Below are 72,089 nucleotides of genomic sequence, written 5' to 3' on the forward strand. Positions count from 1 at the left end.
CGTTTGACCCCACGATCTTCCCTCTACGTCGACAACCGGACGTGCTCGATATTGCTCTTCTCAAGGGCATCGGGCAATTCGCGAACGCCGAGACGCGAAACGCCCTGTCCTCCGACCACGTACCGATCATTTATGACCTCGACGTGGTCGGAGCTTCTCTTCCAGAGAGCTGTCCGAGCTATCGCAGACTGGACGCCGACCGCTTTCGGACGAAAGCCCTCGAACAGCGCGAGGGTGCGCCAAACCCCGCAGAGGTAGGGGCAGACGCCGCCCTAGCATTCTTCACCCGAAGAATAGTCCGAGCAGCAGATGAAGCCAAGCCGAGTCATCGCTAAGGGCCACGAGACTTCTCACGACAGCTACTGCGCCCCATTCTCGACGCGATCACCGAGAAGAACCGACTGTTTCATGAATGGCAGCTCACTCGCCAATCAGACACGAAGCGCTGCTTAAACTGCATGAGACGGGAAATGAAGGCAGCAGTCGAGCAACACCGGAACCAGGAATGGGCAGACCTTGTGTCTACCCTCAATCCTAAGGATGGTAGTGTATGGAGGGTGGTAAAATCCTTCCTAAGCGGGCGACAGCGAATACCGCCCTTACAGGTCGGGAACGACTTCGCTAGCGACCCGAACGCAGCGAACTTCACACCGGTGGCCGACATCATCGATTCGGAGCACATACGGCGGGTTCACGAGCAACTACCAACCTTCCGCGCCTAAAGGGAGGAAGACGACGTTATCGAGCCGATAACGGAAATGAAGTTGCTGTGCAGCTTTACTTGCTGAACCCCAACAAGGCTGGAGGCAGCGATGGTGTCACAAACCTCCTGCTGAAGAATCATCCACCGGGATTACACCGGCAATTTGCCGATGTTTTCAACGAGATCCTCCTATCAGGTGTCTACCCTTCTGCGTGGAAACACGCGGAGCTTGTGGCCATTCTGAAATCCGGCAAGGACCCACGCCAGGCATCCAGCTACCGACCCATCAGCCTCCTCCCGTCCCTCTCGAACGTTTTCAAGAGGGTGTACGCGAGTAGACTGATGCGGCACGTCACCCAGGAGGACATCATCCCGGACGAGCAGTTTGGGTTTCGAGAAGAACATGCCACTTCCCACCAGCTACTGCAGGCGGTAGAACCGGCGATGAGGGCACTGGAAACAAGGGAATACGTTGGGACAATGTTCCTCGACGTCTCCCGAGCGTTTGACCCGGTGTGGCACGACGGTATCGAGTTCAAACTTTTTGAATAACGGATACCGACGTCCCACATGACGCTGCTGCGATCGTGCCTGTCTGAACGAATGTTCTACGTGAGGGCCGACGACGGTACGTCCACAGACCGGCAGATAGGTGCAGGAGTGCTTCAGGGGTCGGTACTCGGTCCCTCGCTGTACTCCCTGTACACTGCCGACGCCCCGAAAGTGGCAGGAGTTGAACTGGCGCTGTAAGCGGATGATACAGCCCTGTTCACTCGCAGCATGAACGCCCAGGTGCTAAGAAACCGCTTCCAACGCGAGTGCGACGCGTTGGGCTCATGGGAAACAAAATGGCGGCTGAAATTCAACACCACGAAGAGCCAGGCAGCTGTCTTCACCCGAAGACTTCTGCCGCCAGGGCTTACGCCAGTCGAAATTCCGGGAGAAACTATCTCATGGAGTGGGACGGCGAAATACCTAGGGGTCACCCTAGACCGCAGGCTCACCTGGAAGGGACAGGCGATTCTTCGTGGGGATAGTGAATAAGGAAGTAAGGCTTATTATAAAACTATGTGATCAAAAAGCAAGGCAGGAAAGTAAAACAAGTTATCTATGTGCTGGCTATTATGCTGGAGTAACTGTACGATCTGTTATAACAATTCTAAAAGGGTAATTTTCTCAGACGTGAACCCTTTTTGCATCTGATAAAAAGCATCTAACATTTAAAGTATATAAGTTTCACTGTGGTTACTTGGATATGGATGTAATCTGAGACGTTATTACTACATGCATGTGAACATGAGATTTTCACTGCAAGATGGAAACAGCCGAGAAACCCTCACAAACGACAATGGCTCGTCATGGCGAGAAAAAGCATTTCAGTGGTTGCATACCCAGTGTCAGCATCGATAAACTAATTATGCAACAGTCCAAACAAATGAAGAAGTTGTCTCTTTTATTCTGAAAGAATGAGTATCCTGAAAGAGTGCGGTGATCTGGTACCTTTTATTTCTTGAAATGTATTTCTGACAAAGGCAGATCTGCACTCATGACTGTTTTGCGAACGACGTGAGCCCTTCTCCTCACAAGGCATAGATGGCTGGCTTCCTCATTCTTGTCGCCCATGTTATTCTCGCCTGCTGACAGTACACTGACCATCGTGTTGTGCAGTGGATGAATAGTTTACTTTTTACAATGGCAGAAGGAAAGTTAACAGAGGCAGTGAGAGAACGTAAAGCGATTTATGATACGTTTTGCGTTGGGGTTGAAAATAAAATATCTAGATACATGGGTGCAACATTTTAATAATTCCTTAAATAAAGAAAATGAATGCCAGTGTTCATAACTTAGCACAAAAATGTTGCCAGTTTTTGTTCTTTTGCTATCGGCTGCTGTGCTTTACATCCATTTGAGTCAACGGTATACTGTATGATTCCACGTACTTCATGAAAACTTCTTTCTACACATTCTAAAGTAATTTTTAAAATTAGTGTCACTCGTCTTAGTCGTAGTTTTGAACTTTTCACATGTCTTCCTTTCAAACACAATTCGTTTATTTGATAATTCGTGGTTTTTATTAATTAGTGATTTAAGCAACACTTCATCTTCGCATTAGTGTTCGAACCTGATTCGGAACCCAAGTCTAACAATAACTCTTTTATTCGCGATTCATATATTGTCAGTTTGTTAAGCAGTAGGTGAGTAACCGGGATCTGCCATACGCGTCTCGGTGTATGCAGGTTGGCGTGACACGTGTAGGACGGGAGCGTCGCGCGGGAAAATCATGTCACGTCACACGTGCTATACATGTCTCAATTTGCGCTTGAACGCCATAAGACGCATCTTCCCAGTCTAGCTCGCGGTCTAATCGTGGTGACTCAACACACAGCCTCTGTTAGTACTGTGTATATATGGACTTGACCTAATTCATGGACTTGTACTAATCAGTGATGTGGACTTGTCACTGGAAACCGAGTTAAGTAAAAAAGTTTATCGAACACTACTTGTGAGTTTCATTCTTGTGGTCTCTGTCAGAGTATCCACCAACTCCTTGACATCCACCTTGGGACGAGCAAACAATAATGAAAAAAATGATCCAGTACATCTAGGGGTATTTTGAAGGTTAGTAAATTGTGTCTCCGAATTAGATTCCAGATTGAAAGATCGATTAGGTACCAGTGCAGTTCTGAAACGTGTTTCTAAGGTCATTCAGAATGCGATACTTGATTGCTTGCTACAAATGAGAAGAGCAGCAACTAGAAAAGCTTCCATTCTCATGGCTGGTGAGGCAACGCATGTTTCGGAACACACTCAAATAGTTCTTGTTCTACAGTACGTATTGAATGGAGATATATGTGTGCCTTTTTGGGGATTTTATATTCCCGAATATCAAACTGAAGATGTCTTATGAAAATGTACTTTAGAATAGTAGAGAATAGTTGTTCAAGGAAATGGACAAAGACTGGTAGCTTAGAGATTTGATGATGTTGGTGTCATGAACGGCAAAAAAGCAGGCGTCGAAGCAAAAATCAAAGCAGTTTATAGTAATGCACATTTCAGTCACTGTTACGTACATCAGCTTAATTTTATAATGAGAAATACAGAAAGCAGGACATGCAAAGTGAGAATATAAGCCCCCCGGTGTGGCCGTGCGGTTCTAGGCGCTTCAGTCCGGAACCGTACGACTGCTACGATCGCAGGTTCGAATCCTGCCTCGGGTATCGCTGTGTGTGATGTCCTTAGGTTAGTTAGGTTTAAGTAGTTCTAAGTTGTAGGGGATTGATGACCACATATGTTAAGTCCCATAGTGCTCAGAGCCATTTGAGCCAAGAATATATTTCTCTATCATTCTGGCTATTACAACGTTCTTCAAAGATCACCACAGTGTATGTGTCCATTCTCAAAAAGCATATGGACGTCAGCATTCCACATCCCTCGTCTACCAAGTGGAAACTCACCTTACGGACCACAAACAGAGCACAGGAAAATTTATAACCTTTAGAAAACAGTCTTACTGAAATTCAGCGAATGTCAAATGTAGATCAAAGTACTGGAGAAGAAACAGTAATTTTAAAATAACTGTTAATGGTAATTTGGTTCCCGTTAGAGCTTTTTCATAAGATTGTGTCTAGAGAAATTAGTGTGTTTAATGTTAATGATCATATAACAGTATTCAAAACTGCTATTTTAATTGATAAACTGAATTAATAAACTAAAAATACTGTGACAGTCCTTCAAAGACACTCATACTATAAGTTAAGGAAATGTGTGACCGTATAGGTGTTGATACATTGAAGCACCAAAGAAAATGGTACAGGCCTGCGTATTCAAATACAGAGGTATATAAACAGGCAGAATACGGCGCTGCGGTCAGCAACGCCTATATAAGCAACAAGTGTCTGGCGCAGTTGTTAGATCGGTTACTGCTGCTCCAATGGAAGATTATCAAGATTTAAGTGAGTTTTAACATGGTTTTATAGTCGACGCACGATCGATGGGACCCAGCATCTCCGAGGTAGCGATGTAGTGGGAATTTTCTCGTACGACCATTTCACGAGTGTATCGTGAATACAGAAATCCGGTAAAACATCAAATTTCCGACATCGCTGCGGCCGAAAAAGATCCTGCAAGAACGGAACCAACAACGACTGAAGGGAATCGTTCAACGTGACAGAAGTGCGACCCTTCTGCAAATTGCTACAGATTCCAATGCTGGGCCATCAACAAGTGTCAGCGTGCGAACCATTTAACGAAACATCATTGATATGGGCTTTCGGAACCGAAGGCCCACTCGTGTACCTTTGATGACTGCGTAACACAAAGCCTTACGCCTCGACTGGGCCCGTCAATACCGACATTTGTCTGTTGATGACAGGAAACATGTTGCCTGGTCAGACGAGTCTCGTTTCAAATTGTATTGAGCGGATGGGCGTGTACGGGTATGGAGTAAACCTCATGAAACCATGAACCCTGTATGTCAGCAGTGGACTGTTCAAGCTGGTGGAGGATTTGTAATGGTGTGGGGCGAGTGCAGTTGAAGTGATATGGAACCCCTGCTACGCCTAGATACGACTCTGACAGGTGACACGTAGGTAAGCATCCTGTCTGATCACCTGCATCCATTCATGTCCTTCTAGGCGTCTCAGCCCGGAGCCGCGCTGCTGCTACGGTCTCAGGTTCGAATCCTGCCTCGGGCATGGATGTGTGTGATGTCCTTAGGTTAGTTAGGTTTAAGTAGTTCTAAGTCTAGGGGATTGATGACCTCAGATGTTAAGTCGCATAGTGCTTAGAGCCATTTGAACCATTCGTGTCCATTGTGCATTCCGACGAACGTGGGCAATTCCAGCAGAACAATGCGACACCCCACATGTCCAGATTTTCTACAGAGTGGCTCCAGGAACATTTTTATGAGTTTGAACACTTCCTCTGGCCTCCAGACTCTCCAGACATGAGCGTTATCGAGCTTATCTGGAATGCCTTGCAACGTGCTGTTCAGAAGAGTCCTCCACCCCGTCGCAATTCATGGTGTCAATTCTCTCTGCAGACAATAGTCGACTCCATGCCAAGTCGTGTTGCGGCACTTGTGCGTGCTCAGGAGGGGGGGGGGGGGGATGGGGGAGGGGCCTAGACGATATTAGTATTAGGTAGGGGCACCAGTTGTTTTGGCTCTTCAGTGTATTATGTCTAGATATTCTTCCTGTGACGTAGTAGCTGCTAAATTCTTCAACAGGAAACTAAACATTAGATATTACTTACAACTGAACATACTACTTGGTTGGCAAAGAAAAGCATGAAACTGAGCTAAGAGTATAGTTTAGGACTGATATGCATTAATATTGCAAATTAACGGAGCTGCTGAAATTTATCTGGGAAAAAATCTAGACGGTGTTCTTAGTTAAATTATGAAACTGATTAAAATCTTCTTGGTAGTTTCCATACCTAAAACAGAGGCAGAACTCTGCTTTTCGGCACTGGAAACAATGAAAATTTTTCGAAAATGCACTGTGAATTAGGTAAGGCGAAGTATGCTTGTAGTGCCTTCAGTGGAGGAAAATTTCCTCAGATGTCATGCTGTGATCAAGAAGAAAATTATTGATTTTTTTACCCCACTTAAAAGAAGAATGGATTTCCTTTTCAAATGAATAGATAAAGTTTGATTTGTAACAATTTAGGTTAAAGTAACTAAATAATAAAAGACTTTGTTCTTTTAGGATTTTTGCAAGTTTATGAATAAATTTTCTGTTTATACGTCTTCCTTTTCTTTTACACAAATTTAAAATAAAAGCTGAAACATCTCTGGAACAAGACCCAAGTTAATTTTGGTTACGAGTCTCCACACACCACGCTGCGATGACGATGCCTTTATGCTGACCCGAGATGTTATTCAATGTCACCGGCCCCTTCTGGCCGTGGTGGCGTCTCGATGGCGCGCGAAAACTCTAGTCGTCAAAATCAACCCCACAAAAATAAAAGGTGACGTCTCTGACAGCGACTGCTACGAGAATGCCGTTTAGGAAGGCGGCCCCGGCGGTCAGAGCATCAGCAGCCTTGTAGCGCATGGCTGCAATCAGGTGTTCCTCAGGACTCCTTGGTGGCTCCCAGGAGCAGGCGGTTCTCGAAGCGACCCACTGACTAGCAATGGAGACGGCGGTCAGTTGTAAACGAGACTGGGTCGCCCACATGAGACCAACGGCTGCCGTGGAGTAGTTCTCATTGTAGGAAGCACTGCAAGACAGTCACTGATATATCCGGGTGGCTTTACGTATAACAAATCTGTCCGGCTTTGTAGTGACTATGTCAGTCCTCTGAACTCGTATGGGACAGAGGTACTCCGCGTCAGAGCGTGACATGAGATAACACCGTTCAGCCACTGCGACGGGTTGGTGTCTTGCAACAAGCCTCTTCAGCGGTATTCTGGCTCTGACAGCGGAATTTCACAAGTAACATGATAGTCCGCCTAGTCATGACTTGTGCAGCTTGCTAGGAAGGGCGTTGACACAACACTTCTACAACATCACGTTTCAAAAGCTTCCATTCTCTTTTCCTCTGAAGTGTTAATTTTCCGTGTTTCATTTACGTGAAAAGCTACTATTCAGAAAAATACCTTCAGAAAAGACTGCTTCCTAGTACTAAAATTATATGAGAGGTTTGCAAGTACCTCTCTTTCAGAAATGATTTTCCTGCTATAAACAGTTAACACTTTATATCGTCCCTGTTTCTGTCAACATCAGTTAGTTTCCTGTCCATATAGAAAAACTCATCAGCTACTTTTATGGTTACATTTCCTAGTCTAATTCCCTCAAAATTGTCTGATTTAATTTGGCTACATTTCCTTACCCTTCACTTACATTTATTTATATTCAACTTACAACTTGTGTTCAAGACACTATCCATTCCGTCCAACTCTTCGTCTTCGTCCTTTTGCGTTTCTGACAGAATTATAATGTCATCGTGAAACTTCAGAGCTTTTATTTCATTTTAATGAAACTTCTATTCTCTTTTATATTCTCTCCTTGGTTTTCTTTAGTGGTTGGTTAGTGCACAGAGTAAATAACGTTTGGGATAGGCTACAAACCTGCCACAGTCTCTGCCTTCCTCATATCCCTCGACTCTGACTGCAGTCTAGTTTCTGTACACGTTGTAAACAGTCTTTCGTTTTCTGCATTTTATCTCTGTTACCTTCATAATTGCAAAGAATTTATTCCAGTCAGCATCATCGAACGCTTTCTCTAAATCAACATATGCTATAAAAATATGTTTGCCTTTCTGCAAATTATCTTGTAAGATAAGACGCAAGGTCAGTATTACCTCACGTGTTCCAGTATTTCTCCGGAACCCATACTGATCTGCCCCGTAGTTAGCTTTTAACAGTTTTTCCACTCTTCTATAAATAATCCGTATCGGTATTTTACAATCAAGACGTATTGAACTGAAAGTTCGGTAAAATTCACATCTGCCTGCACCGCTTTTCTTGGGACTGTAATTATTACATTCTTTCTTAAGTCTGTGAGCATATCACCTATGTCATATAGGTCTATCTTACACACCAGGCGGAACACTTTTGTCATAGTTGGCTCTCCCTAGGATCTCAATAACTGAGGATATAGCGTCTACTCCACAGTACTAGTTTCGACTTAGGCCTTTCAGGGTTCTATCAAGTTTTTCTCGATGTATCATATATCCCATCTCGTTCTCATCTAATTGATCTCCTCTTTCTACAAATTTTGCCTTTACGTTCATTTCCCTAGCACAGCACTTCCATAAATCTGTTCCGCATTTCAGCTTCCTCCTTTTTCTTAGTATTGGCTTGTCATCTGAACTCTTCATATTCGTTTATGTGGTACAGCCTCCTCCCAAGATATCTTTAATTTTCAAATAGATAGCATCTATCGTTCTCCTAGTTACGCATGCTTCTACAGGCTTGCACTTGTCTTCTAATCATTTTGCACTTCCTGTCAATCTCATTCTGTAGAGATCTGTATTCCATTTCACATGCTTAATTTGTCGCATTTTTATATATTCTTCATTCGTCAATTAAACTCGATACCTCCTTTGTTATTAAAGCATTTCTACTAGGTCTTTTCTTTTTACCTATTTGATACTTTACTGCCTTCACTATTTCATCTCACTAAGCTGTCCATTTGTCTTCTATTGTATTTCATTCCCTTGCTTCAGTCAGTTGTTGTCTCATGCTCCCTCTTGAACACTCAACAACCCCAGGTTCTTTCTACATATCCACTTCTCATCTTAATTTCTTCCTTTTTTAAAAAAAATCTTCCGTTTTAATCTGCAGTTCATTGGTAATATTTTACGGATAGAGTCCACATCTGTCCCTGGAAACATCTTACACTTTACAGTCTGGATGCGAAATCTGTGTTACCATTATACAATCAACCTGCAACCATCCAGTACCAGCAGGTACATAGCCTTCTCAAATTATGTGATCCCGTAAATTTTCCCGGCGTCTTATACGATTATGCTCTTCACGAGCATGCTGCCGGATATGATCATCTTCAGTAGACGATATTTCTGCGATCCAATTTGTCATTGACACTATCTCAGTCGAAATTATGTGGAACGGTTTAGTTCATTGGCTATACGTATATGATTTGTAAGGTGACTAGAATTTAATGCATGAGTAGTGGGGCTCAAATCGCTGTCTGGCCATCCAGAGTTATGTTTTCTATTTCTTAAGGGGTTGGCGAGAGGATGTCTTTGAGAATACGTGGCCTATTACCTTTCCCGTCCTTGTTCACTTGCAGCTTGTGATCCGTCTATTGTATTCTCAACGTCGACGGAAGTCAAATCCTAATCTTTCTTTCTTGCCTAATAATGCTAACAGAGAATATAAATAAAGTGAAACTCTACTTAATAAATGTGGAGCGTGTCGGACACAAGTGCCTTGTTGGAGTTTACTGTAGGGCAGCAACAAATCACCTTTACTTTCTAAAGGCTAACAGAAAATTGCCATTGTCATCTGAATATTTATCAGCACTGTTACCATTCATATCTCTTTGTCTGTGTCTCTTGCTACGTGACCGTTATTCGGTACACGAAAAGTTACGAGAAATAAATAGAGCACACGTTCACATGAGTGTATATTGTCCCTGCCATAGTTTCTGTGCACAAAGCCTACAGCTTTGTCTCTGATCGTTTTACTGGTTTGCGCTCACTAACTGCCCGTGCTGAATCGTAATCCCCTAGTGAAATGTTCTCTCCTTTAAAGGTCTAAGAGAAATTTATAGAGACTATTTATCACTTTTTTTATATGTAATACTTGAACTTGTTTACTAAACGTGAACTTTATGTATCATACAACATATATTCTCAGAAACAAATTATGTAGTACCTACAGACGTTCTTAGATACATTAGTTATTTTATGCTCTCGTTGCCCGCCGCAGTCCTTTCTGGCTGTGCAATGTAATCTACACTTCTTACTATGAAGATGAAAAAGTTGAATAAATGTATTTACAGCAAAGACGGATTTTTGTTACTAGGCCATACTCAAGTGTTCTCCAAGCAAGAGTATTTCACCATTTGTAGTATATTATTACTAAAAAACCCTTTTTAACATAAAAGTTTTCTGGTTATTTTGCAGCACCATATCGTAAAATTACTGTCACCGAATGAAACCTAAGTTTCGGCCACGGTTGTAGTGACCTTATCCGTGGTCTATATCTTTTATTCACCGCGTGTTATTTTATGGTATGACGCGGCAACATACCAAGCGAAGCGCTAAAATTATCTGACTGTGGCCGCGGAAGCCTACTTCCAGTTACCCTTTTGTACTAGGCGTAGCTTCAAGTACCTCACTGAAATGAAGACTGTGTACTGGATAACTTCTCGTTTCGCTACCTGCGTAATAGTTTAGGTTCTCTCGATCCCTCCTATTTTTCGAAATCAACTTCAGATCTGCAGGTAAATGGTTGAGTTATGGAGACTATTATGTTAGTTCTTAGTACTGTCTTGTTCAGACGTATCCGAACGATCTTCATTGTATTACTCCTGCTTTGCATGCAACCCACATAACGTAGATTTCTTACGGGGGCTCTACTATCTTCTCCGATTGCATGTACAAAATTGTTACCTTAAGTGACAGACTCAGAATTCTGCATCGAGTGGCAATCAGTCCAGCTGTAAATTGATACTTCGACAATGCAAATTTCAGGAAACACGCTTGTGAACTCTAATTTGTTACAGTATTTCTTAATTTCCGGAAAGCATTTGACACAGTGCCCCACTGTAGACAGTTAACTAAAGTCCGTGCTTACGGAATCTTGTCCTGGACGGCGAGAGTTCATCAGAACAAAAGTATCGTCATGAGTGGCCGTGGGGAGTGTAATATGACTGCTCTTGTTCTCTGTATACATGAGTGACCTGACGGATATACGGTTGCAGTAGTCTGCGACTGTTTGCAAGCAAAGTTGTAGTGTACGGGAACGTGCCCTCATTGAGTGACTGTAGGAGGTCGCTGGATGAGCTGGAAACAATTTCTGTTTGTTGTGATGAACTTCAGCATGCTCCATACGTATAAAAATGTAAGTTAATGCAGAAATCTGTAATGCTAAAATACGGTATTAGTGGTGTTCTAATTGGTACTAACATAGATTATACGAGAGGCGTTCGGCAAGAAATGCATCACATTTTTTTCCTCGGCTAATTTCGTTTAAAAATATGCAGAATTTGTTGTAGGACATCGTGTAATATTTCCCTTTCAGCCCCTACAGTTTCATGAAGTTTGAATTGGTGGCGGCGCTACACATAAGTTTCAAAATGGCATCCAAGCAGAGAGTTGGCATTGAGCTTCTTTCGGTGGAAAAGTAGAGCATCGCAGACATTCATATGCACTTGCAGAATGTCTACGGGGAAGTGGCAGTCAACAAAAGCACGGTCCGTCGTTGGGCGAGGGTCTATCATTATGGCAACAAGGTTGCGCAAACCTGTCCGGCCTCCCGCATACCGGCCTGCCGCACACGGCTGTGACTCCTCCAGTGATACTCTCATTCGACGTGATCTACGGATGACGAACTCCTCACTGCACAACTAGATGTACCGTTGGTAGTGCTGACACGCTCGTCCGCAAGTTGGGGTACTTAAAGGTTCCTCGCTGCCTAACAGAAGACCACAAAGAGTAATAAAGGGCCATCTGTGCGGAATTGCTTGCGCGTCAGGGTTGTTGATGCAGTAAGACGTTGGCTCCACTGTATATCGACTTTATGTCAATTCAGGCACTTTTTTCAGGTAGCTAATGTCGCAGAAGATACAGTGTCTTATGCCAAAAATGTCCCAAAACAACAGATATTTAAGGAGAGCTGTTTTCAAAAGATAGAACAGAACATGATACCATTAACAGTCAGGCGTAAGAAATTTCACAAATTCATACAGCTACACCTAATAAAAAAAAAATGGCTCTGAGCACTATGGGACTTAACTTATGAGGCCATCAGTCCCCTAGAACTTAGAACTACTTAAACCTAACTAACCTAAGGACATCAAACACACCCATGCCCGAGGCAGGATTCGAACCTGCGACCGTAGTGGTCGCGCGGTTCCAGACTGTAGCGACTATAATCGCTCGGCCACCCTGGCCGGCGCGACACCTAACAGTTATCATTCCTAAATAATGTGTGTTCCTGGACAAGATATTAGAGCGCTGAAAACATTCTGTTTTATTTAGTTGTTATTTTACTCAGCTTTATGTTGGAGACCCAGTGAAAAATTACTTGGCTACAGAACAATATCGAACCTGAGATAACAGAGTATGAGTTAGTTTTCGTGTGAGTTACGTTTGTAATAGACATAAGTTCCTTTTAAATGTATATTTTTTAAATATTTCATTTCTTATTTATTTGCTCTCTGTCTACATACTTGAAGAGAAACAAATTCGAGGTTACTTTTTTCCTCTCACCGCCCCTCTATTGCTACCCCATTGCTTCCTCACTAAAATATGTAAAAGATTTCTTCTAATATTTAATTACCTTTAATTTCTCCTCACAACTCTGTTTCTATCTCTCTCTTTCCCTTACACGCTTGTCTCACTTGCCTGTCTTTCAATCCTCCCAAAATTAATAAACAAATCAAGCAGTTTTCGTTGACGGTACAGTTTTCCTTGTAATTTCACATGCTACATTACTGTTTTTTTACTTTCACCCCTATAATTCCTCCCAAAACCTACGAATCAGTTTTCTTTTAAATCCCCCGTTCTTCGAGCTCAAAATGTCCTTGCTTTATTTCTCCCTCTCCCTCTCCCTCTCCCTCTCCCTCTCCCTCTCCCTCCCCCTCTCCCTCTCACAGACACGAACACACACTTAATCACTGGCGCGCGCACACACACACACACACACACACACACACACACACACACACACCATAGCACCCAGAGAGTCGCACGCAGTGGCTAATGTCAGCAGCTTATTAGTTTCTCCAGACAGCTATTGGAGGCTATGGAGATTGGACAAGCTGTGTTTCGAGTACCGAAGCAATATAAAAACTATAATTTCTGTCCCTGTGTCTGGACGTGCGCATTCACCAGCAATTTCTGATTCTTGGAGTTGTGTTGTGATTGAGTGCAGAAGTACGAAATATTACGGCTGTAGCTCTTAGTAGTGATGGCTGCCACATAAACTGTAGTTACAGCGCCCATTAGCGAAAATGTATTGTTCTTAAAATATCTCAGGAACAATTAGAAACACATGGAATAGACGAGTCGCTTGTTGCCTCTCGTCTGGGACAGAAGAGAGGTGTTAGCGGCCAAACAAATGCAGATTTATGTCAGTATTTATGTCAGTATAGTATATAATTTCACAAAAAATGATATATTGGACCCATAGGGATTGACCAAATTCATTTCGGTTATGGAAAGACTAAAATAATAATTTCTGTTTCTACAAGTGGGTGTTCAGTTTTGTCACAAGTATTGGACATCTGAAGGTCGGCGTTGATATTTAGCAGACAAGGGCTTGACTTTACGGCGGGAGTTTCAATTCCGGTTAGTCATCAGCAGTTTTATTCTTCAAAGTATAGTGTATGGAGACAAAAGAAGTTTGTGTAACTATCCGAAGTCAGCTTTAAAGAGCAAATAACTAGCGATGAAGTTAATGGTCATTATGACGTTCGTCAAGTGGGAATAAACAGAGTTAATTTATGTGATTTGCTTTTTTGTTCTATTGAAATTTCTGATGACACTGCACGATGCGATCATGGGGTTAAGCGATGATGTTTCTTCTTCATTTTTCGATTACCCAATTTCGTTTCATGTTAGTCCATGGTGATTTCATCTGCGAGATTTCTATTTCTTACGCCTATTGATCGTTCTGGTTTTGCACTAGTTGCCTACCCAAAGTTTTTTTAGTTAAAAAATAGTTGGTAAGCAATAATACCTGCAGACAAGCAAATGTGCTCAAAAGCTATCTTTAAGCCGTTATGAAACACGTTCAGTAGTGTACCGGATTTATGGCAGTTTTGGGATACGTTTAACGCATCAGGGGCTGAGATCAAACCATGAGCGCTGCCTTATTTTGCAAACTGCACATAACGTAACAGTCTGTTCTCGCAACAGTTCTTTGCTTATTCTCAGATAAATATTGTGCTAGGATAAGTCGTTAATATGAAACCATCAAGCAGTAAATTAAAAAACTGCACTGGCAGTTAGACATTGCTTCGCAAACGTGCCAGTCGCACAGGTAGGTGAGCCATTTATTGCTATTTCCATCTCTCTCTGTCATAAGCGTACTTCAAACTGAACAGCTTATTCATTATACGATTTTCGCAATTATGAACAAAGCATCAGTAATGATATGTTGTAAACATTGAGGGCAGAAGTTACTCTTCTGATTCCTACAGACTGAATGACAATTTTACTTTACGATGAAGTATTAAAAACTCCAGGGTTAGCGCATTGTGTCCCTTTTTACACTCCCTGCTTTAATTTTTATATGCCTTTGGGTCGAGTTTTTGGTAATGGCCTATTTTTATTCGTACAGTTCCACGTCAGTGATGTGATAATATAATTATAATATAATATTATATACAATTATAGTACATAGCTATAATTGTAATATAATTATAGTAATAAATACAATAATAGTAACATAACTACTCGTAGCTTACGGAATGTGGATGTTGATGTTCTGCAATCAGTGCTCTATCGTTGCCTCCCAATTTGCGTTCCTCTGATCTGAAAGTAGTTCCAATGACGGTGTTCTCAAGAAAGACTATTAAAGTCAAAATATGTGTTAAGTACGCATAATGGTTACAGTACAACGACCGTGTACGCTTAAAAAAATGAATCGCATCTAGTGAATGAGGTTTAGAGTTTCCAGGACGCTTAAGAAATAATTAAATAATTCTGACAGTTACTAATTTATGCTTTTCAGTTTGTAGTCAGTGCCTCTGATTGTTATGAATTTCTACGCTCTAGCCCCTGAGCCTAGCTACAGAAATGAGAGTAAAAGTAATTGGCTTATACTTTTGCTGTTTCGGTCCTGGGTCAATGTGGCGATGCATCTTTGAGAGGCCAGCTACGCTCCTCAGGCCAAAGACTGCTCAGGTCAATCATCGACTGTACAAACGTATTATTCCTGTGGATAATATCTACATTTACAACTACATGGATACTCTGCAAATCACACCTAAGTGCCTGGCATAGGGTTCACCGAGTCACCTTCACAATAATTCTCTATTATCCCACTCTTGAACAGCGCGCAGAAAGAACGAACTCTTACATCTTTCCGTGCGAGATATTATTTCCCCTATTTTATAATGATGATCATTTCTCCGTATGTAGGTCGGCGTCCTCAAAATATTTTCGCATTCGTAGGAGAAAGTTGGTGATTGAAATTTTGTGAGAAGATCTCACCGCAACGTGAAACGGCATTGTTTTAATGATATCCACCCCACCTCCTGTATCATGTTCGTGACACTCTCTCCCCTATTTCTTCACAATACAAAACGGGCTGCACTTCTTTGAACTTTCTCGATGTACTCCGTCAGTCCTATCTGGTAAGGATCCCACAGCACGCAGCAGTACTCGAACAGATGACGGATAACCATAGCGTTGGCGGTCTCTTTAGTAGATTTATTACAGCTTCTAAGTGTTCTGTGAATAAAACGCAGTCTTTGGTTCACTTTAACCCTAATATTATCTATGTGTTCATTCTAATTCAAGTTGTTCATAATTGTAGTTCCTAGGTGTTTAGTTGAATTTACGGCCTTTAGATTTGATTGATGTAACATGTAACCGCATATTCCTTTTAGCACTCGTGTGGATGACCTCACACTTTTCATTATTAAGGGTCAATTACCAATTTTCGTGCCATAAAGATATCTTTTATAAATCGTTTAGCAATTTGTTGCCGGCCGCGGTGGTCTCGCGGTTCTAGGCGCGCAGTCCGGAACCGTGCGATTGCTACAGTCGCAGGTTCGAATCCTGCCTCGGGCATGGATGTGTGTGATGTCCTTAGGTTTAAGTAGTTCTAAGTTCTAGGGGACTAATGACCACAGCAGTTGAGTCCCATAGTGCTCAGAGCCATTTTTTGTTTTTTTGCAATTTGTTTTGATCTTTTGATGACTTTACTAGACGATAAACGACAGCATCCTCTGCAAACAACCTAAGACTGGTACTTAGATTGTCTCCTAAATAGTTTATATAGATAAGAAACAGCATAGGGCCTATAACGCCAGAAATAACTTAGTTTTACTTGATGACTTTCGTTAAATACGAACTGTGATTTCTCTGATAGGAAATCACGAATCCAGTCACATCACTGAGACGATATTGTGTATACACGCAATTTGATGACAAGCCGCTTGTGAAGTACAGTGTCAAAAGCCGTGTGGAAATATAGAAATAAAGTTAAAATCTCTTATCAATAACACTGAACAATTCGTGTGAATAAAGAGCTAGTTGCGTTTCACAAAACGATGTCTTCTAAATCCATTTTCATTGTCTGTATGGTTCAAATGGCTCTGAGCACTATGCGACTTCTGAGGTCATCAGTCGCCTAGAACTTAGAACTAATTAAAACTAACTAACCTAAGGACATCACACGCATCCATGCCCGAGACAGGATTCGAACCTGCGACCGTAGTGGTCGCTTGGTTGCAGACTGTAGCGCCTAGAACCGCACTGCCACTCCGGCCGGCCATTGTCTGTAGACAGACCGTTCTCCTCGAGGTAATACATAAAGTTCGAAGACAATATGTGTTCCAGTCTCCTGCTGCATATCGACGATAATGATATGGGTCCGTAATTCAGTGGATTACTCCTATTGTCTTTCTTGAACATTAATGTGACCTATACAACTCCAGTCGTCGAGAGAGCGGTTGTATTCCATTGAAAAGTATCGGCCTATTGCACCAGCATACTCTGAACAGAACCTATTTTATATACAGTCTGGACCGGAAGACTCGCTTTTATTAAGCGATTTAAGTTGCTTCACTACTCCCTGTTATCTACTTGTGAGTTATAATCTCATGTTAGCAGCTGTTCTTGATTCGAGTTCTTACTTCATATTTACTTCGTCCTCTTTGGTGAAGGAATTTTGGAAGGCTGTGTTTAGTAACGCTGCCTTAGAAGCACTATCATCGACAGTATTTACATTGCTATCACGCAGAGAAGACATTGATTGCGTCTTACCGCTAGCATAACTTACATACGAGCAGAATATCTTTGGATTTTATGCCAGGTTTAGAGACAAAATTTCGTTGTGGAAACTATTATAAGCATCTCGCATTGAAGTCCGCTCTAAACTTCTTGCATGGTAAGAGGTTTCCTAGCCACAGACAGCACCTGGAGCCTGTTTGTCAGACTAACTAGGGATGCCTTACTTCGTCGTCGCAGCCGTCGTCGCCGTCGTCGCCGTCGTCCCTGGGAATTCTTTCGCCACCTGCAGCGCCCAGAGGCGACCTCCCAGTCGACCACGAGTGAGGGGTCAACCTCAGTGCGAGCAGTAACTGGGCTGTCCACTGGTGTGAACCGATCTGTGGACTCTTAGGATCCAACAAGGCCGGCCCACAACAGTGATGCCCAGCCTTAAGCTGTGAAACGAAGCCATCACAGCCTGGAGATGAGAGCAAAGTGTCACCAACTTGCCTCGCTTCCGCACATAATAATCTCAGTGCCTGACAGTCCATGTCCATACCAAAGAAGGTGAAAAATTACATGTACAAACAAAGAACTGTCGACATACTGTAGACACTGATAAAAACCCAAGAACTATGTCTAACAAATTAAATTAACACGCAGAGCTTCCAAACTAAATTACTAAAGCACTCAGGTGAGACTAAGCAATTCGAACTTGAATAGGAATTTGTAATACGTCACGAAATCGGTTTACTTGCACACACAAAAGAAACGAGAGAGCTGTGTCTGTTAGATGTTAAATTAGCATGTAGAAATTCAAGAAACTAAACTACCAAAGCACACAGATAAATTACATAACTTGCTCCTGTTTAGGAACTTGTGAAAGTCACAAAATCGGTTATTTCCCTGTTGCTGCTTGTGTCTCGGCTGGCTGCTGCTGCATAACTCATCGCATAACATGTCTGGTAACTCTGGGACCCTATTCGAGCGCCGCAGAATTACCCAGCTAAATTCCCTTGCTGTTTGCTTGTCAGTTCCATTAAATAATCTGAGTGATCCTCACGATAGATGCGACGTTAGGTTCTCAAATCTATGGTTTTAAGACCAGGAATGTCATTCCACGGAGGAAATACAACTAATCTCGTCTCTTACCTGGAAAACTATCTTTAATATCCATCACTACCGCAAAGACAGACCAGTGAACACAGTTATTGCTCAGTGATAATGTGACTGCCATCTGAATCGGTCAGCTGTGGATTCCAAGTTGGCTGGAGAGTTAGTGTAATGCATCTGCGCTTTTCCTCTGCTTTAAACTGGCAGACCGGAAATGTGCAGTGAAATCCTAACAAAACCTGTGCATTGTAAGTCTTCTTATAAACTTGATTCAGTATACTTTAAATCGGAAGGATAACTTAAGAAAGTCCTGAATTACACACTTGTTAATGCCAGCATTTTCTCCTTCATTCAACAAAATTTAAAGTTTTTTTTGAACCCATAATTTGATTACACTTAGGTGACAGAAGTCATGTAATAGCGATATGCACACATAAAAATCGAGGAAGTTTTGCGTATACTAGGTACAATACAGTGCATTGGCGTAACTGTCATTTGAACTCAGGTGATTCGTATGGAAGGGTTTCCGACGTGGTTATAGCCACACGACGGGAATTAACAGACTCTGAATGCAGAATGCTTGTTGGATCCAAGCGCATAGGATATTCCATTTCGCAAATCTTTAGGGAATTCAGTATTCAGAGATGTACAGTGTCAAGAGTGTGCCATGAATAGCAAAATGGCTTCAAATGGCTCTGAGCACTATGGGACTTACCATCTGAGGTCATCAGTCCCCTAGAACTTAGAACTACTTAAAGCTAACTAACCTAAGGGCACCATACACATCCATGCCCGAGGCAGGATTCGAACCTGCGACCATAGGAGTCTCGCGGTTCCGGACTGAAGAGCCTAGAACCGCACGGCCACCGCGGCCGGCGCCGTGAATAGCAAATTTCAGGCATTACCTCTGATCATTGACTTCATGTTCCTAAAAAATGATGAAATTTTTGTGGATGCCAATGTGCCATGTCACTGGGCCATAATTGTTCGCAGTTGGTTTGGAGAACATTTGACCACCCTTTGAACATTTATGGAACATAATCGAGAGGTCAGTTCGTACACAAAATCCTGCACCGGCAACACTTTCGCAATTATTGACGGCTATAGAGACAGCAAGGCTCAATATTTCTGCAATGGATTTCCAACGAATTTTTGAGTCCATGCCACGTCGAGCTGCTGCACTATGCCGGAAAAAGGGCGTCCGACACGATATTAAGAAGTATCCCATGTCTTTAGTCACCTCAGTGTAAATCTCAGTGGCATTAAACAATTTGTTAAGTAGGTCGACAATTTAATTTCGCCTGTAACAGACTTGAGACTTTGTTATGGAAACGGTAAACAATGGATCCAGCCGCTCACCCTAATCTGAACCCCCAGCCTGTGGATGGAACGTAAATTATGTTCTTGAACGTAATCTAATGTTGTGTCATGTGAATACCATTCTCTGCTTAGGCTAAACAATCTGATAGAGAGAGGCAGCGGAAATGCTTAACGGTAGATAAACGAAATCGTTTTGTTTCACCCCAAAAGTATTCGGCATATCCTAAACTAGTTAAAACACATGGAGGCTACTGTTAAGGTAGAATACTGCAGTCGAGATAAATATTGGGAACATAAACTTATTTCATCACATTATTGCTCATCAGCTCTTGCAAAACTGAAAAATTGTCGCTCGTATATGTATATAACATAAGGAAATGACTAATAGACATCGGGACTAGTAACCCCTTAGTTGAAATCGCCATGGAAGAATTTGACAGAGTCATTAAGCAGTCGACAGAGCAACGGTTTTAGATAATGTGAGAATGGAACAGAGTAACAAGTCAGGCACCAAAGTTCATTGCGTCTATTAGTTGATTTGTCCCTAAGTGATGAATTCCTTTCGCTACTCATGGTCACTATGAATAGCGTCAACGCAGTCTTCGTGCGATAAGGTGTGTAGTCTCACTACATGAAGCAGTTATGCTATTACGAGAAAGCCGCGTGGGATTAACCGAGCGGTCTAAGGCGCTGCAGTCATGGACTGTGCGGCTGGTGCCGGCGGAGGCTCGAGTCCGCCCTCGGGCAAGGGTGTGTGTGTTTGTCCTTAGGATAATTTAGGTTAAGTAGTGTGTAAGCTTAGGGACTGATTACCTCAGCAGTTAAGTCGCATAAGATTTCACACACACATTTTTCCGAGAAAAGTTTCGTCAACAGACGCGGATCAACACCCAACGTTTGCGTATTACCGAAATGCTTTAGACAATAGTTACCAGTCTCGTCTTGACCCTCCAGATGAGGAACAGCTCTCCAAAAATAGATGTGGTTGGATTCCTTTTTGTTGTTGTTGTGGGAGACACCATATCTTCCGCCACATTAACGACCTGAAAAATTGCTTGAATTACAGTGAAGCCGACTTGCAGTAAGCCCAGCTAGGTCGTTACTCTCACACCCGGTTTCATAATTTGGGTAAACACTGTCTGCAATTTCACGGTCTTTTACTTTCTAGTGAATTCATACAAACGCTAAGTAATACGGAAACATGTAGCTTTTAACTCTGCAACATTTTTATCGAGTTTTGTATTGTGTATTGTGTACTGAACAAGGGACCTAGAAACGACGGAGAGGTTTCGCCCCGCGGTAGCCTTCAGTAGTTCACAACCCCACAGCAGTCCACCCACCCCACCGCCGCCCCACACCAAACCCAGGGTTATTGTGCGGTTCGGCAACCAGTTGACACCCCCAGAAACGTCTCATACCACACGAGTGTAGCTCCAGATGTTTGAGTGGTAGAGTAATTATGGTGTACAAGTACGTGAAGACAGTGTTTGCGCAGCAATCGCCGATATAGTGTAAGTGAGAAGGAATAAGGGGAACCAGTCCACATTCGCCGAAGTAGATGGAAAAGCGCCTTAAAAACCATCCACAAGCTAGCCGGCACATCGAACGGCGACACTAATCCGTCAGGTGGATTCGTGCCGGGGACCAGCACGCCTTCCCGCTCGGGAAGCAGCGCGTTACACCGCGGGGCTAGCCGGGCGGGCCTTTATCGCCTTGCTATTTCTTTTAATCTATTGTGAATGCTACCATTCTCATGTGATTAATAATTACACATGAAAGAGGTTACTTTTACTTAAAAATCTTGATTCACTACTTGTTATTAAAATTTCACTTTGGTAATGAATATAGAATTCAATTAAAAGTAAAAATAGAACGTCGCGTCCATGAATTGAACATGCGACCTCGCGATTTCAATATTATTATACTACGTGTTTTGTTTTTCATTGTTATTGTTACAGATAAAGGGCTAACACATCAATGTTATGCACAACAAGTCCCTTGTGTTAAGAAAACAAAAACAATACATTGCATAGTAATGAAAAATAGAAATAGACGGTTTTCCCTGCACAACAAACATGCATCACACATACAGCCATATGCTATTAGTTACAGGGTGATCGTCTTGTCTTGGAGATGAAGTCCGGTACGTCGTCCTGAAGAATAATACCATATGTCCCTATCAGAGTTCCTGTGTTGAGAATTAGACATTCACTATGAAGTTACCTTCTCATGCCCGGCACACCCCAGCTGTGGGGAGGGTCCAAGAACACACTACCCAAAAATTGGCATAGTACTGCCTACAGCACGGGTGGTGCTCAAGACGAATAAAACGTTCCCGGAAAATTGTTCAAAAATCAAGAATGCCCTTATCACTGTCGTGGGTCAGATAAGACATTACTATTCCTTCGATCCATGTCACAGCATTAGTCTTAGTGTGAGGGAAAACGTATCACCCGGACATTATAGGGACTGTCGGTCCACTGCATGTGGGTCCACTGCATGTGGGTCTGGGCTGTGCGAAGAGGTAGGTCAAGCATTTGTCTTATCGACTACCACATCTCAGCAAAAGATCAGCATTCCATGCAATCTGCACTGTGGACAAAGTGGAGAGTCGACCATATTAATGGTATGGAGCCATTACCCCGTCATATGTTTTTGGGTGACCACGAGATATCAGGTCGTCCGGGCGTTCGAGATGAGAAGGGGGAGGTGTAGTGCACGCCAGACCTCAGGCTAAAATATCGTAGGTTGACAGTGTTCCATCACATTACGGTTATGTCCGCTTATCATCAGACGGTAAACATAACGCACCGTAGGGTTCCCCAGTACGTGGGAGACCGGCACCAGCGCATGGCCAATAAATACTATAGGTACCTTGAGCACTACATTACTTACGGTTTGTGTGTCTCATGTGAGACGTCATCAGATCATTCGAATTATTTTTGGCAATATAAAATTCATTTTGTTATAAGAAATACTCGGTTTCTGAACTAGAATGGATAATATATTGATCGAAAGCAGTTCAGGCTCCTTTATCCGCAAAGTACACTCAGTACACATAATTGTGGCGTAATTGCAGCATCACGACACCTTTTTACCAACTATACAGCCATTTTACAGTTTATCCGGCTTTGACATCCCACCAAATTGTCGATACCACCAATGCCCAGTTTTTGGTGCCATTTGACAAATATTTTTTTCAGGCTATGCTATGATGTCATTATTTTACAAAATTGACAAAGTATCTTACTTTGCTTCCCAGTACCGACACTACAGAACAGAGGCCTTGAATTGAGAGTAACAGCACATGGTCGATAAACACTACTGGTAGTCTAGAGCACTAAATTACTTATGGACGAATTTGTTACATTAAGATGGTGTATGTAACACTCGTGTGACATCATCAGATATTATGGATACTTTGAGGCAAACAAAATTTATTTGTTATGACAAATATCCGAGGACTGAGCAAGTATAATGTTGACGCAGAGTTACGCTTTTATGTGTGTCGCATGTCAGACACCTATGTTACACCAATGTGAAGCATGCATGTAACACATGTGACACTGTCACGTAGTTCGGATATTATTGAGCAAAAAATTACTTTCTTACAACAAATATCCTGCGAACTGAGCTAAAGTAGAGCGCATATTGCTCGAAATAAGGGGAAATCTCGGAAGTTGCATGCCATTGGCTGATGGAATGATGATGTCGAAAAGCGATGGTGCTGGGGATCCCACAGGGAGGGCTGTACGTTGCCGGATGCAATGATGCTGATGTCAGGATTCTTGGAATCAGTGCGGGGCATGTGGTCAGGTGCAATGATGACAAGAGTCTGGGAAGGGCCATGATGATAAGAAAGTGCTGAGGCTGATGTCAGGATTCCCAGAATCATTGTGGTAGGTATGGTCAGATTCGATGATGGCAGTATTCTGGGAAAAGCCTTCGTGATAAGTGATGATGCTAATGTCAGGATTCTTGATATGGCTGTGACGGAATTGGCCTGATGTGATGGTGGCAGGATTCCAAAAATGACCTCTAGGTCGGGTTCAGGGCTACTTAGCTTGCCCACTAACTCACTATTGGCTCCATTGAACAGCCACAGCCGATTTCGTCCCCTGACCTTTAAACAGTCCTAGATTCTGCTCCGTCTCTAATGATCTCGTTGTCGACAGGACTTTAAAACTTAATTTCCCTTCCTACCATCGAAGTTAACCACAAATTTTTCACATTTTTCTTGAATCAGAAATATCTAATAAAATTATTCTCTTATTACTGAAAATTTAACGGCCTAGGGTTTCATTACACGTATTGGTTTAATGTCTCTTTTATATTGTCCTGTGTCTTGTATGTAAGAGTAAATCAGAAGTTTTCACCTAGTCTAGCGTATCCACAGTAGTTTAGAAATATAGGGAGAACCAGACCTCCACTGGCATAATTTGATTGGTTGTTCATGGATGATTTCTAATTATTTTTCTATATGGGACTGGTGGGCTCCGACGGTTCGTTACAGAGTAGTAATTAACACGGTACACTCATATTAATGTGACCACCTTTTAAACGCCGTAATAGCCACCTTCTGCATCGCAGACGTGTAGGAAGAGAGACGGTGACGTTCTGAAAGTTACCTGCAGAGATGTGGAGCCTTTTTGACCCCAGTCCCGGCCAGCTGCGCTATGTTTCTCGGTTGAGAATCCATGGCGCAAACAGAGCGATCAAGGTGATCTCATAGATTATCGATTGGGTTTAAATACGCGGCGTCTGGTGGGCACGAGAGTACGATAAACTCTACCAGGTACTCTTCAAACGACACACGTACAATGAGTTGTGTGACACGTTGCGTTCTCCTGCTGGTAGATGCCTTTTTTCAAGAAAAACACAAACAGCGCGTGGCGGTGGATATGGTCCTCAAAGATAGGTATTGATCCAGTGTGCCTTCCAGAATTGAGAAATCTCCCAGGGAATGCCACGAAAACATTCCCTGGCCATAATGCTCCTTATTCTGTACTAGACTTTCCGATGATTGTTGGAACGCAGTACATGCCAATGGCCATCTGTCGGAAGGCGCATAATACGTGAGGTATCTGAGAAGACCACCTGTCGCCACTAAGGGGACGTTCAGTTGGGGTTTTGTCCTGCAAATTCCAGCCTTCGTCACTGATGAGCAGCAGTCAGTATACAGGGCAAAGAGCAACTCGCGCACTCGGGCTTCTCAGCGCGACTCCTCACATGCCACCGATAAAAAAATGTCTCACAAAATTTCGTCCGGCGCGTACATGTGGCAGAAAAAGGACGTTAAAGAGTGGCAATCTGGCAACACTCTAACCACATGTATGGTAACTACCTCTGTCATCATATATTTGTTGTGGCGTACAATGGGTGCAGGGGATAGAGTTTTGGGTTAGCATGCCGGAGGTCGATGGTTCGACCCTGGGTTGGAGCGCATTTTCTTTATTTGCTAATTTCATTCTGATATTTCGTGCTGTAATATACACAGTTTCTTAGGTCACATGCAACCTAAATTTCCAACATTTTGTAACGCTGAACATAACAAATATATAGTTAGATAAATAAGAAATAGACAGTTGAAACAAATGACCTGTCATAGGTCAGTATAGCTACAAACACAATACCAATTTCGAGATGCTAAAGATGTTACCACAGTACAATAACACAACATCTACTTGTAATTTATACTACATGTAGTATGAGCCCTCAGATGTTGAACATTAGGAAGCAGTGACAATAATAATGTCCATATGACTCCATGACCTTCACAACAGAATACGTTGTCCTCAGAACAACAGATGCTCAAAGCAACCTCCCTATACGTCCAAACATTGTGCAACCCACCGGATCATACAGCTCTGGACTCTTCACAGCAAAGCTGATTGCAGAGTAACAAGAGCAGCATGAACACACACTACCAATTCTTCCACATTCGTCGGCGGAGTAGAGTACATGTGGTCCTTCAGGTGTCCCCACAGGAAGAAATCCAGGGGATTTAGGTCAGGTGAACGTGGCAGCCATAAAACTTGACCTCCACGTCCGAGCCATTTCCCTGGAACTGTTCTGTACAAATACTGTCACACATTAATTCCAGATTGTCGAAGTGCACCATCATGTTGAAACCATATCCTCTGCCGAATATGTAGTGGAACATCTTCCAGCGCATCAGACAAATAGTTTGAGAGGAATGAATGATACCTTCAAGCCGTCAACCGGTCAGGGAAAATGTAGGTGCCAAATACCTGTTGCCCAATATTCCGGCCCAGACGTTGATACCAAAGCGAACTTGATATCCACGGTCGCGGGTGATGTGTGGGTTAACCTCACGTCAATGTTGGGCACTGTACATATTGAAGACACCTTCACAAGTGAATGCTTATTCATCCGATCATATTACGGTGTTCATGTAGTCATTGTTGGCTTCCTGTTGTTATTGGCATCACTCACAGAATCGCACCCGCTGATGGCGATCTGCAGGCTGCAGGTGTTGCGTGAAAGCATAATGATAGGGGTGCAGCCCATGCTTGTGCAGCACGTTAAGGACCATGCGTTGCGAGGCTATGTGTACTTTGATGGGGTTCTTGGTGTATGTCCTCCAGAATAGCTTCCTCAATATCTGGAGTACGACGAGTCCGTGGACGACCTTTGTCACGCAATTGTGGAAGGAGAGAATCTGACTCCCGAAGGTGCAGCTCCAGATGACGAAACACATTTCTATCTGAATTGTAACGATGAGGATACCTAGCAGTATATTCACGAGCGGCAACACCAGCCCGGTTATCAGATGCAAGGATCAGAAGCATATCCACATATTCATCGTTTGTGTATACCATACGTCTGCCACACTGGTTTAGAGGTTTTCAGTGAGAAAATTCGACACGTGTAAGCATGTAAATTGGAGTCTGTCACGGGCGCGTAAATCCGCTCGCAACTAGTCCCTGTCTGGTCGAGAGCGCACACAGTATAAACACACCGTCAATCCTGTGCATTGTTCCACCTAAACCGCATTTCCCCTCTGACAGATATTGCTGTGCATGATTCATCCCAAAACCATTAATTGTGAAATGTTCGATTTCGAAATACACTGTTTCCCTAACGCTAATAGAGGTGATGTTTCCACAATCGCATCGGTAGAATAATAATAACAATGCATTGAGATAAGTGCAAAGCAGCATGAGGTTACCAAACGGGATGTTAAAAGGCGTATTTAGTGGGACCATAGTCATAACATTTACAAATAGTAACCGAGTTTGAACATTACTCGCAAAGCACGTTGCTAGTCCTACTGGTTCAAAAAATGGCTCTGAGCACTATGGGACTCAACTGCTGTGGTCATTAGTCCCCTAGAACTTAGAACTACTTAAACCTAACTAACCTAAGGACATCACACACATCCATGACCGAGGCAGGATTGGAACCTGCGACCGTAGCAGTCGCATGGTTCCGGACTGCGCGCCTAGAACCGCGAGACCACCGCGGCCGGCTCCTACTGGTAATGTAAGGCCCTAACGAAATGGACCTGAACGAGGCAAGAATAATAGTTGGTACTAATCTATGGGACCAATGGAGGAGGGTACAAAGAAAACGGGTTTAGCATCTAGTAGTTGAAGTGGTGCCAATAAATTCACCCCCAAGACATGGAAAGGGCTTCTGTCAAAGCTGACCAATCTTCCATTTGTAAGATTGTAGTACGTAAGCAGAAATGTTTTCTAGAGGACCCTCTGCAATCGCTGTTGACGGTTAGGATGCCTGATACCGTATCACCTGTACTACATTTACCAAATAAAAAACATATGTCTGAATCCAGAATCGAACCATCGACCTCCTGCATGCTAACTCAAAACTGTATCCACTGCAGCAACTGTGCAGCACGATTAACAGCTACTGACAGTTGACTACCATACATGTGGTTACAGTGTTACCAGATTGCCACACTATAACGTCCTTTTTCTGCTGGATATACTCGCCGGACGAAATTTTGTTAGAGACTTTTTTTTTATTGCTAGCATGTGAGGAGTCGCGTTGCGAAGCCTGAGTGCGCGAATTTCGCTTCACGCTGTATATGCATGAACCAGACCCCTGCTGCCAAGTCCCATACGCTGCAACGTTCGCTAAACGGTCGTCGAGGGGACGCTGTTGGAATCCTCTTAGTTCATTTGGTCGATCAGTTGCTCAACAGTTGCACTTGTATCCCCACACATATCTCCGAGCCATCATTCATCACCGTCGTCTATGGTTCGTGGTGCATCACATGCACTACAGTTGCCACAGCGCCGGCTTTGGATAGCGCCATTTCGCCTTGCACGGTATACTTTAACCACTGCGGCACGTGAAGAATTTACACATTTAGCCGTTTGCAAATACTTCCACCCTTGACCCTGATGCCAATAATCATGCTCTTTCAGAGGTCAGACAAATTGCTCTATTTTCCGCCCACGAGCGACAGGCTTTAAACACCCTCCACTGTGAATCATTATTGCACGTTGACATCGAACATAGCCGGTGGTCACAATGTGACTGGACTGTGTAAATACGAACTATTCTGCTTGTAACCCCTGTAACCTTCGTTCCTGTGAAAATAGCTTTACAACAATTAGTAAATCTGTGGTATGGAATTACCAAAATGTATACACAAAACACCCATGCACAGATGCAAAAGTACTCTGACGTAATTACCGTCGCTGTGGGAATAGACAATTGCAGCCTCACTGCTCTGCTCTCCCATAGTATTCATCGACAATTCCAACAAGGCGCATGTTAGCCAACTCTTCGGCAGTAAACTTTATCCGTGGAGCTGTGAACTGTGTTAACGTACAACTAAGACTGCTGGAGACAAACCAGAGACAGAACCGAGCAGTGCTGATCGTAAGATTCAGGGCAAAGAGTACAGTGGGCATTACTGTTGACAACGGCAAGTGCAGCCAGAGAATGAAAGGAGTTTCTTTCCGAACAAAAGACACATACACTGTTTAGATACAAAGCTAATTCTTGGCAAGAAACCGAACAGGATGCAATAGCTCTGTAACGAGCCTCCTGAGAGCGTAGGCCACTTATTCCAAAATACTCAGAAGCTACTCCTGAACAACCTCTGAAAGTTTGCCGTTGGAATTCTGGTCTATCCTGTATGTGCTGGCTGAAGCTTGTCATATAGTTCAGTCAAACGTACTGTTAGAAATAACGCACTTATTGTAATATTATAATTGCACAGTGACTATGTAAAAACCAGTCATCACGGAACACGACAGATTAAGTGTCAATACAGTTACCGCGAAAAGCAGTTTCAAGTAATATTTTAAATAAACTAGCTTCGTCTCTTTCAAGGACACGGCCCTTTATCTACATCTACATGACTACTCTGCAATTCACATTTAAGTGCTTGGCAGAGGGTTCATCGAACCACAATCATACTATCTCTCTACTATTCCACTCCCGAACAGCGAGCGGGAAAAACGAACACCTAAACCTTTCTGTTCGAGCTCTGATTTCTCTTATTTTATTTTGATGATCATTCCTACCTACGTAGGTTGGGCTCAACAAAATATTTTCGCATTCGGAAGAGAAAGTTGGTGACTGAAATTTCGTAAAAAGGTCTCGCCGCGACGAAAAACGTCTATGCTGTAATGACTTCCATCCCCACTCGTGTATCATATCTGCCACACTCTCTCCCCTATAACGTGATAATACAAAACGAGCTGCCGTTTTTTGCACCCTTTCGATGTCCTCCGTCAATCCCACCTGGTAAGGATCCCACACCGCGCAGCAATATTCTAACAGAGGACGAACGAGTGTAGTGTAAGCTGTCTCTTTAGTGGACTTGTTGCATCTTCAAAGTGTCCTGCCAATGAAACGCAACCTTTGGCTCTCCTTCCCGACAATATTATCTATGTGGTCCTTCCAACTGAAGTTGTTCGTAATTTTAACACCCAGGTACTTAGTTGAATTGACAGCCTTGAGAATTGTACTATTTATCGAGTAATCGAATTCCAACGGATTTCTTTTGGATCTCATGTTGATCATCTCACACTTTTCATTATTTAGCGTCAACTGCCACCTGACACACCATACAGCAATCTTTTCTAAATCGCTTTGCAACTGATACTGGTCTTCGGATGACCTTACTGGACGGTAAATTACAGCATCATCTGCGAACAATCTAAGAGAACTGCTCAGATTGTCACCCAGGTCATTTATATAGATCAGGAACAGCAGAGGTCCCAGGACGCTTCCCTGGGGAACACTTGATATTACTTCAGTTTTACTCGATGATTTGCCGTCTATTACTACGAACTGCGACCTTCCTGACAGGAAATCACGAATCCAGTCGCACAACTGAGACGATACCCCATAGTTCCACAGCTTGATTAGAAGCCGCTTGTGAGGAACGGTGTCAAAAGCTTTCCGGAAATCTAGAAATACGGAATCAACTTGAGATCCCCTGTCGATAGCGGCCATTACTTCGTGCGAATAAAGAGCTAGCTGCGTTGCACAAGAGCGATGTTTTCTGAAGCCATGCTGATTATGTGTCAGTAGATCGTTCCCTTCGAGGTGATTCATAATGTTTGAATACAGTATATGCTCCAAAACCCTACTGCAAACCGACGTCAATGATATAGGTCTGTAGTTAAATGGATTACTCCTACTACCCTTCTTGAACACTGGTGCGACCTGCGCAATTTTCCAATCTGTAGGTACAGATCTATCGAGCGAGCGGTTGTATATGAGTGCTAAGTAGGAAGCTATAGTATCAGCGTAATCTGAAAGGAACGTAATCGGTATACAATCTGGACCTGAAGACTTGCCCGTATCAAGCGATTTGAGTTGCTTCGCAACCCCTAAGGTATCTACTTCTAAGAAACTCATGCTAGCAGATGTTCGTGTTTCAAATTCTGGAATATTCCATTCGTCTTCCGTGGTGAAGGAATTTCGGAAAACTGCGTTCAATAACTCCGCTTTAGCGGCACAGTCGTCGATAACAGTACCATCGGCACTGCGCAGCGAAGGTATTGACTGCGTCTTGCCGCTTGTGTTCTTTACATACGACCAGAATTTCTTCGGATTTTCTACCAAATTTCGAGACAATGTTTCGTTGTGGAACCTATTAAAGGAATCTCGCATCGAAGTACGTGCCAAATTTCGCGCGTCTGTAAATTTTAGCTTATCTTCGGGATTTCGCGTTCTTCTGAACCTCGCATGCTTTTTCCGTTGCCTCTGCAACAGTAGATAACATCGGAATTTTCACCGCTTCACTGTAAAATTCTTCGGCTGAGCATTTTTCTTCTCAAAACTGCAGAGCCATTATTTATAAATGAGACAAGAACTGGTGTAACTGTAGGTGTATAATAATTATGTATAATAATCATTTGTTATTTATGGTTGTTGAAAGCGGAAAAATACGTAAAGACTTATGATAGGTTAAGCAAACACTTTAGAGACTTTGACACGTTAAGCCACAATCTTCGGAAGCGGCAGCAGTCGTACAAGGAAGACCTGTACGTGTTTCGTCATTGGTCACTTTTCTGCTCAACGTGAGAAGCATAGATCAATGACCGAAGAGTCAGTCGCCGGCCTAGAAACTAAGCGACATTGCTGAAAACACCGAATAAATATCTCCGACAAGCGGGCATGAACGGTTCCTTTGAGGAGGTCCTTCGAGGGGAGAAAGAAAACACGAAGAAACGTCGCCTGGACGGAAGAACCGATGGTTAGTCGACGGACGTCATACTTCGCTACAACGACTTAGCCGCTATGCTGCTCGACGGAAGAAGATGTCGGTTACGCGCCAATACGTCAATGCAGAAGATGCCATTCCAGATATTACCAGAAAGACGTTCGTATGGTACTTACTCAGGGGCTGGTGAGGACAAAGGAACTTCGGCCTCACCAAGTGAGGCACATGTGAACCTAGAGGTTGATGAACTCGGCCAGAAGACGTCTAACCTGAGGGTCGCTGGTTTGATGCCGGGACGGAGCCACGCCGTAGCCGCTTCTTAATAACGCAAAGAGCGAATTTACAAGGAGAAGACGACGCCGCCGCCACGGTGGGTCACGATCGCGTTACTGAGGGAAGAATATTAAGCCTGGCGCGCACCTGCAACACGAGCCGTCGCCGTATCAGCGGTCACTAGAATCTGCACGCTAAGACAGCGTCGCTCCGCCTCCGCGAGGAATGGAGCGATTTAAAATACATTGTATTACTCTGTTTGTTTAAAGGGTCTAACGTCTCAATAAACGACTGTTAGTGAAACCACCAATGTTTCACTCACACATCACCTTCTGAGCCATTGCCCACACGTTTCAAATTGGTGAGGGATCTGGAGAATGTGCTGGCCAGGGCAGCAGTCGAACATTTTCTGTATCCAGAAAGGCCCGTACAGGACCTGCAACATGCGGTCGTGCATTATCCTGCTGAAATGTAGGGTTTCGCAAGTATCAGAAAAAAAAAGGTTCAAATGGCTCTGAGCACTATGGGACTCAACTGCTGTGGTCATCAGTCCCCTAGAACTTAGAACTACTTAAACCTAACTAACCTATGGACACCACACACATCCATGCCCGAGGCAGGATTCGAACCAGCGACCGTAGCAGTCGCACGGTTCCGGACTGCACGCCTAGAACCGCGAGACCACCGCGGTCGGCTTCGCAGGTATCGAATGAATGGTAGAGCCACGGGTCGAAACACATCTGAAATGTAACGTCCACTGTTCAAAGTGCCGTCAGTACGAACAAGAGGTGACCGAGACATGTAACCAATGGCACCCCATACCATCACGCCGGATGATACGCCAGTATGGCGATGACGAATACACGCTACCAATGTGCGTTCACCGCGATGTCGCCAAACACGGATGCGACCATCATGATGCTGTAAACAGAACCGGGATTCATTGGATAAAATGACCTTTTACCATTCGTGCACTCAGGTTCGACGTTGATTACACCATCGCAAGCGCTCCTGTCTGTGATGCAGCGTCAAGGGTAACCGCGGCAATGGTCTCCGAGCTGATAGTCCATGCTGCTGCAAACGTCGTTGAACTGTTCGTGCAGATGGTTGTTGTCTTGCAAACGTCCCCATCTGTTAACTCAGGGATCGAGACGTGCAATAAGGATAAGATGCCTGTCATCTCGACTGCTAGTGATACGAGGCCGTTGGGACCTAGCACGGCGTTCCGTATTACCCTCCTGAACCCACCGATTCCATATTCTGCTAACAGTCATTGGATCTCGACCAACGCGAGCAGCAATGTTGCGATACGATAAACCGCAATCGCGATAGGCTACAATTCGACATTTATGAAAGTCGGAAACGTGATGGTACGCATTTTTCCTCCTTACACGAGGCATCACAACGTTTCACCAGGCAACACCGGTCAACTGGTGTTTGTGTATGAGAAATTGGTTGAACACTTTGCTGATGTCAGCACGTTGTAGGTGTCATCACCGGCGCCAACCTTGTGTGAATGCTCTGAAAAGCTAATCATTTGCATATCACAGCATATTCTTCCTGTCGGTTAAATTTCGCGTCTGCAGCACGTCATCTTCGTGGTGTAGCAATTTTAATGCCCAGTAGTGCAATTAATACAAGTAGTGACATTCGTGAAGTATACTTTCCAATTACATTTAAAAATTTTAAGTAGAACTTGGTTATAGATGAATAGACAATTTCAGATATGCGCCAGTGTTTCCAAATGATGGAAAAAGTCGTATTGACTTAATCTTCATTCACCAAACTTTAAATATCAGCTCCCGCATGGTTTATTCGTAGTACAAAACGGAATTAATCTCAGAGGACTATTTCATTTCTAATTCACGATGACTACTACATAATTCTTTAACCCCATTTTAAAACAAGTCTGCGCATTAGGTCACCTTCTGCTGTTAAGTGAGGACCGTGCCTAGCTCTCGGCTTGCAGTGGATAATTAGCATCTTTCTTGTATGCAGTGCGGGCATCGTATCGACTGCTGGATTCTTGCAGTTAGTGGACATTCTGGCACAGGTAACTGGTCATAGCATTATCGGAAATGTGATAACCGCGGCCTGCCTAAAGCCCTCTCTTAAGCTCCTGTTCTATATTCAAACACAGAGCCAACAGGTTCTCTATAAAAGCAAGGAATTGAGGTAATCGAGTTATTTTACATAACTGGTCACACCCCACTGAAGTTAGGATATCTTTTCAGTAATAGATTCAAATATCAGCCGTCTTAATTATATGACTGCAGACAGCCACTTGTTGCGATTTATATCTTACGCTATAAATTTTGTTTTGATGAATCATTGCATACATGTCGGAGAGTTCCTAGAATTTCTTTAGATGGAAACTTTCCATCATTATGTCACCAAACACATTAGGAGTAATTTCCATCATTAATGTAAATGTATAAAAACGTATTGATTTAAATTTGACGGTTAAGTATGAATTTCTGAATGCGGAAAACACAAAAATCATAATCATCACCTATTTTTACTGTTAAAACGTGCAGGAAATCGTAGTTTCTGCTGTTTTATAAATCCTTCAAGCTTTCAATAAACTGCATTTCAGTGTTTTGGCGTAATGGCTTTTGTTAACTCGTATATGATGTTCTACTTTTTGTATGGCGCACAGATTTCTTTGTAAGTTTACGATAATAAATCTGTGCTTGAAGTAATGTCATTGTTAACATATAACAATAGTGGAGTAGCTATGTTTTCATGTAAGTTCACCCTAAAACACGTTATATGTGTTTATATAGTCTCGTATGCTTTCTGAAGATGACCAGAGTGTTTAATAACAGTAAGGGTATCAACTAATTTCCCATGGTTCAGCTGAGTATGTGCAGTTTCGAATCTAACTGAAGGAGTAAAACTGTGTGGCGTACCGGGACTTGAACTGCAACTCTTTCTCGAGCAGTTCTTTTACTGACTGAGTTAGTCCGGCGCTGTCCGAGACGTACCTAAACAATTTACAATGACAAGGGACTGTTCGCAGGTATAAATAAACGATACTGGTGAAACTTGACGGTTATGTGAAGGGGCCACAAAACGCAATGTATATTTTTTAGTTGTTGCGCAAATTCACTTTTAAGGAGCAATACACATCCCAAAACGTAATTTGGCGAATTAGATTTTTGAAAGAATATCTTCAAAACCATGAAATATGAAGAATGTATTTTATATAAAGGTTAAAATTTAATTAATGTTGTTGACAATTCTATAATCGACTGTTATAATAATTTGAAATTTTTCAAAGTGCCCTACCACAATTTAATTAATTATGCAGAATAAAAGAAGCTATCGCACAACATCCACCCATGTGCAATAAAATGGGTTTTTGAAATACCATTTCTGGAAAATATTTGTAAACAATGAACTGTAGGAGTACTGTAAATACATGTAATTAAAATATCTATATGTTTCTTATTATTCCAATTCTTTGTGTTACTTACTCTCGTTTTATGTTTGAAATTGTTACTAGACGTTTTAAATTAATGTATTTGGTGTTTTCAGTTTACCATTTCATATATGTGTATTTTTTTTGTAGAGAATAATAAATAACTCGTTATGATACAAAATCATTACAGTATCGATAATACGTAAATAAAGGCTTAAAACACCACACTATGCATATAACATGAATTAAACTTCTGCCGGCCGGTGTAACCGAGCGGTTCTAGGCTCTTCAGTCTGGAATCGCTCGATCGCTACGGTCGCAGGTTCGAATCCTGCCTCGGGCATGGATGTGTGTGATGTCCTCAGATGTTAAGTCCCATAGTGCTCAGAGCCATTTGAAATTAAACTTCTTCATATAATACACACGGCAGATAGCACAAAACAGCATTAAGCAGGGTTCTCAAATTGTGGCAGGCAATGCTCTAAATATTTTGATTTGTACCAGGCATATTTCAGTATAATGGAAAACCTCAGAGAAGAGAATTTGTTATGTACTAGTGACTGGAGATGGATTATATTGTTTCTCAAGAGGATATTGACATCAGTCAGTAGCACTAGATCTGAAAATCATCACACGAAGTTTTAAAGGTAGCAAGTCCTTTGGGATCGTCTTTCTTTCATTTAATAACGTAATTTTGGCACTTATATCTAATTATGATTACACTGTGACCAATATGATGCTTAAGAAAGAGGATTGACAGTGGTTAGGTACTGAGTTAATTGGTACCTAAATGCACAGAGCAGTTTGAGGAGACGGGACTCACAAGGAAACCCTTCAGTATGAGGTCGCAAAACACCAATGAGGTTTATGTCAATCGAAGCCCCACATATCGTCTACCATGCAACCACAATATTGGCTGATAATGGAAACAGGATGGCGGGACTGGAAGTATCCAATGGTAAGCACAGTATGAGACTACGGAGCGTAGATGAACTGCTTAGGTGACGAGCAACTCACAACAGCGTTACAGTGCTAGTAGTGTTGATACGAAGCAGAGGAATAAGAACGATGAACAAAGAAAACATCGCATTAAATCCACAGCACGAACTGGCGAAATTGACATTTCATCAGAAAGGAACAAAAGGAATTTCGTAGAGTGAAAAATAAGTGGCAGATGAAATACTAGCGCTTCTGAAAGACAAGTCACTGGTGTCTCATACGCTTGGCTGTACAGGCAATGTACATGAGGAGTGCAGTGATGACGATGCGTATTTAACAATGTGCAAATGATACTGAAACAGGTGTTGAGACATGCAGTTCATCATCTTTGTCGGACAGTGAAAACTACGGATATTCAAGGAAGAACAAGGAGCAGGTGTTACAAAACTGATGTTGACACGCTTCAAGGATGCTCGACACATTTTACAGGATGAGCATGATACTGACGTACTACGTTGTGCACATCAGATAGCACGTGACATACAGTGGATTACAGTAGTCTCAAGGGAAGCGTTGGATGTTTCATAACTTCGAACAGTGCTACAAAATTGGAAGAATAAGCTAATGAAATTTCAAACAAAGCGTCAACTTGACGATGCACAGCAGACTGGGGAATCGGCCAAAAAAATTGCAGATGAGGTAAACAAACCCATTGGTATTCAATATACCGACTGTTAATCTGGACGATAAATTGGCTGAACGTTATATATTTTGCTGCGAAAAGTTGGAGGTGCTCTTCTCTCTACAATTCTTTCTCGTTTGCGTGATGTTGCAAGGGCCGTATGCAATACATACGTCACAGCAAGCAAGAGTTGGAAAATGGCCTTAAGAGAAATACAACTGTGGAAGTAGCACTGCTTTTGGCCAATAGCTGATCAAAGTAACTTGCTTTTGCTTGATTCCTGGTCCGTGTATAAACATCATACTCCTTTAGAGCAAATTATCTGTGCTGAAAAGTGTGTGATACAGCAATTTATACCACCTGTAACCACTGGACAAATTCAGCCTCTCGATGATTGTATTTTCCGTGCTCTATAAAACATATTGCCGCACTATCTGCATCTACGCCTTAAAAAGCAAACAGACTCATGATAACCTCCACAATAGACTGTTTTGCATTGGCTTACATATCATCGCATTCGACAGTTTCTCACTACCCCTTTACACCAATAACTTTCCATATGCATTCTTTAAGAAAGAATACCCAGCTGACCTTCCTGCACAGTTTGTAACTGCCACAGCGTTCGCCTTCGGTCTTAACGATGCGAACCTTTATGAGCACTGTGGCGCGCCGGTTTCCATTCGGTGTTCATGATGCGAGTTAATGGTTTGTTGTGAACATTTATTGAATGTCGACGACGTCCATTTTGTGAAGTGTAATACATACATCCAGTTTAAGAGCATCCGGAAGGTGAGAAAAGAATCACGTATCTACCTTAATTCTAAGTCTTTTAAAATAAATAAATAAATAAAAAGGGCCTGCGCTGCTCTTTGTGGGCGTTTCCCGACCCGTTTGACATTTTTCGTTTTTTTGTCAGAGAGAGATTGTTACATCTTTTGTAGATCCGTATATTTCCTTCGGCGATGGAATTTAGCGTTGTGTGGCTTCTGTGCAGAGGTTGGCAGCTCGGGCAGAAAATAAGACAGTTGTACAGTCGTGCACAAAACGAGCGAGACCTCTCGCCTTTTCGTTATTCTGATCCACACAGCTTTAATGTCTGCTACACAGCATAACAGGCAAGGCGACGAAGTGCTACCAACATACTATGCACAGGTGTGAAATCTAAAAACCATCCGAACTTTGTCACACTGTTTTAAATCATGTGTAAGACTATATTAATGCTGATTAGTGTGTTAAACACAACACGTGATTATAAGATATAAATGAAAGAAGAAATCCTACTCAGTATGAACTGTACTAATAAAAATGAATTTCAGCTTACCGAGATAACATAACTGTTTTAGTAAGACAAAGTACCCCAGATCGTTACGAATTAGCAAAATATTAGGCGCATTCGGCCGCGAAACGGTCTGTGTCAACGTACAGACCAGTCATACTAGACTACCGTTGCTGACCTACCATGAAAGTGTGCAAATTTAGCAATGCATGAAGATTCATAACGCAAATCAGTTAAAAATCATTCAGTGCCACACTTAAGTCAATTCCATTACTCACAGGAGCGGAAAAAGTAGGTAGTAACAAGTATGAAGTTCTACAAGAGTTTCATATTGACATCCACAATGCGCAAGTACAGAATAAAGGTAGCAATATAACGTATTGGAGGTGTGAGAATTTCTTAAACTTGCTTTACTGATAGTCTATCTGCCTCCATCAAGATTAGAACCGAAAACAAACCAGACCTCCCTTGCAGTGGCAGGCACCTTTCACTACGCTAGCAGACAACCCAGGCAAACAGCCCTCTATTATTACCCCAGACATGAATTTCGCAACGAAAATGGCGAAATGATCTGCAGTTTCTGTTGCATAGAGCTTTCTGGACTCAAAAGGATGAGTTTTCTACCTTTATGTCACAGCTTATGTGACAATCATTCGGGATGTTTATTGAAATAACAAAATGCTGTTATTAGCGAGTAAATTTACTAGGATAATTCTGGACCACCCCAGGAAATAAACTGCGACATAGCTGCCAAACGCATTCTACAATGTTTCGAATTCTGCATTGGACTCGCCACAGCCAGAAAACGTGCATTAGCCTAATTGTTTCTTAAGCTAGCTAGCAATGGGAATGCTCGCACTTCTAAAACACGGTGGCATTGATACTGCGATCTGAACTACCAATGGATTTCATTTGCTTTCCTTTAAACGTGATTTGGGTCGAAAGCGTAGCTACGATTAAAATGCTGATGTATCGATTGCAACTAGAACATTTCGAATAAAGAGCAGGGGGAATTATTTATGTGGCTCTCATCTTCAGTAACTGTCGTAGCTATTTTCGTTGTTAGGATTTCGTCACCTAAATCGGTAAAAATGGAACACTACTAGTCTCACTTTCTTGACCGTCTATCTGCCTACCCAACCCTTAAAACATGTTCACCTCGAGTATGGGTAGATATAAGTACCGTAAATGTATCGCACTTCTTGCGTTAAACGGTCCCTTGGTGGTGTAAAAAAAGTGAGCTATGTCAACGCAATCTAAAAATACGGCCGTTTATGTAAAGAAAATTTGCGCGAAAGGTCAAAAAATGGCTCTAAGAACTATGCGACCAAACTGCTTAGGTCATCAGTCCCCTAGACCTAGAAATACTTAAACCTACCTAACCTAAGGACATCACACACATCCATGCCGGAGATAGGATTCCAGTCTGCGACCGAAGCAGCAGCGGGATTCGTGACTGAAGCGCCTAGAACGACTCGGCCACAGTAGCAGTCCTAACTTTTCTCTTCCACTAAAAGTTTCTTAGTATTGAATACATTTCTTCTTATTGTTTCAGTGCATATTCACCAACACAAAATCATGGATGAAATGAATGCCGTGGTGCTACCGCACCCGGTGAAACCCTTTTCACCTCATGTATAATCATAATATATACTGTCTAGTGAGGATAAACTGCATTCGCCAGCAACTCAGATCGTTTGATCACGGAACTTTTAAGAAGATGCATTCAAGTTTTGTTCCACGTTTTCTGCAATATCCACTTATAAACACCCTAGGAACGTCGTATGCGATATCCACTTCTGAAGACGCTGGCAGATACTGCAGTACCATAACAAGTAGTTAAGAATTTATTGTTATTGGTCCATGCCTCTCACTTTATTTCAGTATCAATTTAAAGCACCTCCGTGTTTTTCTATGGCTGAAAATAATGAACAAAAATAAATAAACAGCAAACAACTCGATGTTCAAATGAAATGTAACTCACATGTAGCAGTTACAACTTAATTTCGCTGTTACATCTACACGACTACATCTTCAGCATTTTTTGCAATCCAGACTTACGTGCCTGGTAAAGGGTTCATCGAACCACCTCCGGACTATTTCTCTACCGTCCCGCTCCTTAACAGCGTGCGGGAAAGAGGACAACTTAAATCTTTTCTTACGAGCCCTGAATTACATTATTACTATGGTCATTTCTTCCTGTGTAAGTTCCGAGGAAATAATGTTTTGGCATTCAGAGCAGATGTTGGTGATTGAAATTCCGTGAAAAGATATCGCGGCAACGTAAAACGCTTTTGTTTTCATGAATGTCACCCCAACTCACTTATCAAATCTGGGACTCTCACTCCCCTATTTCGTGACATTACAAATAGTGCTACCGTTCCTTGGACGTTTTTGGCGTGCACCGTCAATCACGTCTGTCAAGGATCCCATACCGCGCAGGAATACTATAACACTGGAGGGACGAACGTAGTGTAGGCAGTGTTTTCACTAGACCTGTTGCGTATTCTTAGTGTGCGGCCTATAAAACGCAGTCTTTCGTTTGCCTTCCTTACAGAAGTATGTTTGCGATCGTCCCAGTTTAAGTTTGACTGGGCACTGAGGTGAACTGACAGTATTTCGACTTGTGTTTTGTCGTGTAATCGATAGTTAATTGTTATTACTGGGCGCAGCTTTCGTGTTTAATGTATACCTCATTCAACAGAGTACACTCCTCGTACACCACATGTAACTGTTTCAAAGTATTAAATTGTTACTGATGTTACCAAGCTGCAGTGGTCATCTAAACTTCCCGCTTTGAAACAAAGGAAAATATTATAGCGAAACATGTCAACTAAGAAGCGCACTATCCTAATAAGCAAACATTTCCGGTTGAAGTAGTTGCAGTAGGCCTAATACACAGTAATGTAAATTAGGAGCAAAGTCCATTAGCAGATAGTTATCAGGAAAACCAGCCCTCATAATGCAAACTGCTAGTACAAGAACGAAGTTTCCAAACATGTCAATGAGTAGCCGAGGAAAGCGGACCCATTCTTTCTACTGAATCGCAACGCACGACACTTGCGAGGGGACCCACCAAGTGTCATACTCCGATCTTGCTGAAACTTCGCTCAGTGAAAAGGGGACAAAATAATCGAACAGTTGTCACGGCTTATCTGCATACATTCTACCGCTTCTGAGTAAACGACGGTCAAAGTTTTCAATGCGCTGTTGCTATGGTGTAGATACCTTTCAGCGTGTAAGGATTCAGTCGAAGCGGTGTCCCAGCAGATACCGTCACGAAATCAGAACTTTGCGCTGCGAGTTAGAAACCCGGTTGTACTTTTTTTTCCCCTCATTCTCTGAATTGTCTACGAATGTTTATTCCAATTTATGTTGAAACAGTGTTGTCGTTATTCGTCTATTAATGTACTGTGTAATGAAAGGAGTTAAACAAAATAAACGAATGAGAAAATGATGTTGTGGTGTCACCGCCAGACACCACACTTGTTAGGTGGTAGCCTTTAAATCGGCCGCGGTCCGGTAGTATACGTCGGACCCGCGTGTCGCCACTATCAGTGAGTGCAGACCGAGAGCCGCCACACGGCAGGTGTAGAGAGACTTCCTAGCACTCGCCCCAGTTGTACAGCCGACTTTGCTAGGGATGGTTCACTGACTTCTACGCTCTCATTTGCCGAGACGATAGTTAGCATAGCCTTCAGCTACGTTATTTGCTACGACCTAGCAAGGCGCCAGTATCCGTACTATTGATACTGTGAATCATGTAATGTCAAGAGCGACGTTCGTCATTAATTGATTACAGTTAAGTATTCCACCAGCTACGTCCATTTTTCTCAATTCTAATTCCCTTGTCATGTTCCAGACATCACGCCAGCCTGCGTGAGCTAAAACGCGTGCCTTTCGGCCTCCTTTAGTAACCCGGTTGGCTCTCCTGCCAACCACAACAGATGTGAAATATTTGTGAATGTCCTTGCAGCCTTACAGGTTTTAATGAGATTCAAAAATATTTCACATTATTTTCTAATTCGTTTATTTTTTAATTCATTAATTATACAGAAAGGTAATTGACGAATAACGACAACATTATTTCAACATAAATTGGAAAAAAACATTCGTAGACAGTTCTGATAGAGAGGGAGGAAAAAATAATGATAAAAAACCAATAAGGTCTCGAACTCGGGAATCAAAGTTAAGAAGGAACGACGCTAACCACGGAACCACAACTTCAATTGCATTCTCAGACGCAAAAGGTATCTACAATATAGCAACAGCGCGTTAATAACTTTGACCGTCGGTTTCTGGGAAACGGTCGAGTGTCTGCAGAAAAGCCGAAACACATGTTCGCTTATTTTTTCCTCTCTTTCACTGAACAAAGTTTCAGGACGATCAGCATATGGAACCTGGCAAGTTCACCTCGCTAGTGGTGTTAGTTCGTACGCCCGACGAGCGAGGATAAACACGTTTTTCTTCTTATAAGGCAACCTTCTAAACTAAAATTCACGGAGTGTTCTTCAGGTTGCCTCAGATATTTCAGAAATGCTTCTTGCGTTAGGCCCGCCGTCTGTGCAAGACGTAAACATTACATTTCGTGTAATATTTATCAGTATAAGAAATGGCAAGAGTGGACCAGTCCCTTCTGAGAAAATTTACCGGTTCTAAGTTGCTCCACTACGCAATGACACGGGTACGGGCTTGCGATCTCTCGTTTAAGCCATCGATTTCCATGTTACTTGGCCATTGCGTTGTGGCTGCAGTGGTGGAGGAGGCAGTCTGTTTCCTACTAGCGCTGTTCTCGCTGCAGATATTAACCTCGACGAGTCATTCAGTCAACGCTAAAATGCACATGTCGCTGAGGCAAACAAGGGCGCTATAATAGCACTCCATGCAGAGGGGTTTTCAAATGGCTATACAGCAAAAACTATGGGTCTTCACAAGTCGACTGTAGCCAGGTGGATTAGACTAAAGGAAGAGGGTGGTAACCTGAATGGAAGGCCTCATGGCTGTCGGCGCAAAATAACAGCAGCTCTGGATTGGCAGACACGCTGTTTCAGTGAGAACCACCCATTTGTCAAATGGTTCAAATGGCTCTGAGCATTATGGGACTTAACTTCTGAGGTCATAAGTCTCCTAGAACGTAGAACTACTTAAACCTAACTAACCTAATGAGATCACACACATCCATGCCCGAGGCTGGATTCGAACCTGTCACCGTAGCGGTCGCGCGGTTCCAGATTGTAGCGCCTAGAACCGCTCGGCCACACCCGCCGGCACCCATTTGTCAACGCACGACAAATTCAGCAGATTTTTGGTCTCAATGTTAGCAGTGAGACCGTCACTCGTCGTCTGAGGGAAGATGGACTGAGAGCAAGAAGCGCTGCTGTGAAAGCGACATTGGCTGTTTTCCATAGAGAAGCCCGCCTTGCTTTTGCTGCTGAAAATGCCGACAAACCTCTCCAGTTTTGGAGGCGAGTGATTTTCACGGAAGAAAAAGTTTTCTCTGCGCCATCAACCGGAAAAGTACTTGTTTACCGGTCAAAAGGTGCGAGGTATAATCCAAAATACATTTACAGTTGCCGAAGAAGTGGCAGGGAGTCGGTAATGGTATGGGCATGGATATCAGCCGAAGGGTGTGGACTCCTGTGGGAAGTGGAAGGAAGAATTGATGAGCGCAATTACATATCAATCTGGAGAACGTGATGTTGCCTTCTATGACGGCAAGATTTGTCGATGATCAGGTCATGTTCGAGCAAGATCGCTCGCCCATTCATATGGCACGTGTGGTTAAGAGGTGGTTCGACGAACATAGTAATATTAATTTAATGGAATGGCCACCTAGAGGAGCTGACATAAATCCCATTGAGAGTATTTGGGCAGAAATGGTCAGAGTAATACAGGAGAAGGGACAGTCATCGTCGACTCGCCGACAGCTTTCTGATGTGATTCATGACGCTTGGAATGTGATAGTTGAATCTCCTAGTTATGTGGCTAGAGTTGTGGGCTCAATGCCCAACAGACTTCGAGCCGTTGTGGAAGCCGAAGGAGGTTATACGCGTTACTAAGCAGCATCAGCAGATGTGTTTTTATTTTCAGCCCTTAACTAATCAGCTGCAACAGATATTTCAAGTTATTTATTTACAGACGTATATTTTATATAATTTTAAGAAAACGCAGCAAGTGCAATCTGGACAAACAGATTAATTCAGAACAAGATATGTAATATTTAATTTCCTAAGAAAAGAAATACTCACGTTACACATTCATGCAGTCTCTAAAAAATACATGACACGTGTGTATGCAAGAAGGGTAAAAAGCAATTCAGCACAAACGAAAAATATTGATGAGAAGCTCGCCGATGAAGGTCTAATTGGAGAGCGAAGGTTGGGCTAGAAGGGGAGGTAAGGAAGACCGAAAAAGAGAAAAATCAAATACCCAATAGACTTGGAGTCGTCGTCGCAGCAGACGGCGGTTGGTATATGCGATTCGGAGCAACAGTAGAATAGTTTTATTTACTCATTTTTAGGCTTTATTTTGTGACGGCTAAACAGTGCTGCTTCATGAGATCCACTATTTGTCCACATGTGGCTAAACATCAGTGGTGTAAAAAATTTTGAGAGGTGCCCAAGTTGTTTGGAACAGTAACATGTTTTAGACAATAAGATGATTTTTAGTTCATTTCATTTCAACCAGTCACAGTATTCTTTGAGGTTCTAATGTATGACTTCATTTCATTATTATGTACCTTTTCTTCAGTGAAAGTGAACGGTAGTTCCAAAATATAAAGAACAACTGGAAATTTTTAATTTGTGGGATAGCGTCTTTAATTGTTAATATTGTCATCAAATCTGTAGTTATAGGGCATATTAAGAAGCAAGTCAAAAATGGCATTGTGGAAAGATCAGGTTGGTCTATAAAGGGTGACGACGGTCAAATAGCAAATACAAAACTATGGGTAACAACAATTGTTGATATGAAGATGGTATCTGTTCTTTCGGACATGTCCGAAAGAACAGATACCATATTCATATAGTTAAGGCTACCGGCCATTTACCTTCTTCTGTGCGGACGCACAGGCATTGCCCGAACTCTTACGGGACTCGGTAAGGTTGTCTGCCGCGAGTAATGAGTGTAATGGGCAGGGGCACTACGAATGTAGTGTGTGGACATTAAGTTGGGAATGTGGGTCTCACGGGGAGCGTGCAAGGGATAAATCCCTGCAATAGCACTATCCTCTGTGCCCTCGGTGGCTCAGATGGATAGAGCGTCTGCCATGTAACCAGGATATCCTGGGTTCGGGTCGCAGTAGGGGTAAACATTTTCATCTGTCCCCTCTGATGTATGTTAGCACCTGTCGACAGCTTAGGGTATTGATTTAATTATCATTTCACTATTGTTGATGGAGAGCAGCCATAATCGATATGCCACTATTGTGTAATTGTTTTTCTGAAGTTTATCGTCGATCCTGGTTTTACGTAAAGAATATAACCTTTGAAATTCACGTACCAGCGCAGAATATTAATATATAGTATATAGATCAGGAACCTAATGACACTGCCTTTAATTTTATTCTGATGGATGACACTGAAACAGTAAATAATAAGAGGAATAATAAAACTCTCAGAATCAATATAGAGAATTCCAGTCTCCAGTGGGTCCAGAAGTTAGCTATAACAGCGAATAATTGCTTTCACTGACTAATTCATGCCTACGTGTTCTCAGTCAGACAACGTATGAAACCAGGAATAGCAAGGTAAAACATTTTTCCACAAATCGTCAAATTGGAAGTCGAAGAGCAAGTTAAATAAATTACGATAACGACAAACGTTTTTCATGTAGACTGATCACTGTAGGAATCCAACGCTTTTATTGTGTGTTACATACGCAGTATGTAAACTGGCAACGCCATCAACACACAATACCACTAAGCTAAGAAACAACTGTAGCAACACAGAGCATCCTCGTTGCCCATGCGATGGACAAGACGACTAATTCACATCGTAAATGTCAATCTAAGCAGCAATTTGTGTTGGAACGTACTTCCTGGAGCAAATAACACTCATTTCCTACGTCTTCAGTACAAATCATGGAGCAAATGTAATTTAAGGGACATAAAAATATCGAACGGATTTACTAACATAATTATGAACCACCCAAAAACGTAAATCGATGGTCACATAGTTGTCAAATGTATTCTACGGTGTTGCCATTGTCCATTAGACTAGCAGCAGGAAGAAAACGTTCGCTCAGCTGATGCGCTGAGACAGCTAGCACCGGCGAAGCTCTCGCTTCGAAGACGCCACAGCATCGTCTGCCACCACTTCGTGGGAAACGAAATACTTCAAGTATAAGCCAATGTGTTGTATTCGCACATCTGTGACTGTGACTTAGAACTTAAGTGTGATTATTGATTGTACGTATGCTCAGATTGCGAATTTAACATCATAAATAAAGACAAGGGGAAATGAATTAGGCGTCCTTCCTCTTCCGTAACATCAACTGTATTTTAGTTATTCCATCTTAAATGAACTGCGTAGAAAATCATTCACCAGAAGTGAATAACTTTTTAACAACACCAAATGATATTACCTTTATTTTAAGGGTTGGGTAGGCAGATAGACGGTCATGAAAGTGAGACTAGTAGTGTTCCATTATTACCGATTTAGGTGACGAAATCCTAACAACGAAAATAGCTACGACAGTTACTGAAGATGAGGGCCACATAAATAATTCCCCCTGCTCTTTATTCGAAATGTTCTAGTTGCAGTGGATACATCAGCATATTAATTGTAGCTACGCTTTCGACCGAAATCACGTTTGAAGGAATGCAAATAAAATCCATTGGTAGTTCAGATCGCAGTATCAATGCCACCGTGTTTTAGAAGTGCGAGCATTCCCATTGCTAGCTAGCTTAAGAAACAATTGGGCTAATGCACGTTTTCTGGCTGCGGCGAGTCTAATGCAGAATTCGAAACATTGTAGAATACGTTTGGCAGCTATGTCGCAGTTTATTTCCTGGAGTGGTGCAGAATTATCCTAGTAAATTTACTCGCTAATAACAGCATTTTGTTATTTCAATAAACATCCCGAATGATTGTCACATAAGCTGTGACATAAAGGTAGAAAACTCATCCTTTTGAGTCCAGAAAGCTCTATGCAACAGAAACTGCAGATCATTTCGCCATTTTCGTTGCGAAATTCATGTCTGGGGTAATAATAGAGGGCTGTTTGCCTGGGTTGTCTGCTAGCGTAGTGAAAGGTGTTTGCTACTGCAAGGGAGGTCTGGTTTGTTTTCGGTTCTAATCTCGATGGAGGCAGGTAGACTATCAGTAAAGCAATTTTAAGAAATTCTCACGCCTCCAATACGTTATATTGCTACCTTTATTCTGTACTTGCGCCCTGTGGATGTCAATATGAAACTCTTGTAGAACTTCATACTTGTTACTGCCTACTTTTTCCGCTCCTGTGAGTAATAGAATTGACTTAAGTGTGACACTGAATGATTTTTAACTGATTTGCGTTATGAATCTTCATGTTGCTAAATTTGCACACTTTCATGGTAGGTCAGCAACGGTAGTCTAGTATGACTGGTCTGTACGTTGACACAGACCGTTTCGCGGCAAAATGCGCCTAATATTTTGCTAATTCGTAACGATCTGGGGTACTTTGTCTTACTAAAACAGTTGTGTTATCTCGGTAAGGTGAAATTCATTTTTATTAGTACAGTTCATACTGAGTAGGGTTTCTTCTTTCATTTATATCTTATAATTACGTGTTGTGTTTAACACACTAATCAGCATTAATATAGTCTTACACATGATTTAAAACAGTGTGACAAAGTTCGGATAGTTTTTAGATTTCACACCTGTGCATAGTATGTTGGTAGCACTTCGTCGCCTTGCCTGTTATGCTGTGTAGCAGACATTAAAGCTGTGTGGATCAGCATAACGAAAAGGCGAGAGGTCTCGCTCGTTTTGTGCACGACTGTACAACTGTCTTATTTTCTGCCCGAGCTGCCAACCTCTGCACAGAAGCCACACGACGCTAAATTCCATCGCCGAAGGAAATATAGGGATCTACAAAAGATGTAACAATCTCTCTCTGACAAAAAAACGAAAAATGTCAAACGGCTCGGGAAACGCCCACAAAGAGCAGCGCAGGCCCTTTTTATTTATTTATTTATTTTAAAAGACTTAGAATTAAGGTAGATACGTGATTCTTTTCTCACGTTCCGGATGCTCTTAAACTGGATGTATGTATTACACTTCACAAAATGGACGTCGTCGACATTCAAGAAATGTTCACAACAAACCATTAACTCGCATCATGAACACCGAATGGAAACCGGCGCGCCACAGTGCTCATAAAGGTTCGCATCGTTAAGACCGAAGGCGAACGCTGTGGGAGTTACAAACTGTGCAGGAAGGTCAGCTGGGTATTCTTTCTTAAAGAATGCATATGGAAAGTTATTGGTGTAAAGGGGTAGTGAGAAACTGTCGAATGTGATGATATGTAAGCCAATGCAAAACAGTCTATTGTGGAGGTTATCATGAGTCTGTTTGCTTTTTAAGGCGTAGATGCAGATAGTGCGGCAATATGTTTTATAGAGCACGGAAAATACAATCATCGAGAGGCTGAATTTGTCCAGTGGTTACAGGTGGTATAAATTGATGTATCACACACTTTTCAGCACAGATAATTTGCTCTAAAGGAGTATGATGTTTATACACGGACCAGGAATCAAGCAAAAGCAAGTTACTTTGATCAGCTATTGGCCAAAAGCAGTGCTACTTCCACAGTTGTATTTCTCTTAAGGCCATTTTCCAACTCTTGCTTGCTGTGACGTATGTATTGCATACAGCCCTTGCAACATCACGCAAACGAGAAAGAACTGTAGAGAAAAGAGCACCTCCAACTTTTCGCAGCAAAATATATAACGTTCAGCCAATTTATCGTCCAGATTAACAGTCGGTATATTGAATACCAATGCCTTAAGGTACTGATGTTAGTTGATCTTGATGAAACTCTCTTGGGACTTTTAATTTGCAGGGTTTCTTTTACACGCATTTATTTTTCAAATCTTCATTTGTCGGAGTTGTAAACAGATTCGTTACTGAGTGATTAGATAAGTTTGTTTATCTCATCTGCAAATTTTTGTGCCGATTCCCCAGCCTGCTGTGCATTGTCAAATTGACGCTTTGTTTGAAATTTCATTAGCTTACGTCTTTTACTACGTTTCTGTAGAGACGGCACTTGTGGTTCCCTGTCCGACAAAGATGATGAACTGCATGTCTCAACACCTGTTTCAGTATCATTTGCACTTGTTAAATACGCACCGTCATAACTGCACTTCTCATGTACGTTGCCTGCACACCCGAGCGTATGAAACACCAGTGATTCGTCTTGCAGAAGCGCTAGTATTTCATCCGCCACTTATTTTCCACTCTGCGAAATTCTTTGGTGTCCATTCTGATGAAAACACTGTGAAGGTAGGCAGGAGATATAATCCTAGTGCTAATGTCTCACCAGTCAGTGAACTGTGAAATACACTTGACAAAAGATGAAAACAAAACGAAAAGACTACTCAGTGACGAAGAAACTACTCAGTAAGGCTATATGATGCTGGCGGCGAATACTAGCTTTTCCCATACGTGCGATGTCGAATGGAGTATGTGGGAGGACTGCTTTCCTACTCTCTGCCTCACCACTCCCGTATTGCCAGGGCGGCGAGCGGGGCGAGAAACTGTGCCGCAACCACAAAAGCCGCGCCACGTGGCTTAGGCGCGAGTCGCGTCAAGATCGCGCCGCGTCCCTATTTGCGCGTTCATACTTGAACCTATGAACTTACAAAAATGCGCGCTATCCCACGTCGCGCCACATGCGCTATACGCGTCTTAGTTTGCGTCTAGGTTTTTTACGTTGGCTCCGGCAATGCTGGTCAAGCCTGCCGATGGGGGTATGCTCGGAGGCAAAAAAAGTTTGGCGATGCAGTTACATGGCTGCTGCGAACTTCGGAACGCGGACTGGCTTGGCGTGGTATCGATGGCGAACGATACCACGTTCCTCATCCCCTAAACCTCTTCCCCACTGTCGTGTGCTTCTGCTGCCGGGTTGGGGGAGGTGAGGGTGCGGGGCAGGTCTGGGGCAGGCGCCTGTGAGGAGGCACGAGCCGGAACGGAACTTCAGCCGATAACAAGCTCCTGCCCGCACCCCGACTTTCGTCTTGTGAATGGCTGGGAATATTAGCTGAAAAACCAGCAACAGGCTGTCTGTCCACGCTCAGGGACGGAGCACCTTTTACTGGCGCCGCGGCGAGGATGACGGCGGTGTGGCCGAGCGGTTCTAGGCGCTTCAGTCTGGAACCGCGCCACCGCTACGGTCGCAGCTTCGAATCCTACCTCGGGCATGGACGTTAGTGATGTCCTTAGCGTCGTGAAGAACAGTCTTGGAAAAGAAACGACCTGAACCACAACTGTTCATGAGTTCATGACACCGAGACAAATAAAAAGATCAATCACAATCTGTGGACTTACCATTGCCTTGAAATATGTGCACAATTGCAATTTTCCTGAGAGTTTCTTCATAATTACAGAAGGGGATGCCATTGACTGGCAGCAGCAGAAGAAATAACGGGATTGTCTTGCTAAGATTAGATTTCGTGTGCCCCTTGATCTCTGATAGACGGAGGGACAGGCCGTGCTTGGCAAAACTGCGGTTGCACATCGTCTTTGATTATAATGTGTGCCACAAAATTGTTACCTTTGCCTAGGCCACCTCAAAAAAGCCACTAAATTCAGCAAAAAGGTCAATTACCCTGTCTGTAGGCACAGAGGTATTCAAAGAGAGAGGATTGGCTTGAATGTACATACCAAACATGTCAAAAGAGTCAATACCGAAAACACTTTCACTCTAATGTGAGCGTGATGTGAACGAGTCTATTTTTATAACTTGCAAAATGTGGTAGGTTGGCTGCAAATACTGAGTACAGTGACTTGAATATGATGGGACAGGGAATGATTCAAGAACCACTAGAAAAGGCCAACCAGCCGACAGTATCACAGCGAGTCGCCTGAGAGTAAACAGGTGGTTAACAACAATTTCATAACGAAAAACAACAAAGACTACTCAGTAGTGGAGTAAAGGAGGTATTGCCCCACACTGCATGTTGCATACATCAGGGACAAGTGTACATTCAGGGGCAAACTGACATTGACTGACATTTCCGTCATCTATTGTTCTGCTAAGAGGATTATGACCTCCTTGGGATAATCTGTACTTTTGATTGACAGGTTATTAACCTATTGTTTCGTTAAATGGTTTTCCATGTCATCCCTACCTCTCCCACCCTCTCGGAAACCTGGCACCACTTCTGACATCAAAGTAACTGACTAATTAATTAAACTGGTTGAAAAAACTGGCGAGAAATAGCTCAATCGTGTCACTTCCGGTAGTTACGATCTGCTCCAGGTTATTCGGATAGCCCCCACCCACCACTATATCAATTTGATTGACTAATTAATTAATTCATTAAATCGATATCCGTCAATTTCCTTTGCCAACATCCCCCTTCTGGAAGTATTCATTGATCGATTGCAGTGTATAGAATATTGTTTAAACAATTTAGACCATGGGTGGAATATTGTTTATTTAAAAAAAATTAATGGGATGCAAGGTGATGTATGGAATATAGTTTATTTAAAGAATTTTTCAGGAAGTCGATTACAGTGCGTGGAATATTTAAACAATTGGGCCGCTTTTTTCATTCCGATCGCGTAAGGAAACACGTAATTACACCTTCACATATCGTTTAAACATATCTGGAAATCTTTCTTTTGTCTCGCCTCCCACGCAGGCTTCCCCGGCCGCGCACCCCAAGGTCGGCTGCCTCACCGTGAAAGCCCTTGCAGCAGCGCGCTCTACGCCGGAGGGACTTAAGGAACACCAGCGGGCTCGCCGCACCGCTGTCGGCTGTCAGCGGCTCCACAGCTACGTAAAGTACCGCGGTAATTCTTGAACAAAAGCGTCAGATGGTGGCAACCCTTTGATATTGATACCTGAGAAATTCCTGTCGCTGTCCACCCATCATCTCAAATGGTCTGTCTGCGTGAACCAATCTGTTGGATACCAGGGCTCGTGAGAGACGCCTTCCTTCCAAAGCAAATACCTGACAGGGAATCGATTCATAAATACTACTGTACTTAATAAATAATTACTTTCTGGCCACATGGAAATGGAAATGTAATGTGACTAGAGCCTCCCATCGGTTAGACCGTTTGCCTGGTGCAAGTCTTTTGAGTTGACGCCGTTCGGCGACTTGCGTGTCGATGACGATGAAATGAATGATCACACAGTTTAAAACTACTTGAAATAAAAAAAGACCGACTCTGCACAGTAGCGTTATGTTTTTTTGATGAGAAATTTCATTAAATAGTAAAAACCTATTATTATTTGGTGTCACGATTGGAAGCGGAGATGTTTGAAATGATAGGTGGAATTTCAAATTTTGGCGTGAATTTGTACCGTCACGGTTATAGAGTTACTGACCACTACAGGTCTGCTAAGTGTATTTCCTATTTTCTTCTTCTTTTCCTTCAGCGTTTGTCCCGCGTGCCTGTGGGGTCCGCTACATGGGTCCGTTGTCTCCATTTCGCTCTATCACGGGCTGCATCTGCGTGGATGTTCATGCATTTAAGGTCTTTATGAATTGTATCAGCCAAACGTCGCTTAGGTTGTCCTTTGGGTCTATTGCCGACGACTTCAAGTGTGTAACCCGCTTGGCAATAGAGTCATCACCTGCCTGTAAAACATGCCCAAACTATCGAAGACGACTCTCAAGCACCTTGTCTTCGGTCGGTGCAACACCAAACAGTTTCCTAATGCTGTCATTAGAAACGTGATCTAACTTAATTAGGCCCGTTGTCCACCTTAGCATCTTCGTTTCCATTACGCTTAGGCGGCGTTCTATCTCAGATGTAGTCCGCCAGCACTCACAACCATACAAGGCGTCTGGACAGATGAAAGGGCGATAGATTTTCGATTTTAAATTATCTTTCAACCTGCGGTCGGAAGTGACTCCGGTTGTTGTTCGTCACTTCATCCAGGCTGACAGTTCTGGTGTTGACGTCTTCGGTGAGTTGGCCAACAGTGATCGTGGAACCAAGGTACTTAAACTTATTCACACGAGTCAGATCTTTACCATTAATCGTGATGGTTCCCATTTCATGTCTATCTGATGCTATGTACTCTTTTCTTCAAATTAAGGCGCAAATCGTGTTGTGCCACTTCTGACTCCATTGCGTTAAGCTCTTCAGATCAAGCTTGTTTTCTGCCGCCAGCATCACGTCGTCAGCGTAAAGTAGAGACCATGGTAGTGGTCTGTGTAGATCAGCTGTCAGCGTGTCCAAAACGAGAATGAACAGAAGTTGTGATGATGCACAGCCTTGAAGGACGCCGACTGTGATCGGGAAGTCCGTGGATAGTTCTGAGGTTGTACAGACATAATTTCTCGGCTGTGTGTAAAGTAACTGCATCCATTTAATAAGCTGCTCTGGCACATGCTGTCAAAGTGCTAGACAATGAGACTGTGTGACACCCGATCAAAGGCCAGGTATGCTAGATGCAGCAGCTTGGCTTTCTCATGATGTTTCTCGACTAAGAATCCTGCAGCATGAATTGCATCAGTTGTGCCGCAGTCCTTCACAAATCAAGCTTGGTTTCTGGAAATCTGTGTGATTTCACGGATCCTTTGTCCAGAACACGCTCAAAGATTTTCATGCCATGGAATTGGAGGGTAGTTGGTGATCTCAGCGGCATTTCTCTTCTTCTCAAAGATAGGGACGGTGATGCTCTGCTGCCAATCAATTGGTGATTGTACCTCATCAATGATCTTGTTGAAGAGTTCGGTTAACCATTCGACTGCCTTCCAATGATGGGAACACCATAAATCTGCTGGAAGGTCATCTGGGCTGGTGGATTTCCCTAGCTTCATTTTACTCAAAGCAGTCTTGACCTCTTTGACTGCAAGTTCTCTTGCTGGTTCTTCAACAGCATGGCCAGCTGGTATTGGTGGATGAGGGAACTCTTCTGTTGAGATCTTCTTGAAGAAGTTGCGCCATCGTTCTCTGGCCTTCTTCCAGTCAACTAGCAGATTACCCATCTCATCACTGACACCGTAGAACCGATAAACTCCCCCTGAATTGCGATATCTTGCTTTAGCGAGTCGATACAAGTCCAGCTCTCATGATACAATCGTTTCCCTGTGTGCACAGCGTCTTTGACTGTTACACTTCCTATTTTAAAAGTACTATTTTAAAAGTATTATATAATTAGTAAGACGACTGGTTCTCTCAGTTACACCAGGACGAAGAGGGAGAGAGGAAAGGATCTACTGCGTGATAGGGTAGTAACAACAATACATACTGCTACGATGTGTTGAGAAAAACGGTCCTTTCGCTGCTAGGTGTCAACCAGAGAGATGCCCGCCAGGACCTGAGTGTAGGAATTGGAATACTGTCAATACTCCCTACGCAAACACCCACCATATTGAATCTTCTCATAAACTTGCGGGAACATCCTTACAACACACGCAGTCCCGAAAGCGACTCAACACAAACTGGGTATGAGTTTGTAAGGTGGCAGAATAAATGGTCAGATTTGCACCTTACATGAGAGCTTTGTATATCGCAACAAGAGGGTGAATATGACACCTAGCGTAAATCGGCGGTTATGAGAACATTTTCCCATCAGTATGAAGTGCAAAAAGGGATGACAGTCAATCGACGGTAATTAACACACCGTTCCTATACAATGCATGTCTTTGAGCAGAAGGTGGAAGAGGCAATGCGAGTCGTTTTTAGTTTGAAAAGCCAGGCGGACAACTGTGTAGCGAAGGCGCGATCAGTGGTTATGATGGAAATCACTTAAAGGAGTGCCAGGAGGAAGGTCAGCAACCCTGACCAGGTTATTCAGGAGGGAGGTCCGCGTGTAGCAGCACATCTGCACAAGGGACAGAGAAAAAGCTTTAGATATCTGCGTTTCGGAATTCCAACGGGATACGAAAAATAACTAGTAACGAATCTCGATCACATATCCAGCGAGTGCGACACACAAAGGTCAATGTACACTATTGGCCATTAAAATTGCTACACTAAGAAAAATGCAGATGATAAACGGGTATTCATTGGACAAATATATTATACTAGAACTGACATGTGATTACATTTTCACGCAATTTGGGTGGATAGATCCTGAGAAATCAGTACCCAGAACAACCACCTCTGGCCATAATAACGGCCATGGTATGTCTATGGATTGAGTCAAACAGAGCTAGGATTGCGTGTACAGGTACAGCTGCCCATGCAGCTTCAACACGATACCACAGTTCATCAAGAGTAGTGACTGGCGTATTGTGACGATCCAGTTACTCGGCCACCATTGACCAGACGTTTCAAATTGGTGAGGGATCTGGAGAATGTGCTGGCCAGGGCAGCAGTCGAACATTATCTGTATTCAGAAAGGCCCGTACAGGACCTACAACATACGGTCGTGCTTTATCTTGCTGAAATGTAGGGTTTCGCAGGGATCGAATGAATGGTAGAGCCACAGGTCGAAACACATCTGAAATGTAACGTCCACTGTTCAAAGTGCCGTCAGTACGAACAAGAGGTGACCGAGACGTGTAACCAATGGCACCCCATACCATCACGCCGGATGATACGCCAGTATGGCGATGACGAATACACGCTAAAAATGTGCGTTCACTGCAATGTCGCCAAACACGGATGCGACCATCATGATAATGTAAACAGAACCGGGATTCATTGGATAAAATGACGTTTTAGTATTCGTGCACCCAGGTTCGACGTTGAGTACACCATCTCAAGCGCTCCTGTCTGTGATGCAGCGTCAAGGGTAACCGCGGCCATGGTCTCCGAGCTGATAGTCCATGCTGCTGCAAACGTCGTTGAAATGTTCGTGCAGATGGTTGTTTTCTTGCAAACCTCCCCATCTGTTGACTCAGGGATCGAGACGTGCAATGCGGATAAGATGGCTGTCATCTCGACTTCTAGTGATACGAGGCCGTTGGGATCCAGCACGGCGTTCCGTATTACCCTCCTGAACCCACCGATTCCATATTCTGCTAACAGTCATAGGATCTCGACCAACGCAAGCAGCAATGTCGTAATACGATAAACCGCAATCGCGATAGGCTACAATTCGACATTTATCAAAGTCGGAAACGTGATGGTACGCATTTCTACTCCTCATACGAGGCATCACAACAACGTTTCACCAGGCAACGCTGGTCAACTGCTGATTGTGTATGAGAAATCAAAAATGGTTCAAATGGCTCTGAGCACTATGGGACATAACATTTGAGGCCATAAGTCCCCTAGAACTTAGAACTACTTAAACCTAACTAACCTAAGGACATCACACCCATCCATGCCCGAGGCAGGATTCGAACCTGCAACCGTAGCGGTCACGCGCTTCCATTGGGAGAGAGCGGCCTTGCAGTCGGCACCTCGCGCAGCTTAAGGTAAATATCGCGTGCAGAGCGTGCGTTCACCAGCTTGCGTCCAGTGTAAACTCGAGTGGCCTAGGTAATCTTGCGCTCAAATTTGTCACATAACTAACCACCCACTTTAGAGTTGATTGTCATACTAAATAGTACCGAACTTTGAACCGGAATCGGACGATTTTCATAGTACTGACCAACATTATAACGTATGTGTAGGAGCAATTTTATAAAGTAGTTTCCAATTAAACTTTCATATTATTGTGCTTAGGATTAATGTTCTTTCAGAGAGTTACTTTCAATAGTGTTGTGTATAGGACTATTGCACTTTTTGATGTTGGCGAGATGCTTTGTCCATTGCGCTGTTTTTATGTCGTCGAGCTGAAAACTGTAAACCCTGTAATTTTGGTGCTAAAATTTGCGACATTAAACATGTCATTTCAACTTACACAGTTGTTCTCAATCCTAGAATAAGCACCCACATTACAAATGGCGACCCTGCCAGGATGACAACTGGTTTGCACAGATGACAATTAGTCAAATTAATAATAAAAACATATTTTGAATTCGAAAAAAATTTCGTGTTGCTTTGTGATGAGCTGTGATGAGTATATGTACATGTATAGTGGACAGAATACAGTAAATGTGTGATCCAAAATGTAGAGAAGTTGTATTTACAAGTAGAATCAAAGTTATTGTGTAGAAGTAGATTGTGCATGATCTTCCTCGCGCGCGAAGTTATTCAAGGCGTTGTTGAGTTGGGTTGAAATTCCAGCAACAGTGAACAGTATTGCTAATGTTGTGCACATAGTCTAAGAAACTTTCTACGATATTTTGGAAACGTGTAGGATCGTATAACTTGATGTTTACGGGACTGAGAAAGACAGAGGTTAGCTAAACGATCAGAAATGACAGCAGAACGGAGAATATCGCAGATAGGTCAAACTCAAGATCTTGACAGGATAGATATTGATGCAGAACAAAAGGTATCGAGTACAAGTAATGAGACGGAACGTAGTGATAGTGCAGAGGGAATGGTAGCAGTTTCAAGATTGGTATCACAGTGAGAGTTCACAAAAACAAGGAAATGACGGATGTAGTGGGTCGGAAATAGAGTCAGAGGAAGAGCAACTTCGGTACGTTGAACGGAATATAGTAATTTTGAGCGAAACGGGACAGTTTCCAACAGAAAGGATGTGTGTAATGTATCCGCACTGTGCACGGAAGTCGGGGGAACGCCACGTGAAAGACGCGAACAGGGAAATTTTCATCGATTAGTGACAGGGGACGAGGGCGGAGAATCAGATAGTGTGTTCGCATATTGAAGCCACTCACTATGGTCGTAAAGCAGACAAATGCATGGTTAGCAGATTTGAGATTTGAAACAAATACGGGGTTAACGAATTTAAAAACTGAAACAAATGCAGGGTTAACGAATTTAAAGACAGCAACAGATGCCAGATAAGCAGATTTGAAAACAAACGGCGAATCTAAAGATCGAAACGGCAAAGCTAAAAACAGAGACAAATGCTGCCTTAAGTAGTCTCCAATTTGAAGCTTACGCTGGGTTCGAGAAAGTCTTTGAAGGTCAGCAAAAATTACGAACAGAAGTCAATCAACAGTTTACTGAAATCCGGAGAGAGGAGAGAGACTCACACGAGCTCATACAGTCGTTAATGGCTGACCAGAAACAGGTGCGTTCTGACGTTGACCAGGTGCAGGATGCTGTGTCTAACGTTAATCAAAGATTGGATGAGTTAGCACGTAAGATATCTGGTAAGGCGCAACAAATCGTGGAAGAGTTCAATGTCAGAAAACGTGTCACGCGACCCGTATTAAAAAGATTCGACATACGCATTGAGAACATAGTCTCGAAAAATCAGAAACAGTTTGAAGACCTTGGCACAGAAGTGTATCGAGAATCGTACAAAAAGTAGTAGTGAGGTGGCTGAATAGATAGTATCATCCGACATAGTAATGGACAGTAACCCGGAAAGAAGAAAGTCAGTTGTGCAATCTTCCGAAGCAGTACCGGAAACACAAAAACGTCAAGAAATTCCAGCAGGTTGCGTCCGTAATTACGGAAGCGAAACAAAAGCAAATAGGAAAGGAACAGTTAACACAGGCAAGCGAAGTAGGTAATGTGCGGCCACACCAGACAATGGAGCGAGAAACGGTAAAGGTGCGCATTCCAGCAGAGCGGCAGCCGACCCTCGGAAAGTACGAGGGTGACGCGGGAGCGGAGCAAATTGCCACAACAAATGTACTAATTCCACAATTTCCAAGTGACAGCACAACAGGTTACAGACCGCAAGTCAATGTGAATTTAATAGAAATGACAAACACGGGACCATTAACGGGAAATGTAAACGAATCTTTCAGTCCTATACACGTGGAACGGTACGGTGTAGCCGGCCGCTGTGGCCGAGCGGTTCTAGGCGCTTCAATGTGGAACCGCGCTGCTGCTACGGTCGCAGGTTCGAATCCTGCCTCGGACATGGATTTGTGTGATGTCCTTAGGTTAGTTAGCTTTAAGTAGTGATAAGTCTAGGGGACTGATGACCTGAGATGTTAAGTCCCATAGTGCTTAGAGCCAATTGAACCATTTGGTACAGTGTAGACAACTGCACACCACTGCATAGATGTGATGCTAAGTGGGACATAAAAAATGGCAGCTCAAGACCCAAAGGTGGTAGGAAGAATACATGAAAATATGACACAATTGAAAGAAACGGGTAACGTGAAAACACAAACGTCACATACTGTAAGAGAAAAATTTGACAATGATCACTTTTTGACTGTCAGAAAATTCCAACATTAGAAAGAAAGCGTGAACGGATTACATCCAAGCACGTTCATAAATCAATTTCAGATCGGTTTAGCAGAAGATTGGCCACTTAGCCATAAACTTAACTTCATTTGTGGGCATATGTACGGCACAATAGCGAAAACCATGTAAAGAGTAGCGGCGAACTGTCATTCATATGAACAATTTAAAACTGCATACTTGGAGCAGTACTGATCCACAGAAACACAAAACAGTATAAAGTATGAATTGTTACAGAAAGAGTTGTTCAAAATTCCGGAGAAAAGAAACCCTTTAGATTTTTGGAGGATATGACAAGGAAAAATCAGTGCTTAGATGATCCACACAGTGATGGGGAACTGATACGGATGTGCACAATGAAGTTACCGTTACGTTTTCAATAGGCCTTGTTTGACAGGGCAGGAGATGATATACAAGCATTTAAAGGAATGTTAAGAGAACTTGAATTCATATTCAGTGAAGATGACGCAAGGAAACAACGTACAACCAGAGAAAACAATAGTAGAGGGAAAAAACAGATTTTAATAATAATTCCAATGGTAATAACAACGTAGGAAAGAGGTAATGGTTTTGGAAGAAGTGGTAATCGCCCATGGGATAGCAATAGTAACTATAGTTTTGGCAACGCACAGAGGGCGAATAACAATTATGGTTTTGGGGACCGCGGAATTACAATGCGGGATTTCGTCCTAGAAACTACAGTGGTAACTATGTTCCTAGATACAATCCCCGTGCAAACGAAGGCGGAAGGCTTAGAGGTTTTCAGCAGCTAAATCCAGGTTATTCAGGTGGAGCTGGAATGACCAGAACGCAGAAAGGTTGGGAAAATCAAGTTTCAGTGGGACAAAACACGCGAAATGAACCGGCAGAGGAAGTCGAGGTGAGACCACCAAACACAGGTAGAAGACAAAATTGACGAGATGAACGGTACGAAGACCAGTCACAAGTAATTCTATCAAACAATGAAGTTAATTGTATAATCAAACATGTAAATAGACTTAGTTTTGATAAGCCAGATTTTGGAGTAGATTTAAGGGGAGATCTAACACAGCATGCTGAGATTCGATTGACTGGGAATCGACCGACGATGATGAGGAACAGAAGTCAGAAACGGTGAATGTAGACAGTAGTGCAAGAATTGATGATGACCAAACCTTAGAAGATGTAGTGTATTTATACGGAAGGAGAGAGAAATAGGATTCCAAGGGGGTATTGTACCAGTGGCAACACCGATAGTGATACTTAAGGCAGATGAAAAATACAGGACAGGAACATATGAAGAAGTAATAGAGGCGTTTAACAAATATTATGGGCAAAAAACTGCATCGCAAAATATTAAGATGGCAGGGGGTAAAAGTATTGATGAAAATAAAGTAATGGTAACAGACTGGTGGGAAAATCAAGCCAAACATATTGACAGATTAACCTATGATTCGATTGAGGAGGAATTAATGCACCAAGATGAAACCAAAGCTTCTCATGAGGTGCAACCGATCATTAGGATTGAAGTAGGGAGCATACTTTTAGACGCCATTCTTGATACAGGAAGTGAAATGACGGCGATTTCAGAAGAACTCTTTGAGAAATGTAACCCTGAACAGGCACTACCAGAACTAAGGACAAAACGTGTTAAAGTCAAAGAACCGATCATGGGTACGTCTGCGGTGATTAATAGGCTAACGCGGGTAACTTTTTCATGTCAGGGGCATGAATTAGAGGCGAATATGGTAATTGTGCCGAAACTTAATAATAGAAGCCGATTTCATGAGTCAGAAATGCGTTACGCTTAATATGGACGAAGGGTATATGATGCTCGGGAAGGTACGTCTTAATTTTGAAGAGAAAATCAGACATGAAGAGATGCCAAGGGATTACAAACAATTAAATATGCAACTGTAGATGTATCAATCGGAAGAGGGACATCCACGATATCGGGGGACGAAAGAAACAAGACCTGTAGATGACGAGGTAATGATGGTGATTCATCAAGAGATATATGATAAGTTGCGACAAGTAAAGGATATTTCAGAAACAGACAAAACCGAATTCGAAAGAATATTACGACAAAATGCCGAGGTGTTTCTACCAAAATCCGGCGCCACTAAGAACTTCCAGTATGAATTCCAAGTGGGAGAACACACTCTATACCACCTTACACTACTCCATTATGTTACAGGAAAAAGGCATTTGCAGAACCACAAACAATGGTAGTTGATATTATTGAAACTTCAACTTCAACGTACAGCAATCCCTTACAAATTTTAGATAAGAAGGATGGGCGTATTAGGATGGTCGTGGATGCAAGACAAATAAATTCCATTATTATTTCTGAAAACGATCGCCCAGAAAAATTAGAAGAGCTGTTGCAAAAGTTCTATGGAGTTAAGATATTTACTTCCCTTGATTTGCGAGCTAGTTTTTGGCAAATAGAACAAACACCTGAATGCAGAAATCATACGGCCTTTATCGCGTCTGGACGCAGTTATCAACTCAAAAGACTCCCCTTCGGTCTGATCATATCATCTGCAGCTTTTATAAGAGGTTTAGGAACTGTGTTGGATAAAGAACTCCAACAGGGTCTCACCTGTTACGCTGATGACATTTTAGTAGCTGAGCCATCATGGAAACTCCATAGTGAGGTACTTGGTAAATTGCTAAGGAAGTTAAAAGAATATGGAGTAACCGCAAACATAAAGAAATAAAAGGATTGAGTTTTTGGGCCATTTTATCACTGAACAAGGGATTGAACCCAACCTTAACAAAGTACAAGCGATACAAAACATGGGTACGCCATATAATAGAAATACACTGCGCGGTTCCTTGGGACTCAACTTTTATAAAAGATTCATTTGGATAGAATCCCTTGCTACTCCACGTTTATGTGCGTTGACCAATAAAAAGACGACCTGGATGTGGGATGACCAAGCAGAACAGGAATTCCAATTACTGAAAAGATCATTGGTAAAGGCACCACTTTTAGTGCATCCCGATTTAACGAAAGAATTCTGTATGGCAACGGACAGTGCGAAAACAGGCTCGGGAGCGGTACTCTTTCAACAACATGAGGAAGACGGACAGACGGTGTGAAAAACAATAGCTTTTTCTAGTCGTGTCCTCACAAAATGTGAGAAAAATCATTCAATCACGAAATTTGAAGCGTTGGCAGTAGTATGGGGGTTTCGTAGACTTGGATACTTTCTGTTTGTGCGAAAAACCAATGCGTTCACAGACCATAAAACACTAGAATTCGTGATAAGTGCAAATCTATTGCCCGGGAGACTAGGTCAGTGGATGTTGTTGTTGCAGGAATATGATTTTCAAATCTGTTATGTACCTGGACCTTCAAATGTCATAGCTAATATCCTCTCCCGATTGCCGGAAAGGGCTAAAGAAAAGAACCAGAATGAGCAATACGGAAGAAGAGCAAGTACTTATGTGTTACCTAAAAAAAATGTGCCCTTTGAGAACTACGTCACTAATTCCTTGAAACAGTTAGGGAGGGAACAGTACAAAGACCAAGACTTAGCCAAAGTTAAAATTAAGTGGAAAAAGAGGGAATCACGGGATATTAGACAATTTTATCTCGTAAGGGAAAATGTATTATTCTATAGACATGACACAAATACAAGTTTATGGGCCGCGTGCATACCACAGGAACTGATAAGTACATTTGGTAAACTCATTTGAGTAACAGCCATTTTGGACCTAAGAAATGTTTTTTAAAATTAAAAACGCCTTGTAACTTCGCAAATATGGAGCGTAGAATCAGACAGGCTCTAGCTCAATGTAAGAAATGCCAGAGAGCGAAGCATGTAACATTTCAAACGAGACCACCAATGTTCCCTATCATTCCGGAGATATTGAGACACATAGTAGCAACATATCTCATGGGTCCACTACTCTTTACACAGAAAGGTTACGTATTTATTTTTAATTAGTCATAGAATTAACTTAAAAATACGTGACACTCACACCCTTGAAGAAAGCAACAGGCAGAAGCATAAGCAAAGCGCTGATACGAGATTTCCTTCGACAAGTCGGTCGAGTCGATAAAATGCTATCGGACAATGGGCCGCAATATCGTTCAGCACAATGGCAAAACACTCAGCGACGACATAAAATTAAATCTGTTTACACTTCCAGGTACACATCAAGCGCCAACCTAGCTGAACGAACGATGAAAGATTTATGAACCTTCTCTCGTTTGTACTGTAGTAAGCAGTACAATACCTGGGACAGACATTTGTCGGACTTCCAAGATGTCATAAATGAAATGCCACATAGCAATACATTGTTACACCCAATTACTGTTCTTAATAATAAACCAACACTAGATAAAATCCGAGAAATAATTAAATTCACTCCAGTACAGCACTAGCATGTAATAAAATTAGCACTGAGCAATCTGAAAACTGCTGCGTGAAAGAGAAAGGACCGAGCGGACAGAATGACAAACACACGAGTATTTTTACCAGGACAAAAGGTACTAGTAAAAACACACCGTCTCTCTAGCAAGAGAAAACACCAGAGCCACTAATTCTTTTCGTTATACAAAGACCCCATGGAAGTGAATAAAGTAGTCGATGGTAAAGCTGTCGAATTGATTAACCCAAAAACAGGACAAACATTAGGTTTGCACCACGTGAGTCATTTAAAGTTATACAAAGGTTAGACAAAAGAGTCCACTCGAGAATTATTTGTACTGAATGTTCTGAAATCAAAAAGTAGGAAAGAGAGCAAAATACACAAAGATAAAACTTTTAACTTGTACTTATCTCGATTAATGAAATAGAATAACTTTCGTAAGAAGGTAAGAGAACAATGATTATGAAAAGACAAGAAAATAACTAATGTAGCTCTTCTGCAAACGAAATGTATTCTGGGGAAAGAGTTGAAAGTAAGGATAAAAATAGAGATCAGCATGTGGATAGTTTAACGAAGTCGTAGTAGATTCTCTCTTAACGACGTAGTGTGAAGGAGGAGGCAATTGATTTTTGTAGAAGAAAAGAAGTGAAGAAGTAGTTAGAAAATAGAGGATTAGGGGAGAAGGAGATAGGCATTTTAAATTTGTTCCGTCGAGGACGGTGAAAAAATAGTTGAAGAGATATTTTGGGGACTATGTGAAGCATGTAGGATTTGTGGAAGATACCACAACCTGATAATGAAATAGAAATATGAGGAAAGTAAGTATAAGAAGTCGTTAGGAGGTAATAATTAGGAAAGAGGATTGAAATATTAAGCTAAGCAAGAAACATGTTATTTCGTGGAAGGAGGTAGAACAGTAGGATGTTAAGTTCACCCAGAAAATATTTCTATATGGAAGAGCACGATGAGGGATGATAAGAATGTAAAAGTTTGGGATCGAAAAAAGAGGAGGAAGGGATACGTACGACGTGAAAAACAATACAACAGATCAATAGAGACGATTTTTGAAAGGCAATTAAAGTTTATTTTGAAGTTCTGTTACAACTAACGACAAAAAGACGAGATTGCAGAGAAAAAGACTCTGGAGTCGGAGTCAAGGTGCGAAGGTTTCAAAACAACATAATATACTTGTAGTTAGAAAAAAAGGAGTAAACAATTGAAAATTTATTAACCTACTAACCGTCATCACCATCAATCCCACTCTTACTGTCCATCGTGATGAAGATGAGGTAATCATGACCTTTATCTTATGGTAAAATTAAATTAAATTAGGAAAAAGGGGGCAGCTAAATTTTTGATAGAATTAATGATACTTTTTGTAAAGTCATATAAAAAATTGTTTAATATTTGTAAAGTTTATAGCGTAATCCAAGGATGTAAGGAAAGTAATATTATCACATAAGGGAGATATTCAGTATTGGAGATGAAGTCAGCAGCCGAGGTGCAGCATCACTGAGGCCAGATCGACGACGAGACTGAGGAGAGCGGTTAGGGGTGAGAGGAAGGAACACTGAGTGTGAGTGCCTGGTACGTCACCTTACGAGATAAAAAAAGAAGAGGCCTTGGTGGAAACGAGGTTCCTAGAGGATAACTCCTCTGTGGAAAAGTTTGGAGAGATACAACGCAGCCTGAATGCAAGCAACATGTACCCTGACGTGAGTTTTATTCCTACGAAAGCCACACATAAGCGTAATAACAATGGTTTTTGCGAAAGTGTTCGTCACTTGGCACTTCTATCAGAAGCTATTCAAAACAGCATATGAAGAGATAAAGAATGTCCACCGAACCGTAACGGAGGCAGACATATTACGGCGAGGACGAGAGGAGGCTGAGATTCACCACAGGAAAAACAAACAAACAAAAAACGCGTTTCTGTAACTCAATGTGCAGAATAGCGGAAACTGTCATCAGACCATACGAAATTTAACATTTGCCGGACAATCCCTGAAATTATATGGGACAGAGCACGAAAAAAATGAAAGGCTGTTCAACTGATCTAGATGAACAACCGATTACAATGAAGAATAAACATCAACTGCAAAGAAGACGCCATAAGAACGGATAACCGATAACGATGTTAAACAGGTCTTCAATCCTAATTCCCGGTCGGGAGAAGAACGAAGACACAAGTAAGAAGACAGCAAGAAGCACCAAGAACAGAAGACAAAGCCCAGAAGATTTGGAAGAAAGAAGAGCCTGGACCAGGAGAGATCAAGAAACCTTTTCAAATCCCTCCCCACAAAAGAGCATTATTACATTTAACTACCAACGAGAATGTAATTTACTGTTCCAACAGCATAAATATTCGATATTCTTTAGGGCAGATTGCAACACCTTCAAATGGCATACCAAAACAAAAGTGGAAGATAAATCGTATGGAAATCTACAGACGAAATGACTAACGGTGAACCGGCATAAGGATTCGACGAATGTTGAAGCATGAAAGTTTAGGCTTTCAAAAGTGGATCTCTAATTCAACACCACAACAGGTATATGCATAATGGAACAAAGACTACCGCGCATTCACGACATACTAAGGCCTTCAGACCTTTCTGCTGTCGACCGTCATTCACTACTCAGCGAGAACAAGGCAAGGCACGGGCCGATCGTCATGCAACACTAAACGGAAACGCGGCGAGACGCATACCAAGTGTCATCCCGTGCTCAACGGAGACATGGTAGGGCACACAGCCGACGATCATTCCACGTTCGACGGAAAAACGTCAAAACACTTGAAGAAAAAAGTGAACCATGTTAAAAATAGGAGAAAGAACTCTCTGTGACACTACAATCTAGACAAAAAAGAAAGCAATTTAAATTCTTATTGTATTTAAAAATTTTAATGTCAACTCTTTCTGTGTTAGTTATAGATCATTATTAACGATGTTTTTGTAGTTTATCTTGACAAGTCAATAACATTTTCGACTATTGCAATTTTTGTTAACATGTTTAAGTTAATGAAAACCTACTATTAACATTTAGAGGGTAAGATTCTAGTGTAATGTGTTCATTAAAATATATAGGTTAGACAAACATGAATGGGTGTAGCTATTCCAGAATGTCAATGTAAATTTGGTAAAGTAGAACTAGGATTAGAAATTCAATGTTTGTGAAAGTCAAATTGAATAATTTTTGTAAAGTCATGATGCATAGAATTAAGATTCTTGGAGAATGTAAATAGGTTTAGAAACATGATTATAGCTGTAAAATATTGAAAAAGGTTGAGACATAGCTTATAAAGTATAACTGTAAGAATTAAACATGTTTTCGATTATGAGTAACACAAAAGAAAATAGAACCATTTATTATAAAAGGGGAGGATAATATTAAATGAAGGTTTCCTCAACATCAATACATCAATCATCATTTAACATAAATTAGCTAAACAAAATAGAACAATCTCAAAAATAAAACAGGGAATGTTTAGATGATAAAAATTTACAAATATATACTCACATTCCTTAGATTAGTTCAATAGAACTGTATAAAAGATCAGAAACTCAAGTGTGAGGTAAAGGAAGGAGACTGAATCGAACCACTGTTTAAATTATACAAAATATTAAAATGGAATGTTGATCAGGGAATATGTCAATTTCTACAATCAGCAATTAAACCAATTTTGCACTGTCTTCAATCAATTTCTCAACCATTGATTGACCCAGTACAAAATTGAGGATGGATGGAGGAGGATATGTAAGATGTCAGAATAAATGGTCAGAGTTGCACCTTACATGAGAGCTTTATAAATCGCAATGAGAAGGTGAATATGACACCTAACGTAATTCGACAGTTATAAGAACATCAGTATGAATTGCAAAAAGGGAAAACAGTCAATCGACAGTAATAAACACACTGTTCCTATACAATGCATGTCTTTGAGCAGAAGGTTGAACAGCCAACGTGAGTACTTTTTACTTTTTAGTTTGAAAAGTCAGGCAGACAACGGTGTAGCGAAGGCGCACTGCAGGAGTTACAACGGAAACCACTTAAATTGGCGGCAGGAGGAAGGTCAGCGAGCGTGACCAGGTGAGTCAGGGAGGACCGCGTGTAGCAGCACGTCTATACAAGGGACAGAGAAAAAGCTTTAGAAAGCTGCGTTCTGGAATTTCAACAGGATATGAACAAAAACTAGCAACTCATTTAGATCACATGTCCAGTGAGTGCGACACATGGAGAGGTCAATGAACTTTAGATGTCTAGAATGGGCAGCAAAGGCCTCACTAGTTTTGTGGGAATTTCATTGGGAGGGAGTGGCCTTGCAGTCGGCACCTCGTCGCAGCTTAAGGTAAATACCGCGTGCAGAGGGGCAAACTTTGTTGGTTCACCAGCTTGCGTCCACTGTAAACTCGAGCGACCTTGGATAATCTTGCGCTCAAATTTGTCACATAACTTACCATCCAACGTAGATTTGATTGTCATCCTAAATAGTACCAAACTTTGAACAGGAATCGGATGTTTTTCCTAGTACTGATCAAAATTTGGTAAAGAAACTTCCAATTAAATTTTCGTATTATTGTGCTTAGGATTAATGTCCTTTCAGAGAGTTAATATTTAATTGTGTTGTTTATAGGACTATTTCACTTTTTGATGTTGGCGAGATGCGTTATTCATTGCACTATTTTATGTCGTTGAGTTGAAAACTGTAAAAGCTGTAATTTTGGTACTGAAATTTTCGACATTAAACTTGTCATTTCAACATACACAGTCCTCAATTTTAGAATATGCACCCACATTACCAGTTCGCTCTTCATCCATTCAGGGGGAGATGCGAGCCAAATCGTCATAGGCCGCGCCAAACTGGAAGCTTTCTTAGACTCTCCAAACTGGTGTACAAAGGATGGGCCAGACCCAGAAAGGAAAAAAAGGCGTTTGCTTGCTTGCTGCTATGCTTTCTAAGGCCATTTCCAGACTCCTAAGTGTATTGGGAACCAGACATGTAAACTACGTGATCAAAAGTATCCGGACATCTGGCTGGAAATGACTTACAAGTTCGTGGCGCCCTCCATCGGTAATAATGTTGGAATTCAATATGGTGTTGACCCACTCTTAGCCTTGATGACAGCTTCAACTCTCGCAGGTATACGTTCAGCCAGATGCTGGAAGGATTCTTGGGGAATGTAACCACTCTGCCACAGGCCGTACATTATGATCAGGTGCTCGATTGTGTTGAAAGATGCAATCGCTATCGCCAAATTGCTCTTCAACAGTGGGAAGCAAGAAGGTGCTTAAAACATCAATGTATGCGTGTGCTATGATAGTGCAACGCAAAACAAGGAGTGCAAGCCCCTCTGTGAAAAACACGACCATACCATTACACCACCGCCTCCGAATTTTACTGTTGACACTACACAGACTGGCAGATGACGTTCACAGGTCATTCTCCATACCCACATCCTGCCATCGAATCGCCACATTGTGTACCGTGATACGTCACTCCACAAAACGTTTTTACAGTGTTCAATTCTCCAATGTTTAAGCTCCTTACACCAAGCGATGCGTCGTTTGGCATTTACCGGCGTGATGTTTGGTTTATGAGCAGCCGCTCGACCGTGAAAACCAAGTTTTATCACCTCCCGCTTAAATATAATAGTACTTGCAGTGGTTTCTGATGTGGTTTGGAATTTCTGTGTGATGTTCTGGTTAGATGTCTGCTTATTACTCATTACGATCCTCTTCAACTGTCGGCGGTTTCTGTCAGTCAAGAGACGAGGTCGGCCTGTACGCTTTTGTGCTGTACGTGTTCATTAACGTTTCCACTTCACTCTCACATCGGAAATAGTGGACCTAGGGATGCTTAGGAGTGTGGAAATCTCGCGTACAGACGCATGACACAAGTGACACCCTATCACCTGATCACGTTCGAACTCCGTGAGTTCGGCGGAGCGCCCCATTCTGCTCTCTGACGATGTCTAATCACTACCGAGGTCGCTGATATGGAGTGCCTGGTAGTAGGTGGCACCACAATGCACCTAATATGAAAAACGTATGTTTTGGGGGGTATCCGGACACTTTTGATCACATAGTGTATATTATCGGCCTAATTACAGATAAATATTACGATTGTTGCTCACCGAGCGATGTACTGGAAATGTCTCTTCTTACTGCTATGCTTCTGGAAATAATCTCACACTGAAATTTCAATATCCACGGCGGACATAATTTTCCACGTCAAATCTCTCTCATACTCTTACGTTTATCGACGTGTTGAATATATACCTATCTCATGACAGGAGCCACAGTAATTTTCTCTGTACATGCCGGAACGTAACACATAGTTACTTTACACTACAACATGTACACATTTCAGAGAAGCAGTGCAAATATTGCACAAGAAATTGTGATTTGCCGACACTCACACTGGCTGCAAGTCTCAATACTCCTCAGCTCTGTGAACTTATTTGACGATATGTCTTCCAGTCAGCGCTTCCGGAAGGTGCTGCATCCTGCCAAGACTCTCTCAAATAAGTGTTGTTAAGCTCAGGCGTCTGGCACTATGTTATAATCAACAGCACTTCTGCGGACGAAAGGGTTGGAAAGACATCACCGACATAGGTTGGTGTACTGTAATCAACATCGCAGTCGATAGTGCGATAAGGAAAACATTAGGATATGCTTAGGGGAGCCGATGAGGGGGCATTCTGTGTATCCATTTTGTTGGAACTGTATTGCCCCTCCTGATTGTACACTATAACAGACCCAGTTGAACCCTCGCATTTACATATTCTTAAGCCGTTTACTAAATGAATGTGTCACCCCTTACATTCATATATATTCCCCAATGAATTGAAATTACAATTCATCACTACTAGACGTAAGGGGAGGACAGATGTTTGAATACTAGTTTCCTTACTTCCCACAAACCTCTGGTGTTATGTCGGAACGTAAGCTAGAGTACCTTTACGTTCAAGCTGTATAACATTTCGGACAGTCATTTATAGGTGTATAACAAAAAAATTATGATACGTCCAGTGTCGCACCAACTGGTTTTCGTTCTCACGGCCCAGTAGGAAAGAAGCCTCCCACCATCAGATAATTGTCGATGAATAAAGGGTGTAATTACAATTTAAAAGAAAGACCCAGTTCCTTTATTTTATCGATTTCACCATTTCCACGAAATCTTTACTTATTTTTGATACTTGTCAACCCAGCCAACACATAGTGGCGTCTTATATATGTTCAGACCGCCAAGTAATTATTTGTGTCAGCGCATTCCATGTATAACTACCGTAGACCCATCTACCACCCTCCAGATTATACTAACAACCCCTGACAAAGAAATCAGAGTACGTTCATACGGAGTGAATTTTCGCGGGCCAAGCTAATGCGTGGAGAAACCGCAAAACTGTTCTAGTGTAAGCACATTTTTAAGTTCCTGTTGCTAAGCACCGTACCTGTATATCACTTTGGAGCAGGGGAAGGAGCACCGTGAGATGGATCTGTTCTTGCAGCCGGCCAAACTGAGTTTGTTAGGAAAAAAAAAGAGTCTGTTAGGGCACCATACAAAGACTTCTTTTGTTACATGTGCAAGAAACATCGACTTAATGATAGATACCTTTTCAGGACCTATAACATATGTGCGTAGGAGCTGAATTTTCAGAAAGGAATGCCATGTTACGTACAAACCCCCCATGGGCTTGAATGCAAAGAATGCTGCATTCCAAGATTACAATAGACTTCTGTCTGTCCCTTTCAGCGCAGCAGCTGTATGTAACTGAATAACAACTATGAACCCATCGTCATTCAGTTATTCCATTTCAAGAGTGTGCAGCATGTCAGTGAATAAGGTAATGCCGTATTTCTAATAGTGACTTTGAAAAGTGGTAGTGAGTGTATTGTGCAAAGTATGAATATGCTTGAGTCATCGTTAATAAAGGGCGTTAGTGACTGCACAACTCTCCTTATTCAAGAACAGAGCTGTAGTCACACTAGAAAAAAAATTAGAACTACTTCCTCAATATGTTACGACAGTCTTGAGTATCACGGTTTCATTCGGAAAAGATAATGTTACTGCTTACAACGTGTTTGAGTGTGTGAAATCAAGAGATGTGTGTAATGTTCTCTCGGATATTTATATGAAACTGATTAAGAGTCGTCGCCACATAAACGCTTTTGGTTAGTACATGTTCCCTACGCAACGTGTAACATTACTATGTGATATATATCGCAGATTTTATTTTCTACCTGTCGTGCCTGAAAGGGATGAGCTCATTGATTTGAAAGTATGAGCCCTGCTCTACGCACTATGACTCGAATGCTTTGAAGCAACTAATTCTTTGTTTCTCTGAGCCTTTTCGGGCTTAATTTGTTTATATGGTGTTTGATTGTTTTAAGTGAACTC

Source organism: Schistocerca gregaria, chromosome X (assembly GCF_023897955.1).
Source record: "Schistocerca gregaria isolate iqSchGreg1 chromosome X, iqSchGreg1.2, whole genome shotgun sequence".
In the NCBI taxonomy this organism is placed as follows: domain Eukaryota; kingdom Metazoa; phylum Arthropoda; class Insecta; order Orthoptera; family Acrididae; genus Schistocerca; species Schistocerca gregaria.